Source organism: Ruditapes philippinarum, unplaced genomic scaffold (genome assembly GCF_026571515.1).
Source record: "Ruditapes philippinarum isolate M1 unplaced genomic scaffold, ASM2657151v2 ctg732_1_1_1_1, whole genome shotgun sequence".
NCBI classification, from domain to species: Eukaryota; Metazoa; Mollusca; class Bivalvia; order Venerida; family Veneridae; genus Ruditapes; species Ruditapes philippinarum.
The window spans coordinates 1-72,089 of record NW_026864254.1 but is presented as its reverse complement, the minus strand read 5'-3'; the positions used below and the strand labels follow the sequence as shown (position 1 = coordinate 72,089).

Here is a 72,089-nt window from a genome sequence, read left to right as displayed (position 1 = left end):
AGATGCCAAAGACTCATGATGGACAACTAACGATTGAGAAAACTCCAAGATATTTCATAACGAAGGAAGTGCCAGAAAGGATTAACAATATGTCAAAATCTATAAAACTGATACTAGTTGTGCGAAATCCAGTTACTCGTGCTATTTCTGATTTTACACAAGCTGTTAGTAAAGGAGAATACAATACCACGGTAACATTTCAAAGCATGGCAATACGCCGTAACGGAACTGTAAACATGAAATGGTCAGCTGTAAACATAGGTCTTTATGTAAATCATTTAAAACGATGGTTAGAATATTTTCCGATGGACAATATACATATTGTTGACGGTGAAAAGTTGATAACAAATCCTGTGCAGGAATTGAATGCTGTTCAAGATTTCTTGGAAGTACCAAGAGAAATTTTAGACAACGCTATATATATGAATGCTTCTAGGGGATTTCCTTGCATCGTAAAACAAAACAATACACCACCTTACAAATGTTTTAAAGGTTCAAAGGGGAGGCATCACTCATATGCCGATTCCAATACACTAACAAAATTGCAGTATTTTTATAAACCTTATAACACTGGGTTTTATCAAATGGTTAATAAATATTTTTCTTGGTAGAATTGAATATAGTTATGTGTTTGTATCAGTATATACTACAAACTGATAAATATAAGATATGATTTTGATCATTGATAACAATCATATAAATGAAACATGTACTAAGCAAACAAGTTGTAAATATGCGACATAATATATACAGGATATTAAATAAGGGTAGATTTAATACTATATTAAACTCGTTGAATAAAAACAATATTATGTGATCTTACATTTATTGAACGCGCTGAATAGTGTCATTGTATGCGAGTCTATGGCGAGCATAATGTTCTTTTATTCAACGAGTTAAATAAATTTAGTATTAAACCTTCATTTAATATTCTTTTTTTATCACATATCCAAAATAAAATCGATTACAACAAAAATAAGGGGGATTTAATTCACGATTATGTTGAAGTAGTACCTCCAGACGATTGATTGCAGAAATCATGATTACATTTTTCATTCATGATCGTATATACATCGGTTTGAAGAGATAAACTAAACGTCTTAAAGTGCATTTCGGCGGGTGAAAAGTCGAGATTGTTGGAACTAGATAGTTCTATCGCCTATAAGAAGAGTTTTTAAAAGATATGTTGTTGATGATTTTTTCAGAAATATTCACTAAATCCTTTACTTTCAAAATGGAAATATGAAATAACGGTGGATAAAATGACGAAGTCTCTTCATGTTATAACAATTTTCAAACAATATAGCTATGAATGTTCATAACAGAATAATGGAAACATCTTTTCGTTTAATAATGTACTATAACACGTTATTTTATAAGATCCCGGGTGCATCGTGCTTGTTTCTATGGCTTCTTGCAAACTTTATGTTACACAAACAATAAAGTAATTGTATAATATACAATAAACACCTCTTGAAAGATTTTCGATTCAATAACCTAACTTTTATTTCGGAAAAAAAAACACTTAAGAAAAAAAAGGAGAAAAAAAACTAAACATTTTGCCGCAGTTATCTCTGAATTTCATTTGCTTTCTGATACTACCAATTCCTTACATTTTAGGATTTTTTTACTCTTTAAAACATCATGACCAGTGCATATGGCAAATTTTTTTTTAAACAAAATCATTAAAAGGAAAAGGTATCTTACACACCCGTACACGCATATTGTTTCAACAAAACAAACTGTTCAGGCGTAGTGTCATACTTCTTTTATGTGCCGTGTAGAGGCCGTAAAAAGTCGCCAATACATGCAATCAGAGACGTTAAATTTCCGTTCCGTGAAATCGGTTTAAAAAGCAATCCATTTACTTAGTTTTGCTATTGTTCTATTGTTTAGGGTACACCCATTATGTTTGAACCATACTTTGCTTTTTATGAAATGATACTAACATGGTGCAGAATTTTGAATTCCGAAATGTCGAATTTTAGATTCATATCAGGTTAATGTATATTTAGACCAATATGATCGTTAAATGTACGGATAATTATATAAATAATAATTGAAACAGGCAAGGTCACCTGAGATATAATAAACAACTTAGCTGATTTGTAATCTACTTAATAATATAATAAATAAACACGTGTGATACGGCAAACACTCTTTGATTTCTTTTATATAAAAACATATTCAGGAATTTCTTCTCCATGTATTTTCCTTGGCAAGGATAGTACATTTCCCTTAGAATAATGAAATCAGTCATGGTAAGGCTAGACTGTCACAGATATAAAATTCAATTTACATATTTGCTCTGGAGAGTCCCACTAATTCGCTGTTGTTGATGATATAGGACAGAACGGTCAGCGTTAAATAAATCAGACTGTGCAAATATAGGAAAATATATTGACAAACCTGTCAGGCACAACTATTACTTCCAATTTAGAACTATTTTCACGTTTAACAAAGACTAAAATAGGCTTTTTTGGTTTCAGCTTACAAAACAAAAAATTGATGTGTATCAAATTAAGAGATTATATGTGTGTTTAGGTTCGAGTACCCCCAGCCGCCGGAATGATTTATATATGGGCGAGCAAAATTAAAAGGATGAATTGCAGATAAATTCAAAAAGGTTAAATTTTTGTATTTTTATATGATTATGCAAAATAACACGATAACAAACTAACGGATTAACCTTAACAAACTCATAACAAACATATGCATGATAATTCAACTAGTTAATAATTCAGTGTAATTCTGTTTTGTTCTTGTGTTTCAGTCTTAGGCAATAAGTGCAACTCTATGTTCCGCGAATTCCTGATAAAAATGTTCATCCGTTCGAAATTCAATTCATTTGTTTTGGACGAAAGTAACTTTAGATTTGATGAATTTTAAAACAAAGTTGAGATATTTGTATGAATATTGGAACACACTTTGCAATTTTATTCATGTTGTATGATTTAGGAAATAGCTACCAGTTTTGAGTGCGTTGTTGTTGAATATGAACAGTTCGAGTTCAAGTACGTAGAAATATAAAATGTAACGATGGCCGATAAACCTGAAGTATATGAACGATATACCTTGTATTTTTATACTATAATGCAAAATGATAATATATACTTGCATTCTAACATGATAATAAAAAAGATAATTGATAGAAAAATATTGAACTACTTTTAGTATTTTTATGTTGTGCATATATTGTGCAATTTATTCTTGGGTCTAAATAATTTTCTTTTCTCAGCATAGTGTAACTTATTGTAAAAACAACAAAACAATAAACAAAATGAAATTACATCGGAAACTGTTAGAAAAAATTTAAATTCTTACACACTTCTGACTATTTCCCTATTAAACAGATAGGGCATTCGAGTACATTATTACATATTTGCAGTTTATTTGTATGTACTGGGTTTATGGATAATATGTAATATATATAATTAAGATATCTGTTAATTTGTCTTTTTGCATAATTAAACATTTACTGCCTTTGCTTGTTGATTTTTGTTCCCATATTTCTCTCACTTAAATCAAAAATTTGAAATATTATTTCTTACAATTTTCTGTAAACTGATATCCGTAATATAACACATCATTAACAAATAGATAAAAAGTATATCAGAAAAAATAAAAGTAATAATTTGACAACAAAAGTAAAGAATAAAAAAGGAAAACAAAAAGGGAAAATGTGGACCCAAACACGCCCCACGTATTCTCGCTAACAATGTATACCTTCAGAAAGGTGGTACTGCATTAAGCATCAAATACCTTAATATTTCAATTAAGAGGCGTTGTTGCAAAACGTTTAAAAAAACATGGAAAAGCTCAATATGGTAGAAAAATGAATGTTCTCATTGGCTTACGGCTGCAATTAAGGGTCACCATTACCATTTTTACAAATAAAATATACAACATTTATCCAGGAAAATTGCTTTTTGGTGCAACACAGTATCATGCCATAAATTTGCGTTATGCATGTTTTACAATCGGACAACAGCAATAAGATGTCTGGACTTCTGGACTTGTTAAATATTGCTGTTATTATTATATGAAAACATTTATCAAACCTTGGCTGCAATTTTATTATTTGCTTTGTTTTTTATTGCTAGCGATGAATTTGTCTGGACATTGCAGAAATATAGAGGGATATTGTTAACCATTGTTAAAGAAATACAGTCTGTATTAACGTATGATATAAAGATATTTACACCAATATTTGAATAGGAAATGGACATAAAATACGTTTCGATATACGTTTGAATAAATAATGATAGGACATATAAAAATTGACTTGCACATGAAGAACGGCACATATCTGTACGTAAGTTTGGACTATAAATATACACGTAGACTAAATAAGAATAACTGTAAAGGTAAATGTTACAAAAAATGTAAATATTACAATTGAACACTGTCGCGCGTAATTGTACCGGTTGTTTAAGATATCGCACTGTACCAAAATAAATATAGAAATGTCATGATTAGTATTATGTTTTCTTATTCTTAAAAGTAAATTAAAGTAATTAGACTGTTTTTAATCAGATCAAATATCAATTAAATCGTAATGATGTCTTGATTCATTCATTGATTTGATGGATAAATAAGATGGCGAAATAAGTTCAAATTCATTACAAACATGGATATCTATGAAAAGATTTTCAACTTTCAAAATACTATATTGCTATGTGGGATACACGCCGCGTTCAGTGCAATCATTACCATTAATGTATGTGATGAATACTTGTATTCAAAAAATAAGTGTGAATCTTACAATCCAAAAAATGTATATCCATTACAGTACACGTGATAGAAAATGCATCGAAACACTAGGCATATGTCTTGTACGAAGGGACGATACCCACGAGTGTTAATCAGATTGCCGTGTGTTTTGATATTCTTTCTCTTTTGCATCATAGGCAAAAACAAAAAAAAATACTTTCCCTGCCGTCACAATATGACACCACAGAAAAGAGAAACCAATGTACATGTACGAGCTTCTGAATATGACTTTTTATTGCTGTCCCTTTCCCTGTCTTCACAATAAGTAAACCCATGAAAATGAGCATGCTCTTGTTTAATCCCTACAGACAGTGCTGTAATTGGAGTGGGGTAACACTGCAACCCGAACTCCAGTTAACGCACTGTGCATGTATGGGTAAACGAGTTAACTCTGACATATTTTCAATAGAAAGGTCTCCAAACTATGAAAAAAATCATTTAATGTAAATCTGTGCTCACGTTGTTTTATTACTTAATATATAATAAGCTCAGCATTGTTCGATATAGACAGAAGTATGAGGCAAACTTGAACATGTGAAATATTTGAATCTACCAGGACAGAATAAATCCTTATTTAATTATATATTCATTGGAACGGGTTATGCTGTGAGTCCTGGATTAAATTCGTTAACGTATTTAGAAGATTTCTCCCAAATTCGTCTGTTCTTATGGTTCGTTATTTTACTGACAAAATTTCAAATAGGTGGTTGCAGATCTGTTTGCTATTTGTTCATGTTTTGATTTTTCTCTTATTGTTTACCTGAAACGAATATAATATTTCAAATGTAGTGAATAATAAATTACTGAAAATGCATGTTCCGTCCAACCATAATTCTTGCTCTTGCGATTCTCTCACTGTTTTCCCAAGATTTGTTGTCATTTTTTTTTTGCGGTATGTACTATTAAGAGAATATTGTGCGTTGATATTCCAGATTTCGATTTTATATATCATGTATCAATCAAAGGTAATATTCCGTAAAATATTAGTGTTTAATTTTACAAAATTGTTAAAGAATTCAGGTCTATATATAACTACAACTTTCAGTAAGCATATTTTGCATTCGGATAAAAGAATTGAAGGTCTCTAAATTATGCGTGCATTGATTGATTGATCTGTTTTGCTTGCTCTGAACTGTCAAGAGTCAACAGGAGCAAAAGATGGTTCAGGTAACTGGCCAATGAGTAAAGGTTTAGAAACAATAACTTGATATCAACAATCAAAAAGCCTTTGAGAAATCACAATAAAGCATTTCTTGGGCATAATGGATATTTAGATTGTTAAACATTGATAATTGACTACGACATGAATATTTTCTTAACTATTGGAAACGAATACTGGACTCAATTTATATAACAAAGCAAACTGTGCTTCTTGAAACATAATGTATTTTATTCAGTATGTAACATTCGGAACTGCTTAAGACAAAAAACAAAATAAATGTACCATCACCCTTTGCATCGATTTGCAGAAAAATCGTATCACGAAAACTCAATCATTGTCTTAATGAAGATGACAGGTCTGTTATTTTGAGAAAGCTTTTGCGTTTTGTCCTTTCTTTTATCCTAGGAAAAGTTTTCTTTTCTTATAAATATTTGGTGTAAAACATGTTTAATTTTACATTGAATTGAATAAATAAGAAAACAAAATAATGAAGAATATATTTATTTTAGAAAATGGTGAATATATTGATATACATATATACCGATGAATAACGTAATCACTAAAATAACTCCACTGAGGATCTATTCTATTCTGCATATCATACCGTTTTAAGTGCCCCAGCTTATCTTTGTAAGGAATTCAATTTTAACATTTTAGGCTGCTTCACCTCAGCGAGTTTCTTCATGTAGTCGATTGACCTAATCATTTATTTGTATGTCGTCTTAACCTATAACATATGCACAAAAATAGAATAAACCAACAGGATAACACGTTGTTATTACAACTTTACGAATCTCAGGAATACTAACAATCAAATCTTCTTATTTTATCATAATTATCAGTATCCCGTTTGCCGTCTCAACATTTCAGTGATTGTATTAAGATGTATTAAGATGTCAAGACAATGACAGATCTTGTAAAATTGGAAAGCTGACTTCTCTGATAGACAAAACTCGTCATTGTTATTTTCCTTAAAGTTTAAGATATGGAGTAAGAGTTCTGCAATGAAAACAAAACAATTACAATTAAAAATTCCTATTTACGAATGATTTTAAATATAAAACGATTGTTTTCTTTCTTAGTCTAATCATTTACATTTCCTATATAAACATAATTACTGTTACATTCCATAAACATGAGTCTCTCTAGTTATATTTGAACAGAGAACGTAATTATTTTTTTAAATAGCAAAGACATTGCTTCTAAAATTTCTTGTTATACATTCCATATATTCTAAGATATTTTGATGAACAATACACAATACGTGACACAAACATTTCACCTTCTTGTACATATAATGGCTTAGTCAGCTCATTTCACCTTTTAGATAATAATATATGATTTTTATATTTATTGAAAGCAATACCTTATATAAGATAACTAAACCTTATCCAATGAAATCGTTAAAATGTATTTTAAAATTTCTATAACCTTGGAATTTCCTTTAATGTAGAAAGCAATAGCAAAAGTATGATATATAAAACGCCGAAGAGTCTGAAAGTAATACGTAACAAATATGTATTTATGTCAAACTTTTTATATGAATTATGGTAAATTGTATATGCCTTTGAACATTTTTATTTAAAACATTATTTAAGCATCGTATTGACGTTTTTTTTAGATTTACACACTCGTAAAAGAGTTCTTCGCTATTTAAGCCAAAGAAGTCAAATTTCTACCTTCAATTAAGAAAAATATTGCTTAATAAACTATTATTAATAAAACATGTACTCGAGTCTATTCTTATTACAGGTTTGCTGTTTACCATGCAAATGTTCTTACTAAAGTTAAAACGTATTGTAAAAACATGGGAAAAGATCGAATTAGGGAGCAACGAACGACATGTTATAATGAAAATTTACGGCATGTGTTAAGAAGACTAAAGTCTGTCATTATCTTGTCCGTTTTAATTGACAAGTGAAATTTAGACTTTGAGAATGTTTTGAAATACTGATTTCTGCCTCTGGAGACAAACTGAAAATTACCGTGTGTTGTTCGCCGTCGTTCGTCGTTAGCAATTTGTTTAAAACTACGTCTCCTATGAAATCAGTGTTTCAACCGTATTTAAAAGCATTTGATGTTATAAAAATGAAAAGGTGGGTTGGCTTTAACTATAATATAGTATGATTACACATGTTAGACGGAATTATTATGTGTAGTGTCCTACAAATATTTACTTATTAGACTCACATATAAGTGATTGTTGTTTGATATGAACTAAAATTCTTTTCACGGACTGAAAAGAAACAACACCTTTGTCACCAACGCTACAAATCAGCTTAGATAAACTTAATGTCACAACTCCCATATAAATTTTGCTATTGCATTCTCTGAACTTATTCTATTTAAGTAACATGGAATTGTGTCTGGGTTTTTAATCCCTATGGCGTCATTTCCTTCTATTTTCTTTTTAAAATCCAATTTCATTTTAGTATATCTAATAATACGAGCATTAGGGATTGACATATTTCTCCATTTTAAAATAATCTCCTAATTTAAAAGACGATGAAACGATTGTGTATTTATCTCAATAATCCTGATTTAAATATACCATAGGTTTCATCTCCATACACAGAGACTTGAGGTCATAACTCTGTCAAAGATTTTGCCAAGATTAATTCCTTTTTCGACTTTAAATAGCAGAGATTTCTTTCTTATCAACAAACTTATTTTCCATATCCTTTGAGATATTGCTTTTATACTTTACATACTTGATAGTGACAACCATCCCTATTTGAAGACGAGTACGTATTCTAGTCGAGCACGATGTCTTACGGACACCTCTTGTTGTAAATTCAATTTAACCTCTCACTCCATTTAAACGTTTCATGTTATAAAGTGTTGCATTGTGATAAAATGTAGAAATATTTCACAACACCAGCGCAAGAGTCATTTTATGCTAAACTAAAAGCAGTGCGTACTAAAATAGTATTTTTTTGTCTTTTTGTGAAAGATTTCTGATATCTAGAAAACTACAATGATACATGTTATTAGTTACATAAAGGTCGAATATTTAATTTCGCTCTCATTTAATTTATGTTGTTTAATAATAATTGTTAATCAAGGCTTTTGCAATATTTTTATTTATTACACATCTTTCTAATTCACCTGAAAGCTAAATAAAATGAATAACATTCCTTCGATGTACTCTTTACATTACCTTCACAAATGAACTTTTTACGGCTTTAGAATGTCACATACGCTTATGTCTTGACAGAAATAAGTGTTACAACTGCTCTCTTTAAAAGGAATACAGTTTAACATATTAATTGATTAAAAACAATAGGAAAACTCAAATAGTTAATTAAAATCGATGAACTGAAAACAAAAAGGAGAACCTTAATAGTTAATTAAAACTAATACCTAAAAAACAAATGGAAAAACGGAAATAGATGAACATCGCTGACCCTTTGTTATCATTAAACATCAGTAATTACCCGACTTAGGGCTTTGTTAACAAATTGTTTTGTGTTGGCCTTTATATTAAAAATATTTCAGATGGTCTTTACTCTGATTGTTGCGGTCGTCGTTTATAAATTATTCAATACATGTTCTTTGTGAAGTGCTAGACGTAAGACCCCAAGTGGACATTATGTATTATTGTTATTTCTACAAGAAGTGATGATTATACAGTTTGTAAAACATTTATCATGTACTCAATGTAAAACAAATAAGCCCAACAAACAGGTCGTTCTATATAACGAATATCTCCCGTAACACACATCCGTAAATCTAATTATTTTTGTATTCATTAGCTTATTTCCATTCATGTTCAATGTAAACGTTTAGTTTTTACAACAGTGTAATGAATTATCGAATTAATAAGCTCTCACAGGCCTCTCGTTAATCAAATATCCTATGACGAATTTACTGTTAATGTTGAATCTCATATTTCGTAATGAAATAAAGAAAAATAATCGTGAAATAAAAGCTTTTATAGTAACATTTTATCAGACAACAAAACAGCAGTATTTACACAAGGGGTTTAATGCAATATGTTTTGTATGAGTATTCCGTTTTCTACATTCTACGTATTCATCGCAAATATTATAAAACGTAAAATGAAAGATTCGTCATTGCATTAATTTCGAGTTTTTTTACAATAATGCTTAAAGTTTAAACGCAAGGAAAGTGATAGCGAATCGAAGAATTTTCGTGAAAAAAATAATTTCTGCTGGAGTCGACCGATAAAACATCATTTGTCTGATTTCGTCGCAGGTTCGTCATTCATTACTTTGAAGTTTTTAATCAGGAAATTAAGGAACCAAGCTGTTACTCAAGAAAATTGGGCTTTGTTTTAGTTTATATAATTTAATTCGGATATGGGATAAGACTTAAGCAAACATATGCAAAATGATATAAGCGCGTTTAGATTATACAAATAGTGTAGTCAATTAAAGCTTTTATTTCATATAATTACCGCTATGAACTTTGCATACAATGTGCAGCCATACAATTATACTTGACACTTCTGTAATAAGCCTATTTTGCCTAAGCGAACCTAGTTTGGTTCGATAGATTCATACAAAATGCCTTCTAGGCGTTTCCGTTCTGGAGAAATATATTAGAGCATTTAAATAGAAATACATGTTAACCGTAGAATAATGAACAATACAGAATCACTATTGATCACATGGTTCTTTTGTAATATAAACAAGGTTAACTTTTAAAAAGGCAAGAAGTGGCTCGCTTTGGCATTTTTAATGGCCTTCTGTCAATTATATTTTTGTTGCTGTATAATTTATGCTTAAGTTCTTTCAATGTTAGAATTAAACTGACTGATGCTAATAAGGAAACATAACATTATTTCTAAACGATTACTTTTTACTAAAAGAGAGAGCGTATATATAAATTGAATTTAGAATCGAGTAGTATCTATCTAAATTCAAATTTTTCTTGTGACTAGATTTTGAAAGAATATATAAGTACCATTTTAGTAATAGAAAGAGCACCGAAACACGAGGCTATCTGATTTGAACGAGGGGGCGTAGCCCCGAGTATTAATCAGATTGCCGAGTGTTTTGGTGTTCTTTCTCTTTTGTATCATAGTCAAACTTAAAGCACGTTCCCTGTTGTCACAATATGAAACCCCGGCAAAAATGAACCAATGAACGAACACCTGAATATGACATTTCTGTCGCTTTCCCTTTCCCTGCCGTCATAATATGTAAACCCCAGCAAAAATGAGCCAATCGATGGGCATGCTCTTGAGTGCGGGTAACTAATACCCGCACTCCAGTTAACGCACTGTGCATGTATATGTATACGATTTAACCCTGACACATTTTCAACAGAAAGGTCTCCAAACTATGACACAGTGCATAAATACTTCAGCATTTCTTCAAAGGGTATCTTATGGTGCAGTGTTTATTTGTGAGTGTTTTTTTATATAAACAGACTACGAATTCATTAGGGATTATAATCAGCAAGTATGCACTTATTCTATCTATTTATTATGGGGACATTCTACTTGTTTTATTTATTTGTTGGGGGATATCACTCGTTTGGACTTCAAAATATTTCCAAGAATTAGACAAGAATATGAGTTTAAGTAGGAATGTATTCAATAATTTGAACATACTCTGTAACTTTTTTTTATTATGTATAACTATTCTTCAATTTTTTATTGTTATTTTATGATTAATTTTGTTATCGCTTCACTGTTTGTTGCTGGGTTTTCTCTCCGTTACATGTTTTTTGAGATCATAACACTTAATTCCTAACATTTTACATTGTCACATATTAATAAGATAAACAAATTTCAAAACAATTCCAAATCGCTTAATTATATCTAATTTGATCGATTTTAAGATAAGAGATTTTGCATTAAAATGGTAAAATCTAAGTTCACCTGAGAGAAAAATTTATTCTTTTTTCTTCACAGCTGAAGACAATTTAAATTGAAAAATATTTTATAACGTATCTCCTGGCTCAAAAAATCTCAATAAAAATCAGTTCATGACACCACAATTATTAATATATCTATTGTTAAATGTGAAGATGACAGGTAATGTTACTTGGGGAATATTTATTAACAACCAGTGTCACATTAGAATAAACAAATAATTATTGACGACTTATAACCTTTTCTGGTAGACTCCTATCTAGATTTTATTATGACTAAAATTTATAAGTTGAAATATCATGAAACATTTGTACAATACAGATATCAATTCTGACAGAAAAATGATAGTTCAAGGAAAGTAGTTAATGGATCAATCGAATCTTCTCGGCTATTATTCGTAATAACTGCTCAAAAGTAAATCAAGTTGATGTTTTTACCTGACATTGCAGGAGATTTAAGGCAGTAATTATAATCAGATATACAAGATAAATGCATATCTTTTTTTTTTCGTCTGGGACTTGTGATGATACAATAAAGATAATTACAATAACACACATTTAAAATAATCCAAAGAGCAACATTTTGCTGTTTTTTTTATCATGTTTCTTTGTTTTCATGGAGTTGACAATTATTATTTGATAGTGCAATTTTTAAGAAAGTTAGAAGTTTAACTCAAGAAGTGGTCTTATTTCAAATCTTTATAACAATTGCAGTATCGACATTTCTATATAAACCAGTGTATGCAATCTTGTGTGGATTCAAATTATGCAATGATAAACTCTTTATTTACCAAGGCATTTGATTTTGTTGTACGTGATATAATATGGTATAAATTACTTAAGTTAGGCATTAGAGGAAAGATACTAGATGTCATAAGATCAATGTATAATAATGTTAAATCTAGAGTTAAGCATTTAAATACAGTTAGCACTGATTTTTCATGCATGTTGGGCGTTCGTCAAGGAGAATGTATTTCGCCTTTTTTATTCTCAATGTACTTAAACGACATTGAGGAGCATTTCATATTACATGGATTTGATGGTGTAAACTTAGATATGTTCAAACTTTTCCTTTTGCTGTATGCTGATGATATTGTGATTTTTTGCTGAAACCGAAACTAGTTTACAAAAAGGTTTAGATCTGTTATTTGACTATTGTATGAAATGGAAACTAACAGTTAATGTTGAAAAAACAAAGGTAATTGTATTTAGAAAAGGCGGCACAAACAGAAGAAATATGAACTTCACATATAATGGTCACACTGTAGACATTGTTAAAAAATTTTCTTATTTAGGTATTACATTTACCACAGGTGGTTCTTTTAGCGCAACGCACGAGGCATTAGCAGGCCAGGCGTTGAAGGCAATATACAAACTCAAGTCTTATTTAGTTAAATTCACTAATATTGATGTTAAGCACTCCTTAGAACTATTTGATAAGTTAGTTTTCCTATTTTAAACTATGGATGTGAAATATGGGGATTCAAAGAAACAAATGTTATAGAAAGAATACATTTACAATATTGTAAACAACTTCTAGGAGTACGTGCCCAAACCCAGAATAATTTTGTCTATGGAGAATTAGGTCGAACAAGTTTACTTTCTAATAGGCTAATATGTATAGTAAGATTCTGGTTTAAAATATTAGAATGCGAATGCACAAAATATATAAGACATGTATACGATATGATGTTAAGAGACTTAGAAATGTATCCTAATAAGATTTCATGGGCCTATAATATTAAACTTTTACTAGACTCATTAGGTTTTAATCATGTGTGGCTATTCCAAGGAGTTGGAAACAAAAATATTTTTATAGATGTATTTAAGCAAAGAATGTATGATAATTGTTTACAACTATGGAACGCTCAATTGGAAAATTCGACAAGAGCAAGGACATATAAACTTTTTTCATGTTTTAGATATCAGCCATATTTAGACATTGTTAAAATTACTAAATTTATAAAAGCATTAACAAGACTGAGAGTGTCATCCCATTATTTATAGATAGAAGCGGGTAGATGGCATAGGCCACAAAAAATATCATTTGACGAAAGAAAATGTAGACTTTGTAATACTCTAGAGGATGAGTTTCATTTTTTATTTGAATGTCCCCTGTACCAAGATATTAGACAAATGCATATGAAAAAATATTTTTGGAAGAGACCTAATGTAATTAAATTTAGAGAACTATTTGAATCTGAAAATATTTGGATTGTTAAAAATTTAGCAATATTTGTTTACAAAAGTTTTGATAAAAGAGACAGTGCATTGTATCAACGATAACCTTGTCCTCTCACTATTTCATATATATGATGCTTATATCAAGTCATTGATGTTATCATATACATTTTATATGTATCACATATATAATAGACTAGATATGTTATAATGAATAAGTATTGACTTTTTAATAGAACTATTTTATGTATACCATGCTATATCATGCCATTGCTGTTAATATGTAACTGCTGATTGTATTATTACTGTGTACTGATGGGCATATTGCCTTTGTATGAATAAAGTTTATCTATCTATCTATAAGATATTTTAATTAAAAGAAAAAAAAATTATACATGTAAGACAAGAATTATGTTGATCCTTACCCTATCAATTAAAACGTACATAAAAGTGTAACAATTATTTCATAAATTGCTTTAAAATAAATTTTATGCAACATTTTGTTGTTTGTATTACTTTCAAGCATTCAAAAGTGATGGAAATGACGCGCTTTTGTATGTCAAATAAACAAACCAATATAGAACATTTGAGCATTTCCGTTACGACTCATGCAAATTTTTTCCATGCCGTCAAATATTCGATTGTTTCATCTTTCATCTGTCATGTTTCCGTATAGAAATATGAAGCCGATTCCTTAATGTCCTTTGTCTTTTATATTTCTTTTTGCACCATTGCATGTATCTACTTAGCGAAATTCCATTACCATCGTAAAATATGGTAATGGTGTGTTTTTGTAGACTTTCAAATTTACGACATGGTAAGACAAGTGACCTGTTGAACATGTTGTAAGACAGATTTTACAAACTAAAATGAAACCAAAAGAAGAAATGTAAATGTATACGTACATAAAATGGATACGATTATTTCTTTATCACATTATTTGTGCATATGCCATTTTAATTGTACAGAGTTTGTAGGGATAGGAAAGATACATTCAGATATATCAATACAACACTTAGAAACCTTGTACTCAATAGCAATCTTTTTCTTTCATGTTTTTTTAGTAGTGATTGAATGAGAGAAATATATAACATATAAATGAAAAGAATTCAAGCTTTTACTCGTACTAATCTATTCTTTTAACATATTATGAAAAGATAATCAAAGGTAAAACATGGCTGACAGGGCCTTTGATTCATTCATGTGAGGAAGCTATCCAGCTAGCTTACGGAACATCGATGGTTCTACTAAGGTGTCAGTTCGTGTCTTAAATTATAGACGTAAGGGCACTTGAGGTCTGACTCTGCCAGCTAAGTTGGAAAGATGCCATATCACACACATTGTGTTGGTGCCACGAAAAACCACCATTAAAATCTTTAAAAAATACAAACATATTGAAAATGTTAGATAATGAATACCTTTCTGATCTTCAATTCTTAACTATGATTCATAATATTATATAGTAAGCAAACATTATTTGTTATAAAATTATAACAGTTTTATTTCTGCTTCATATTCAGTAATCAGTATCAGTTGATATTTAAAGCTGTATCGTATTACAGTTTGTTTAAATTGGTCATTGAATTCTTTCAGCAAAATGATTATCATTTATTGCTGATCAAAACCTTTCTTAACGAACGCTTTGACAACAAATTGCGATATTAATTCCATAGAAGTTTTGTAACAATTACCAAAGTGAAAGCAAATTTACGTGGAACAGACTATTAATGAAGGTATTTATTTTGGTAAAATTGTATCTGGGGGAAATATGCTTAAGAAAGATTTGAACTTGTTTAAAAGATAAAGAAACGTTATATTAAGTGAAATTTGAGATAAAGTAATAATTACGAAAAAAAATTCATTACCAGCATGAGTGTTAATTAATCGATACAATACCTAAAAATAACATTCTGCTCTACAATATACCTTTAGGGATTCTTATTTTCTGTATTTTTACATCTTTTTTTTCCAGTTCTTGTTTTTATTGTTGTTGTTGTTGTTGTTTTATTATTGTTTTTTTTTGTTACTGTTTTAGTGTTGATTTTTCTTTATTTTTTTTAACCTTCATGTCTTCGATATTTAGCACAAACCTGTCTGATGCACTGAAAGAAATATACCACTTATACGCAAGGAAATATTCATAAGTGCTTTTATTTTATGCTTTTCAGTGGATTACTGATTTATCCGTGAAAATTATATTTGATAATTTCACAGTGAAAATTATCAAAATATAATTTCACTTTTTTCAATGACGAAACTACTTTTTAAAGATTTTCCCCATGTGGTACCTCAATTTTATTTTTACGGACAATTCTGACAATGTCAGGCTGTTAAAAGAAATAGCTAAGCTGAAATAGATAAATAACTTAAATGTCAAAAGTAACACAGAGAGAAAACTTACTTCTATTCCTTCAAATTCCAATCACCAAATTTCGTCTCTAAATTTTTTTGGTTTCATTTTTACAGTCTGAAAAATACATTCCTTCCCCATGCAAAACTGCTCTTGATGACATTTGGGCATATTAAAGTATCCTACGAGCAATAACTGCCGTATGCTTTATGAAAAATTGAAAAGCATTGACAGCCATCACTCGTAAAATAGGTAAAAAACCCAGCGTTCCTTCAGCAAGCTTCCAAGTTTTCCATTTTCCTAACTCCTTTTCTGAATGTTTTTACTTCTGTCAACACTTATTTTTTGTCTGTTACAATCCTCAAATAAGTTTTCTTTCTTTTAAAAAGGTGTATGACTAACAAATCCAAATTATATCCTTCTGAATCTTACACAATTATTTTCCTCCCATGAAATACACAACTTTAAAAAATGGCTGCCGTTTACATTTTAGAAAGCCAGGTCTAATATAAATTCGCAGTAAGTAACAGAAATATGGATGGATGGTTGGAAGAATTGTTTGTTTTTATTATAAAAACAAGCGATCATTCATATTTTTTTAATAAAATGAATAAATATCACCGTCATTTAACCTTGATTGGCGGACTTATTTTTCAGCTCAAGACTTCTTGTTTTAAATGAGAAATTCCGTCTAAATGGGGCTCTCAATGGGGGAAACAGATTTTAATATTAACGTTAAAATTATGGAAATTTCGTTTTAACTTGTTTTTAAGCATAAAATAAAAAGAAAATTTGTCTGTTTGTTGTGTAAGATGTAATTTTATTTCATCTCGTGAACTTTAAAAACAGTATTCTCACTCGTGGCTACGCCACTCGTGAGAATACTGTTTTTAAAGCTCACGAGATGAAATAAAATTTCATCTTACACACAAACAAACAAATATCCTCTATATATTAGCCCTATTTATATTTTCCTTCCAAAGTAATATTATTATATGAGTCACAACATGCAATTATCATCTGATAGCTTTTTAGTAAAATCGGAACTTATCGGAAGTAAGCTTATGTTAAATGAGAAGTTAATTAGATTTATTAACTATTAAATAAAACAAACACATGAGCGGTTCTAAATATAGTATGAATATAATGATATAAAGTTTACATTCATTTTTATCTTTTTAATTTCTTCACACGATTACGCTACTTATTCATCAGAACTGGTAAAACCTTGTCAAACCTGACTATGAAAACTATAATTATAACGAACTAAAAGCATGTCCAATTTAACGTAGGAATATGTTTATTTATATAAAAAATATCGATTACATATTACACAAGTCTAAACATGAGTGCTATTATTTCAGTTACTGTCTTAAAATGCCATATTAATGGTTTATCTATAAATTGATAAATATTTTCTCTCTTCTATTTAAAACAATTATATTTAGTGTAATCAATTTTAAAAAATTCCTTAGCTGTCTTAACAGGAACTTAACAAATTATGCAGAAATATTATACATCTTCAGTTCAACTAATAAACAAAACATGGCTATGTAAACAAGTAAATATAGGAGATCAGAGTCATGTTTTTTTAATTTTTTTTAAAGATTAAGTTGGGATGCTCTTGTAACAAACTAGGGAAAAGTCGTCCATTTTAACAAGCTATTAATTAAAATTAACACTTCATCAAACCACATAACAAATTCCAACTTTTATCGGTACAAAGAAAAATATTCGGGCAAAATAATAAAACCTTATATAAAAATGCATCTTTTGTAAAATATAAGTAACGAAGAATAAAAAAGCAATATATATTCGTTCTACCTGAAAATAACTTTTAATAAATAACAGTAACATTTACAATGTGCTATATTTCTTTGATAATGTATTAATTTAGAAATTGTATAGAGTTTTCTTATACATATGAAAAATCAATCTTAGCAGATAACAAGATAGTTGGCAGCAATTTAAAGAGATATAGTTAAACCATTGTTTTCTTTTATTATGTTTTCTTCTTTTGTAATAATGATGTTGAATAGCATCCTAGCTTTATTGCAGAACGGTATTATTATGATAAAATATATCGTTTTTATATATTATGAAACATAAATCCAAATGAGATTCGTATTTGAGATTTAAACACCTGCGTTTCTTGGTTTGTCTGCGCAAATTTAGAATATTGATAGAGCTGTCAAACAAATACAAGACATAAGATGTACAGTTATGATCTAGATATTTCTGCGATATTCTCCAGAAACATATATGGATACGTATTGTCTTATACTATTTCTCGTCTATTTAAGATGTTATTTTATGAATTAGCATTTTCAAGTATCGATAATTTGAAGTCATGACAACTCTCCTTTGAAGCTTTAAAACAAGTCATTTGTCCAGACAAGTTGTCATATTTCCAAACCAGTTTTGACATTTCCAGACAAGTTGTCTTTTTTCAATTCATCTGTCAAATTTCCAGACTAGGGGTCATTTTCTAAACCAGTTTTCATATCTCCAGAAGAGTTAGATTATGTCATAGGTAAATAATTCAATATTCCTGATGTCGCCTTTATTCATCTCTACGTCAAACACTAGTGTTATTTATAAGCGATACCATTCGTCTTATTTCGTTTCTGATCCGATTTTGTACATATTTGGAGAGTTTACTTTACAGAATTATTAGACTTGAAGCTGTAGCCCAAGGAAACATCCGTGAGTTCTCAGTGTGGATTGGGCGTTTGTTTTTTTGACCAGCGATTTGTTCTTTCTGTATATAGAGTGTATAAATTTTCGTAAAAAAATCCACAATATCCTAAGTCCAAATGCTAAAGAACTCGGCCTGGTGAATTGTCGTATTTTTGTTCTATATTAAATCAGTCACATTTGAGGGTTAATTCTATGTTCCACTGTTCTTGATGAATTATATACTGTCTTAAACTTTTAACATAAACACTATCTAAGTCCAATGAGGCCCAAAATAAAATAGGTTAGCAATCTCCTTTTTTCAGAAATCTTCAATCTGTTGTAACACTGTTTAAATTCACCACTTTAAAAACTCCTGACTGATGGTGGGTAGTACATCTTTAATCCTTCCGCTTACAAATGAGTTCCTGGAGAATACACACACAAAAAAAAAAACGTTTAAAGTCATCATATAACACAATAAATACAAACATGCAATAATGACACTTAAATTATGAGCAATCTTACTAGATATGACTTCAATTTGGCCACTTCAAAATTGTAAAGAACTACTTTCTAGACTACATAGGGTCTAATTTCGTACCGGTTTGAGACCTTAAACGCCATTTGTCTGATTCCGCTGCGAATTCAATTTTTTCAAGTTTTGTACAAGTTTGGAGAGTCTATTTTACAGAATTATGTGACACGAAGCTCTAGCTCAGGTAAAACATGCGTGATATCTTCGTGTGGCATGGTCGTTTTTTATGACCGGCGATTGGTTCTTTCTGTATATAAAGTGAATACATTTTCGTAAAAAGTACAACACAATATTCTTGTTATTTAAATGCAGATTATTGATTGCCGAATAATATACAGTTATATCTATTTTTCGAAACTAATTATGTTTATAATATTGTAAACAGGCAATTGATAAAACATGTCTGAGGTGGAAAGTGTTTTTCTCTGCCATCATTCAATTAAAGAGCTTGGCTATTCAAGTTAATGAAACAATGATCCTTCTATTTTTACACAATAAGTCATTAATCATTAAAATCATTTAACATTATGACAAAAATAGGGTAAATTTATCATTATTACAAAAATAGGGTAAATTTATCATTATGACAAAAATAGGGTAAAAATCATTTACGTTTCTGTGCAATAACAGAATTATGCACTTTTGTTAATGCAAGCTGATTAGTTATTGCGTTAGAAAATTGATTGCTCTCATTGATTAAAACAATTGATAGAACACAACTGATAGCTAGAACCACTATTGTACAGAGCGCCGGGACAAATTGAATCACTACTTAATAGAAGATGAATGACACTTACGAGCTGCTATGTAAATTTGTAGAGACCACATGGCTTACGAGCGTTTTATTGTTTAACAAGAATCATATTCAGTTAATCGATTGTGATAAATTAAGATCAATGAAGCGAAATGATGGTGGCACATTTGCTTTAATAATCAAAAGTAAAAGGTGCCCGCCCAGAATTGTCAACAAATATCGGTCATATAAATTACATTCATTTTTGTGTGTTTTGATAAGTAAAGTAAAAACATAAGTAACAAAAATAATGTGTATGATTAGATAAAACAAAAACAATATTATCTCTGAAGAACGCATAAAAAGACAAAGTTGAAAATATTGCAGGCTCGGCTTGATTGAACAAGTTTATGGACGGAACCGGAAAGTGCAATTGAACGCTTATTCCCACTAGCATCAGCTTATTGGGCAAAATTTAACTTTGAAACATGAAAATGGTGAAAATTTGAATTTAGAAACATATCTGCAGATGTATCTAAGTACAGTGAAATGTTGTTTTTTTTTCATTTCACTTGTGTGTTATTCAATTGATATGTCCAAAATATTCCACCGTATCTACTTATTGGAATTTTAATTAGTTGTACACAAAATTATATAATTATATTTTTTTACAAACTTGATAAATTTTCATTAACTAAATAAGGTGATTTCGCGTTCTGTTATTGCATATCTTGTGGGATTCCAACTATGTCTGATATCTTAAGCCCTGTACTGTACAGTACTGTATTTAAAGACATTAAAGTAATAGACGCTTTATCCGACCTAGTATGTATGCCTTGCAATTTCCTTCATTCGGGTCATTTCACACAAGTACTGGTAAGTTCCAGAATGCGTGTACTAAACTGATACGAATTGAGAACAAGGAACAACAAAGCAAGGTAACTTTTACAGGCACCGCACCAAATACGGAGATGACACTAGGACTGTGAAATGATTTGAGGTAAATGTAACTAATGAAATTATAAGACATAAAATAACCGTTGTCAAAAATAAAGGGACAAGTGGTGCAATAAAATAGGGGAGTGAGTGCATAAATTGGGACATGGGAGGGATGGATAAAAATACTTTCAATTCATTGTTTCAAATTTGAGCTTAAATAAATAAAAACCAAAAACTATATTTCTTACATAAAATACTACATGGATTTACATTTTATTTTGTATGATGTTTAAATATTAGTTATTTCGTTTTAGGTTTGTGAAATCTGTACAAGATAAACCAAAAAAGTAATTTATCTCAATTGAAAGGCTTTGTTTGTGGACGGTGGATTGCAATAACCACTACCGTCCACGAACAGGCTCAACTAAACAGATCCTGCAACACTTTCAGTTTTGCTGTGTTGGGCCTTCTTCATGGATTCTGTTTTTTTTTCTCTATTTGAATGTAACAGCGCTCATCATTATCTCTAATAAATGTCAGTATCACGACAATACCGTTTTATCTTAGTTAACTAGGTTGCAATTACTACAGATGGCTTTCTCTCACGAATTCATTGTTGACATTTATTGAAATCCATGAAGATGATTAAGGTATATCGTGTAAGTTTGGCGACAATTGTGGAGAAATACTTCATTTGCAGACAAAAATAAAAGAACAATGTAGGGGAAAGCATTGAATTTTATTTGTCCTTGGTCACATTGTTCATGATGTTTCTCAAACTAGCTGTTAAGCATAAAAAGAAAACCAACTGATGTCTGTTTATGGGATGAAAACAGTCTAACCTTTACGATAGAGCTATATAATAAATATTTGAAATTTCCGATACCATGCAATTAAATTTTGGTTAGTTGCATTTTGATGAATTTCAGTTACTCAAGTTATTGTCAAAATTAAAGACCGCCATTACGAACGATAAATTATGAAGTCCAGTGATAGTTAGAGCGTTTAAATAAAACTATTTTTTATTTTCGTTTAAAGTGCACTAGTTGATCTATATAAGAAATTAAGAATTTTCGTTTTGTTTTTAGGCGTTTGAATCTAAGTGTAGTCCTTTTATCTATGAAAACATAAGTACGAGTTAAAGTAATAATCGTTAATAATAAAATGCACTGAATGTTTACATTATCTAAAATATTACAAAGAAAAGAATAACCTATTTCAATGATCAAAAAGGTAAACATATTTGTAGCAATAAACTTCATACAAAAAAAAAACAAAACAGAATACTACGCTTGGGTGAGGAAATTACTCAAAACGTAAATATTGATGTAATAAAATATTTTTTTTGTTAATGTGATTTGGTTCTTTATGAGATTGAGTACAATCAGTCACTGGTAAACATGCGTATTTATGTATTTCAGGATGGAAGCGTGGATTCAACATTAAATTGTATTTGAATCTATTATTTAGTTGACATCAAATTTTAACCCATAAGCAGTATTGCAAATATTGAAAGGTTATGTTTCATAAAATGTCAATTATTTTATGAAAACATGTATTATTGTACCTTTTCAACTTCCGTTCCTTCATCCTTACTAATCCTTACTAATCTATGATCACCTTTAAACAAAGAATTGAAATAATAGAAAGTGTGGAAGCGTTGTCTGTCTGCGTTGGTTCAAAATTTACATACAGTGCTTCGTAATTGTTAGTTCCTGGAACAGATTTAAGAGTGTTTTAATAAGCATAAAGCTTCCAACACAATAGAACTAAAATATATTTGTTAAAACTATACGATAGAAACGGGTTATAAAAGAGAACATCATGGTGATCACTGATTCAATAATTGGGAAGGAAAATCTGTATTCTTCTTAAGATGGTATATAGATATTGCATTTTGCATATGTTTCAGTGTTTTCTTTTATATTAAAACATTCTTAAGAAGAAGACAAACATGTCTGGACAATGATTGTTGCAATCAACGGTCGAATGGATTGACTATGTAACATTATTTGAACTTTGTAGATAAAATTTATGGTGTTTACCCCAATGAGACACTAAAATACCCAATATTCTAAAATGAGAAACTTTGTTACCACTACGTGATATTTGAAGCCCTGTGGAATTGATTCATCTATATCACAAAGTAATAACCAACAATTTCTGTACATAACGCGATTGTTGAAAAGCATAGCGAAACATATCTTTAGATCAAAACTTGAGTGTGTGTCAAATTTCTAATATTGTAAATGGCAAGGAATCATTTCCTCCTCTTTATGACGAAAAACAATACTATATCAGGAAAATATAATTCATAACATAAACCAACAAAATGATTCAGGTATTGCAAGTAAACTTTTTTTCTGTCCTTAAATAGATGGTGTAATGATTAATGATCCATTCATATCTATGGAACAGGAACTAAAAATATCTTGATCATAAATCTACTACAAATGTACAATATCTCTATGATATTTCTATAAGTACCCAACATTAAAAAAGACTAAAATATAGCGCAGATGTTTCTGCCTTTAAAGATTAATATATATCCATATTTCTTTAAATTCCATAATTATTAGGTTTTACATGAATGGCTTATATCAATGAAGAGGTTACATAATAGAAAAACAAGTATTGTATTTACAAAAAAAAGCCTGATTTTAAAAAACCATTTTACCTTATTACTGATAAAACCTGACATATTGGGAATAAAGAATGGAAATATAGGTAAGTAAGTTTTGAACTTTATTTGTAGCATAATGTTTTTCAATGTAGTAATGTAAATGTTTCCAGATACTCCTTGAAGTAATTTTGCCTGTAACATCACTGTTACACCAAATGTTATCATTATTAAGTTACACGCTACCATTTTCGAGGAGTTTTAAAAGTTCTCACTTTTGACATTTGTTAGATTATCTGGAAATTAATTCAATAAATGCATTGCTGTAACACGTATTATACAATTAACCAATTATGTTTGCACAATGCTTTAAAGAATTGTCGTTTTAAATAATTTCAAGACAAAAAAGACAATATGACAGGTCGTCTACAATTTCGCGAATAATACAATGATACATTCATTTTTCTATCATTTACTTCTTTAAATTACTATTTGAAGTTTTTTTTTATCCAATAAAAGGTTCTATACAGTATTGGTGTACACGAAAGGTTATGAAAATTAACTTGAACATTACACTTCTTTCAAACTTATTTCTTAGATACGCATGTGCTAAAATTATTATAAAGTTTAAAACGATCAAAATTATATTGGTAATAACAATCTTCAGGTTTCAAAAATCACCTATAACATGTACACCTGAATGAAACCAGGTTTTAAGAACACTGGTTGATTGCCAATAGTTATATAAGGGTTATAGAAAAAATGGATAAGAAAATAACTCATTTTCATTTGCTTCTAAAACTTAACAGAACATATAATATGCAGTCAATGTGTCCTTCCAAAAATCATTTTTATTTAACTAATCTTTATTTCTAAATACCAAAAACCATAATTGATCACATTACACATTACATTTTTCAAACTAAATTTCTTAAAAACTCATGTGCTAATAATTATTATAGAGTTTAAAACGATCAAAACTATAAAGTTAACTACAATCTTCAGTGTTTATGAAATAATTTTGTTTCAATTTATATGCAAACTAAAATGCATCCTTTTCAAAGTAGCAGGTTGCATATATACAGGTTTATATTAAAAAGCAACGAAACAATACTATAATTATTTGCAAGAAATCATGTGATAAGATAAAAGGCCCTGGAACTATTCTATTGACTATTTTATATTCACGGTTCCCTTTCGGCGTATAGCCTTGCTTTGAAATGTTATCTTGCTGTTGAATTCCCCTTTTCTAACAGCTTGTGTAAAATCAGAAATTGACCGATGAACTAGATTTCACTCAGCTAGTATAAGATTTTACATGCGGATTTCTTTTTAATAAGTTTAGAGGCATTTTGTGAAATTGAAAATGACTCCCATTCATGTATTTTTTTAACAACGTAGCTTTCATAGTCATCTACGTTATGACTAGTTGTATTGAAAATCAAGTTCAGCTTAATAACACCACGAATACTTACAATATAAAGAAAAGCAAGTGAGGTATCTCTTGCATGCATTATTTTCTTGATTACATATAAAGTAAAGGTTTCTTACAACATAAATTTCTATTTCATAACATATAAAGTAATGTATGTAATGTTTGTGAAAAGCACAATATAGAGCAGCTAGTAATAGTTATGTTGATGCAAATCTAATCAATGTCCTTCTTATTTCATTTTACTCGAAATTCTCATTAATGAAAAGTTTTAAGACTTAAATTACCCGCATTGTTTAAAAAGCAGGTAATCAATTTAAAGTCGACCAAATGGAAAAACCTATAATTAAAGTCACACTCGTCAAATTGATTGTGTATATACGAACAATGACAAGTGTGTTGTGAAAAATAAAGAAATTGTACTTTATAACAAATCTAACAGAATCTTGTTCAGCTGTGAAAACCCGCATTTTATTTATATATTTGAATAATTGTCTGAAAGTTAACGGTATCTTTTTGTCATTGATTAGTTAAGTTATATAATGTATATATTGTCACAATTTTTGCAAACAATAATATTCAAGAGAAACGGTTATCTTACATGATAATATCGTCTTCATAGTGCATTAATGGGTTAATGCCTTTAAAATTAAATAGAAGTTAACACGTTACTGCACAAAGTTGACAATATCTATCTCAAGACGCTCTTTCCTTTTTACTTGGCACTGGATACAAAATATTTTATGAGCAGAGTTATTCTATGTCGATTACGTAGCGATTCTGGTTTTTGTAGTTAAGATATTCTAATTGTCTATTTCACATCCCTTTTAAATAATTTATATTCACATATGATTGAAAGATGAATAATTTAAATCTATGTTTAAAATAACAACAACGAAATCAAACGGTATATCAGGATAGTACATGATACACTCATACTTCAAATGTTATACATATATGCCAATAAGATATATAAAGAAGGGTATAGCATTTGTGTAAGACAACTTTTCATGCATATTCAAATTGGTTTATGAATGAATAACATCATTTGTGCTATAAATGCTCAAAACGGATTATTGTTAATTCCCATTTTTTCACGAAAAAGTGCTGCTTTGTCCTGCATTTTTTTTTTGTAACTGTAAATTATATTGTAAAACTATATCCAACCATAATTATATTGTTGTTTTGTTTTGTTTGCATTCCATATACATATGTAGCAATTCTTTTAAGGCCATTAAAGTATGTTTCAATTCAAATTTTAAAAAATGACGTCTTGTGTGATGGGAAATATAATTGAAATTTTTATTTTAGACAGATGGTTTAATGTCTAATGGAACCTTTATACTCTTTAAGACGACTAGCTCAAATAATATTTCTACTTTATCTTTAAATAGACAGATGAATATTTTATTCTCTAAAATACAGACACAACCTTGATCCTGAGAGAGCCACCAATAAAAAAGTTAAATCTTAATAACAACAGGGAAGTGCATTATAGTATCTGTCCCAAAGCAGTCGTTCATAAATAAAATGTTCGTTTGGAGATAAGAGCCATAAAGGAGAAATCAGTGAGTCCAGATGTCTAGATGTCTATTACATTTGATTAAATATTAAAACGACATTCAGTCAAATATTAAAACAACATTTAATCAAATATTGAAATTGCATATTATATAAAAACAATTTACTCTAGGAAAAGCCTTCGGACTTTTGGCAAGGTTATAAAATGTGATAATGAGAAGTAATAAAAAACATTTTGTAGCTGTATAATGTAAGTAATTATAAACAGTTAAAGGAACTCCACTGAGGTTTTTTGACATGACGGGACTGGAAATAATTGTTTTGAGATTATTACTCCATTTGATGTAGATCTATACTTATAACTTATGTGCAAAATTTCAGATCATTAGCTTGCTCCGTCTTTCCAGAATAATTATTCTAATAGTGAAAAATGACCCAAAATTGAAAAGCGTTTAAACGCTTTTCACTCAAATCGGACTGAGAATAGCAAAAACATATTATTTTTAATGTATTTCTTCTATATTTCTTGGTTATATTTTATTAATATTTATGTTTTAAGTGCTCATGTTTATCTATGTGAAAAAATAAAATTTCATGTTTTTAGGCTTATAAACCTCAGTGGAGTTCCTTTAAATGTACTTTTTTTCGTAGAACCATAAGGGTTCATTTAAAGCCCGAGCCCCAAGGCTGTGGATATGTGTCTGAGATCTTCTGCAGATGTTTATGCAAGAAAAAAACTGGGAACTATCGCTATTCTTGCATAAGCGTATACCTGTGAATTAAATCTATTTTCCATTAAAAAAAGTTTTTGTCGTGCTTTTTGCGTACTAGTATGATGTTATTTGATGGTATAATTAAATAAGTTAATCATGAAACTACTGGGACTGTCATTGCAGTAAGCTACGTTTACATGACGTCCTGATTCACGCATATTAAACAAAGGTGCAACAATGGAGATTGTTTGTATGATGCATGTTTTCTTCTCCGTTTGTGTGCAGTTTTTATTAACGCCATTACTGATAATCCTACCAGAGTCATTAAATACATTCGAAAAAGAAATTATGATATGTCATTTACAGTTTAAATAACAACAGAGACAAATTACTTACATAACAATGTTGTATTATAAACACTATCTTTATTTTGTAAATGTAATGGTTTTGATCGTTCGATGTTTTATTCATGCGTTTTTTTTTTATTATACGTTTTGTTTGCTATTGGCCAGGGAAATAGATGTCTGGAATGTCGCTTCCTTTTGTTATTTTATTGTGCGTTGGGATATATTTTGCATCACATTTACATCAAAAAACTTTTCTTTTATGCCAAGCTGGTTTTTGCTTTAGCTGTGATTGCATCAAGCTGAAACAGGAAACTGTCAAAAGTTTTTGCTAACGACTTGTTAATGAAACCATTTTTAAAACATCATGTTGTACCGTTCTGCTTCCAAGATGTAGTAGTATATTTCTGTTTACAATAAATGTTTATCAGTTTTATCTAAACTAAGAATTGTAGTTCTAATTACTGTATATACCATTTTTGACGCATTCTATCTGCTAAACGACCTTAAGGTGCAAAGTTAAATAAAGATGTGTTATTATTATTTTGTTTCATAAGTAAAATCAACATAATTTGTTTCCGAGAGTTTTTGCTTGAAAGTAACAAAAAAATAAACCCTGATATAGGAACACTTATTTACTTATTTATTTCTCCTTAGTGTACAGACTAACGTGACAGCGATGTGTCCTATTACTTTAATATTACGTTTAAAACAAAAAGCATTGGACAGTTTTCCTACCCAGTAAAGGACAAGTAAGACAAGCAATCATAATCAAGAAATCAGATTTTAGATATACAATTACCTATCATATCAAAATACTTCTTATACTTGTATCATGAATAGTGTCCTTTTCTTTGATCTACATTGAGTATATTTTACTAGAATCTTATATTTATTTAAATATCTCGAAATCAATTTGTGTTACTAACACTTTTGAATATTTTTGTAAGATACATTTGTTATGCAAACCAAATAAATAACTTTCATAATAATAATAAATTTCCTATTTCTGGAACTGTGTTATGAAATTCATAAAATTATTCAAATAGAAATACGTCGCAAATAAAACGGTGATATTATCGTTGTTGTAATGAAAACAGTTAAATTGTCATAGAAACGAAAAACAAATAGAAATAGAAATAAATAATGTATTCTAACATCATAACTAGAAGGTTTGAGCAAGAGCTGTGGTGAGAAAATCTCCGTGTAAATATTTTTTTAAGTTTAAAATTGCGAACACGACAAACTTACTGCATGCAGTAAAGTTTATTTATGATATTTAAATGTGATCTTGAATGTGCAATCTTACTGGTATTGACAGACACAGACACGATAAGATTCCTCTTGTAGAATTTTAGATATTTGCTTAAGGTTTCTGTTTGGCCTATAAAAACCATAAATACAGAATGTATACTTGCAAGATACTGTTATGTATCTTGTACCACTACATGCAGTTTTCTAGGAATAAATTAAGGGTCTAAGCCAAGCATCATGAAAAGTATTTGTGTTTATGCATGAACATGTTACAGTTTTTCTTAAGAGTATCAGGCCTTTTCTCACAGTTGTCATTTATAGATATAAACAATAAAATAATGGAGTTTAGAAAATGCATCATATGTCAGCTTTGACATTTCCATGAACGTATGTAACAATGCAAAGACTTGTAACTTTACTTGATGTGGCATTGTTTAAGATCATTATTTTTGATTTATTTACAACGTACAGGTACGTACTTTTGCTGCTGTTGTTGTTGTTGTTGTAGTTGCACTAAATACCTAAAAGCAAAGAAGTTCCATGTTCTACTTTCTTGTTTTATGTCTGGAAATTAACCTTTTATTTACTTTTATTGTACGGGGTCTAATAGTATTTGATATGTAGAGTGTAAAGATAAACAATCTTGGTAAGTGAAAATATGACGCGGATCCGAGTATGTAGGATAAGATATAAACTTAAAGGTTTCCCAATAATTGAATAATACATGACGCAGCCGTTTAATTGACTATTCCATTGAGTAATTACTTTACCAGCAATTACAATGAACGTAGCATCAACTTGTTCCATTATAGATCTACAAAAACGTTAAACAGTTCTTGTAATGCAAGAACCTAGATGTATTCTTCAAAAACGAATCTTATTGTTAAATGTATGACCAGTGGAAAATTATGAAAAACATAATTTTTCCAAAAACATAATCTCTTTTAGAATTCAATTAGAATATATTTTTGGATTTGCACACAATTTCAAAGTTGTATTTTTTTTATTCTATTTATAAAACATTTTCACCTTGAAGGTCTTTTCGTCCGTGTAAAGATTTATACAATTATAAATTGGTTAATGTATAAAGAAGTAGGAATTTCAATTACGTTTTCTTAACAAATTTCATTTTTTTCACGATTTTATATAAAGCAATCTCGTCTCATATGAGATCCGAATATTTAAGTAGAATTGTATAAGCTATCTAGTCATATATGAATTTGACATAACCTTATGATTGTTTATTCCTATTTTCTGTAATGTTACTCATTTATATGCCTACAAGAAACTATATGTTAGTCTTTCAATATAACAATAAATGTATCATTGGTATTTGAACAGCTCATAATAAGGTCTAAATCGCAGCACGTATTGCAGACAAATTGCTCGTTCAACAGAGCTATTTAAGCGGACATCTACTTTAATAACATATTTCTAAGCAAATCAACATTGTTAATATGGTGTCAATTATTTTTTATCCCCTTAATTTTCGAGACAGTACAATTGAACAGTTCTAAATTTCGTTTTATATAGTTTGTGTTTTCCAATTTACATTTCGAGGAATATTTACGATGTTCATGAATGTTGATCTGTTCTTGAAAAAACCAAAATATGTCAATAAAAGAAATGAGAAATGTTGTTTCTCGTTTTTTTTAACAAACATAAGGTCATTCATGAACAAAGCAACTCTTAATTACAATGTATTACGAAAATTTACAATTACATGTTCTTAAACCCAGTCTATACGCATGAATTCAAAATGAATATTACATTTAAGTCTGTCATGTATAAAGAGAAGACCTTAAAACATCAGTGAAATTAACTAAAAATATTGTAATGTAAACGAAATAGAAACTTGCACAAAAAAAACCAAAAAGACAACAACAACAACAAAACAAAACAAAAAACAAATAGAGCAAAAACAAAACAACATGTTATTTTACAGATGATAATCAACTGCATTAAGCATATTTAGTAAGTTTATTTTATTAGAACATTCTGACATTTTCACAGAAGATAGTTTATTTTTGGGTATTTTCTTGTAAAGAATGGAAGTTTTCTTAGATGCAATATTAAATATTATATTTTAATTATAAAAAATGTTTTGTTACATATATTTGCTATGATTTTGTAAGTAACATTAATTTGCTTTAGTAAACAAATTCAAAGTCTGATTCTAGGTTCTTATTTATTGCCCGTTAGACGCTATAGAGTACGTATACGTATTCACATTCTTAATTTTAAAAAAAGATAATCAGATTCATGCATATTTATATTAAACCTTAAAGATTTGCACAATTTAAAAAGCAAGAGCAAGTTATACTGCAAAACGTTACTTCGTGCAAAAGAAAACAAAAGAAGTATAACAAAAAATCAAATAAGTCCTTGCATTTGACGGTTGCTACTTTTTTTAAATATGAAATTCGGAAAATGAAACAGAAACATTATTGTTGTGCAATGCTATGTCCGTAATTTAAATCATTTTTTTAATTTACACAATTTACACAATGTCTTTTTGGCGTTTAGCATAATGGATATACAAGATATAACTGAGTATCATCAGTAAGAATAAACAGAATGTTAAGAAAAAAATACTGTTGATAATTGATAAGATTCTTAAGTTTGGGCCGGTAAGGTTCATATGTTAACAGAATGCGTACAAGGTTAATAATAAATACTTCACATAAAACGAAGGAGCGAGGGGCTTGACTTACATCGGAATGATCAAAATGGGTTCACTGAATGGTTGAAAAACTCCCCAGATAACCAATACGCAAACTTAATAAACATATCATTCGGAAAACCAAATGTTTTCTATATACAACTTTACCGTTAGAGATTCCCAATGACGAATATTAGGTAAACGACAGACATAAATAGTGTAATAAGGATCCGATACGGACGAAAGGGAAGACATACTGAATAAACCATGAACATATTATTCCGACAATAAAGTTTCTTACTAAGGAGAATTCAAAAAGCAGTGCACCAATTTGCCGTGTATGCGCTTTTAGATTATAACCAAAATTATCAGAAATATTAGATGGTTTACAAATGATTATTATCTTACTGACAAGAAATCGGAAAGCTTAAATAAAAATGTTTTTCTTGAATTTTAAGCATATGTTCTTACAATAACCTAATCTGTTGCATTCAAGTAATCATATGAATAGTTGAATAGTTAACAATAGGAATTCTACCACAACGACGTATTTGTATTAAAAGCACACATGCCAATGTTTGTGGTTATTCACACAAAATGTCAAGGTAGGAATTTATCAATTGTAAGCAAACCCTCCAGACAATTCGTTGGGATTCAAGGATTAATCGTTTAAAATTTAAAACATGACTTATAATTAAATTAAAAAGTTCAGAAATCCCGATTATTATGGTGAAACTGGTAATATAAAAGTAAGAAATATTCTAATAATAATATGGGAGACATAGATATTGAGTGACCTTAACGATTAAATATGTTTTCAAATCACAGTTTTCATTTTACGATATAAAAATAGAAAAATCATGGTTGCATGTGAAACCACAAAGTATCATGTTAACATTTGCAATAACATTGCAACAAATTTTGGGTTTCTTTTTCCAAAAAAAGATTTTATATCTTTCATATCGAAGAACTCAATCTTTTTGCTGTAGACTAGAATACAAAAAATGATAAATGTTTTTGGTGTGAATAAAATTTCTCATTGCATATCATAAGCACATTGCCATCTTTATCAATATAACTTAAGATTTGTTTTTTTAAATGTTAAGTTTCAAATGTAAAGCGATATCAACCAATGTTTATATATATTCCAATTATGAAAATCGTTAGTAATATGCTTAATTTATTATAATCCCCATCGAATATCGAAATTTGATATGAAATACGTTTATGAAGGGAAATATATTGTTTAAAGTTCATAAAAATGTTTCCTATTTTCTTTGTGCTCCAACAAAATTAAGGAAATGCAATGCTCGATCAATTTGATGACAAACATGATTCTACTTAAACAATAACACGCTTGTAATACATGTGTTATCTGTAAAATTTACATAGCAGCTCTTAAGTGTCATTCATCTTCCTTTCCATTTGTCCTGGAGCTTTGTACAATAGCGATTCTTGCTATATCAATTACGTTCAGTCATTTGTTTCAAATCAATATGAGCAATCAATCTAACGCAATTACCAATCAACTTACATTAACGCAGTTTCAGTGTTATTTGATTGTATTGACAACGCTTTTAAAACCTTCTTATTAAATTATCTTTACCATATTTTCTTTCATTATAGTAATAAAACATGCTCAACACACTAAAATGAAAGAACTGAGTTGTTATCATTTTCAGTTTGATGAAAGTTCATTCATCTTATTTTATAAAATAGAATCATACGAATTTGTGTTCATTGTCAAGTATCTCTCCTATTTTAGCATGTGTAACATTACGTTTGAACTAGTCATCACAAAATAAATAACTACTTTGTATGTTTTAAACCTTTTTCTAGTTTATGCTTTTAATTGGTGATTTGTATGTTGATTTCGAGTACTTAAATTACAATTTAAGTATTATCTACGATGCTATAAAAGTGAAAGTCCAATTTTACGGAAGAGTAAATATGTTTCAATAAAAATGTTTGTACACACTTCAGCGTATAATCATTGTTCATCAGTTAAATAAGGTGATTGAACAAGAAATTGAGCATCATACACTGATTATTTGGCCTCGACATGGCTGAGGCAGTCAATTCATTATCTGAATAGAAACTTATTGTGTACTTAGTTAAGTTATACAGGGACACAATATAGGAGGAGGTATAAATAAACATGAGTTTCATTATGTAATTTCTGTTTTTGATCATGTTGTTCAAATAGATATTGAAACATTTATCCGTAGTATGATTAAACTTGTCTGGAACTTTGATTTGTGTGATGGTTACTTCATAGATAAAACACTGCTGTCTTGTCTAAAGATGGTCCGCCTTTCCGAAAATACTTAATGATAAAACAGCAACTGTATACATGAATTGTACATGGAATGATAAGACAGTTTTTATTTATTTTCAAAAAGTATCGCAGATACATCAAGATCATAAATATCATATTGATATTGAAGATGAAAACCCTTCGAAGTTATATTTTTATGACATCCCGGTCAATATTCTAAATTTGCATATTAGATAAATCTAGTAACGCAGGTGTTTAAATCTTAAATGAGTAACGCTGTCTCATAATAAACTATAACGATATTTTGTCATGATAATACCGTTTTATATTAAACAAGAAGTATATCTAAAAAGATACTCGGACAGGATAAAACTGCTTTTACTTAAATAGGTTATTTTGAATTGTTGTAAAAATCATTCATTATAACACTGCAAGATATATTTCTAAATGGAACTATCGTATTTCGTAAATGTACTTTACGTATGATCTTACACTTACGTGTTCATGTACACATTAATTAATGCTATATGAATATGTAAAATACATGTATATCGAAATTTTGAAATTCATATCAGTTGAATACATCAATTATTATATGATATAAACACTGAACGTAATATTATGAATTTACCAGAAATGGTCGGGATTTGTTTTCATCTTCTCACTATCGGTATGCGCGTGCGTTTCCGGGATCGTGAGCGTTATTGGTAGATTCGATATTGTGGAGAAAACGTACTGAATAAAATGTATAACTCTGTCATTTCTTATGTTGATAAAGCTCTTTGCTAGAGAATGAAAATTTAAAAAGCATCATTAAATGTTTATTGGGAGGAAATTAACAGATATCAAAATATTCGAGAAATGCAACAAGAAAAAAGCTGTTTCCGATACTCCTTGAGATTGTTTTGTACTTTGGATGTGTATACGTTTCAGAAAGATACTGTATATTATTATACAAATTTTACAATGAACAATAAGATTCCCTGATTTCAGTTTGTACTTTTAAAATGACCAATGGAATTACTAATATATCTGTAAATAGTTTAGGAAGTCAAACCGTTTTCGGGTGGACTACGTTATATCATTTCATTATCTTATAAAGAATGTATAAAGTCTGATGGTATTAAACTTTCATTTTTTAACAATTTTGAAGTGCAACAAAGATTTGTCAGCATGCAAAACTATTTTTCTCGACAAATTCAGGAATCTAAAACTTCCATAAATAATTAGTGGTTGCGTTGCCTTCTGTCTGAATGTTTTAATAAAATGTTATACAATATTTGGTTCAATTTACCACATGAAATGTTTATTTATCATTTTAAAGAATTTAATATTGTACGGTTTGTAGAAATTGTGTAAAAGTTTTAATGTTTTCGTGTCGGCATAAGAGTGAGGTCGTCCCTTTGAATTCCGAAAACATCTAAATCCTGGTGTCTCACTTTCTTTCTTAATGCACGGAAAGCCTCTGGAAGTAATTTCATATAAAATGGAGCTTTCTGGAATATTCTCTTTCCGCACTTGTAGGGAAATGCTTGGACAGCATTAATTCCTTCCACCCCTCCTCCTCCTTCCCTTTTTTTTCCTTCTCTCCCACCTCTTTCTCTTCTTCCCTTCCTTTTTCTCCCCGGATTTGTTATTTTCTTTCCCCTTCCAACGGATTTTTATTTAACTTTCACCCGTAACAATGTTGTATGCTTTTACGGGGGAAAATAATTCTAACCATTCGTTTTTAAATGATTTTACATAAAATACCTATGTTTACAGCCCGGGCCATTTCATAAATTCACTGTTCCGTTACGGCGTATAGCCTTGCTTTGAAATGTTATATTGTTGTTGTATTCTCCTTTACTTACAGCTTGTGTAAAATCAGAAATTGCACGAGTAACTGGATTTCGCACAACAAGTATAAGTTTGATAGATTTTGACATATTATAAATCCTTGCCGGCACTTCTTTTGTTACGAAATATCTGGGTGTTTTCTCTATCGTTAAATGTCCACCATAAGACTTTGGCATCTTTTTCCTGAAAATAGAAATATACGAAATAATATGTGTAATGTAGTAAAAATGAGACGATATATATGCAATTTTATACATTACAATTAGACAATTGCATACATTGTATTATAAATTGGCCCTGAAAATATATGTTATCGAACATGGGATGAAAATAACCTGTGTTCATACTGTTTTGATAACATTTTACTTTGTCCTTTATACCCATTGAATTGTGATATATGTTTAATTATTCATCAATAAATGATAAATGATCATAATTATGATAGATCAAAATTAAACATAACAACAATTAACAAAGATAAGATTTCATAATTATTACTGTTATGTTGCTTTTTTCAACACATGAGAAAAATCAAAATGTCAGGAAACTATTGATTGATATTCTAAAAAATTAAATAAAAAATTATAACACACAAGTAAATATTAATTTATCATTGTTCTAACCCAATTGTATAGGATAAAAATCGTTTTAATTGTTACAAAAAAGCGTTGTTTTCGTAGTCCGACAAACATGTTCTTACACAGTTATGATGAGTAGTCAGACATGACAGGGATTTACGAGTTTTGATAAAATAGTGGGCATTGTATTAGATTGTTTAAATGCAAAGAAATATTCACAAACTTTAATTTAAGGATGTACATGTAAGTAAATGTAAACACTAAAGTCATTGCTTTTACAGCCGTTATAGTGATAAAAGCAAAGCTAATCAAATAAAGTTGATTATTTATGCTGGATTTTTAGCAATTTCAAGGATAAGCTCCATTTGTTTATTTCCATTTTACGTTTCATATAACGGTATGACTCTGATAATAATGCAATTATAATTATTACAATTGTTTGGTTAATTATGTATTTGTCGGACTATATTATAGCTAAATTTTGTTTAAAAGTTATTACTATAAACGCCGTAATTTACAATGAATGATTTAAAATCAAGTAGATGTATATAATCGTAATGGTCTGATCTAATGTCGCGTGATATTGGCGTATATGTATTTGAAATTCTTATGTTTTAGTCACGTAAAATGTATAATATACAAATGAGAAACATTGTTTTGCCAAAAAATATAGTGCTTGGTCATTCATCAAAACAGATCCTCTAAAAACAATGAAATTCGAATTCTATACACCTACGATATACTTTGCTCATCTCTAGGTAAATACTTTTTTGCGGAAACTTATTAAGATCTTGGAAATTTTCACTAGAAAGGTCTTATTTCAATAGGAAATGCATACACCATGTTTGGTAAATTGCATTATTAAAACACAGCCACGTTTTTATATATGACACTATGTATCCAGACTGTGTTAACTGATAAGGTGTAAAATTCTAAATTAATGTAAAATGACATCTCTGTGTGAAATCAAAATATATTTGTTTATATTTTTTCTCTAGCAATTATCAGTATTTTCAAATATAAAATTTGAGCATAGTATATCTTTAAGTATAAATATTTATATTCAATCTTAAATATTTTTGAATATATCAACTTGTACTTCTTTCAAAACATTTGACGGATATATTTAAGAAATAAAATGTAACCTTTGTAAAAGTTTTACATGCGGACACGTCGTTTTAAGGCAAAACAAAAGCTCTTAGAATTTTAACAGTCCAAAAGAACTCATGCGATTTCTCACACAAATCAATCCAAATTGAAATATATGTCAAAATATTTCTGACAAATTAAAATGAGTTAAATATTTGAAGATATGACGTTTTCTATGTGAAATTTCGTCATTCATTTATCAGTTTTATATTTTATAGTTTTCATTTGCAGTTTTTATTTCTCTTCGAATCAACCATATACGTATTACCTGTACCAATCAAGTCCCAAATGATAGTATCTGTCAAAGAAATGAGGTTCCGGTCCCGCTGCTCTAATATTTGGATTCAGTCTAAGGTACTCGATTAATGCACGCGTTCCACATTTTTTCACTCCAATTATAATTGCGTTTGGCAATCTGCGTGTTAGAGTTTTAGAAAAACTTATATTCCTTTTTTCTTTAAGCCTCCTCTTTGTACTTTGATCAAGATCCTGTAATTTCAAGTTTTGGACATCGTGGAAAGATTGAACATTTACTCCATGAATGAGCAAATCATTGTCTCTTTTTTTATTCAGATAAATTGTTTGTAAGAAAACCAAGCATATGCAAAGCAATAAGAATACTGGAAATGCTTTATGTTCAACAAGTATTTTCATAGTTCAACATCCACAAATTAACTTTTCTAAATTTAGCTCAGTAAGTATTTCCTCTCAGATACAATTTTACCAATAATAGTACCGTTCATCACAGCGTCCGTTCCACTCGAGTTTACATTTCGCTCTGATGAGCGTTACAAAACATTTTTTGGAGACCACTTTCTATTGTCAACGCGTTCGTTTAGAAAGTTTTATAGGCTCTCAATGATTTCCAATAAATGATAACCATTATGCTAAAAAGAATTCAATGACCAATTTAAGCAAACTATTATACGATCCTTCTTTACAAACATATAAATTGATATTGAATATGCAGCAGTAATAGAACTATGTAATGGACAAGACTCGCGTTGCTTGAATTAAAGCGGCATTCAGTATTTATTCACTGTTAGAAAACAATGTTTTGTTTCAAAAAAGATTATGCGGTAATTTCATCTTGGAAAAGTGCATCATATAATTATCAAGCTTTCTTCAAAACAGCGTGCCGGGAGTAACGTTAATTTATTGCTATAATGCTATAAAAATGATAACAAGAATACATTTCAGAAACAAAATTTAAACTATGTGAATGTGTCTTATAAGGTATTTCAAAAGGATAGAAGACATTGAAAACCATTTCATTTAATTTGGAAAAAAGTGCTATTTGTACATGAATTGTTATTGCTGTAATGATTTTTGAACATCGTTTTTTCAAAAGATAGTTGTGCTATAGTAACAAATAATATAGTGAAGAATTATTTACGAGTCTGTTTCCAATGTAGCATACTAAACTCCTAAAGCATTCATTCTAAGCTCGTATGATGTCGTAAATTTTGAAGTGTACAAAATATATAACATTTCTATAATGTTCAATGATTATTTGAATGTCTATCTATAAGCAGGTGCGTGTATTGAGAATATGAACGACAAAGGACATTTAGGGCTCGCTTCATATTTCTAAACGGAAGTAAACATATTAGAGGAAAAGACAAGACAATCGAATATTTGACGACATGGAAATGGTTAAACACTTTGCTTAAAAGCATGTGACATAAGATCTGCACCATAAATATAGATGACAATACGTGTCTAAAGCACTGGAATGCTCCTAATATATTTTTTATGACGGTTTGTACATCCGATCAACAAAAGGTGTCATTTTGCTTCTCAATGCTCATTATCCCCCAGAAATGCTTTTACATTTGTATTTTAATTTCTCAAAATCTTTTTAGTTTTGGTGTCCTTTATTATATTCAAAAACAAAAACAAAAATCATTGGGCTATTGCGTGATATATATTTTTCTTCTGTTGCTTTTTGGCAGTTAGTACAATTAAAGTAATGAAGTATTTTGTATGGAAATCAAAATACTGTATTGTTCCCATTCTTCTACCTCTTTGACAAATTATCTCACATATATCGCGATTTTTATGTCACAAGCCTCTTACATTACCATTACTTCAATGTTATAAAATTCATGTTTTCCCTTTCAATCAAAAATTCTGAGTAAATACAAGCGTTCTGTACAAATAATTTTACAACCTAAAACATGGCACTAATATGGAAAAAGTTGCATCTGGACAAATACAATGATTGTAAAATCCACTTAGACATATTGATATCCATACAATCGATATTGTATCTTTATGGTGATGCAATAAATATATATTACTTTAAAATTAAGAGTTTGGTTTGCTACAGTTCTTATGTGAACGTCAAGGCAGATTGAAAGAAAGCAATTACAGCTGATTTGTTTAAACTTTTGAAGTGTGCGATATCATAGTTTATATAATGCCAATTTCAGTTATTGTATGATCATAAGCTACAGACCCGAGATAGAAATATATGCATTTATTTTGTTAAGTATGCAATCATTGCTGCATCAGTCCTGTGATGAAACGGTAAAGTACTCTAAACGTTTCGTTAAACTATATTAATCAGGACTTAGTAGTTAACTTACTTGTAATACTGTTGTGAATAGTGCGTAAAAATGAAGCGGTAGCATTAGAGCCGTAAAAAGCAGGCATCATTCAAAATAGGTTTTCTGTTCAATGATATTGTCACGGTCTAGGCCGTGAGGTAAAAACCTTCGGTAGTGTGGTCTCTCAGTAGAGGTTTATTTACGTAGTCTGTAAGGGGAGTTGGTTGATTCCACACAGTTTACTTCTATAGTGATTACTATTTTATATCTACTTTGCTCACCTTTAATTTTAACGGAACACTAGCTCTACATAGATAAATAAATTATCTGTAACATTTAAACACTGTTTATTCCAGTAGTATATTGCAAGTTTATTTTGTTAATAACAAAGTTACAATAACAAAATAATAAATTGTTGACCAACAAATGAGCACAATTGTATTTTTATCATTCAGCAACAGATTCTATACGATAATGTATTAATAAGTAAAAGTTTGTAGTAGAAATCATCAGAGTTTCAAGTCCTATTTATATTAAAATCGTTTTCTAAATTATAATTATCTCCTTTAATTTAATGTATCTTAATGTCTAACGCGTGTACCTTCTTTAATAGTCAACACGGAAAAATAGCGTACCAGTGAACAGTGACCAAATTTAACAAGCAGTTAAATAGTCTATTTCAAACAGTAAAGTGTAATAAAAAAGGTGTAAATAAAGATTAAATATCTAGAAAATAGCTCAGGACTGTTTAATGTGAATAAATAAATCGTTATTTATCAAGAATAGTTTAATTACTTTAGTACGTAAAATTGCAGACGGCACTTATAAATTTTTCCGCTCAAATTCGTAACTCAACAAAACGGGGTTTTGCCTCTGAAGTTCTGATCAAGACTGAGCGCTTGTTTACTTATGTCGTCTTTCTGATCAGAGATGTAAGGATTAGGCTTAAGCGACATAATCTCAGCTCTTCTTCTGCATTTTTGACAAGGGCCACATTTAAGAGGTTCACTCATTGCAGGTACAGTCTCTAGGGTTTTCGCATCTTGATAAAGCATCGCAATGTCCCTGTTGCTTTCCTGGACGGTATTGGATAACAAAATCGTACGATGCCAATATCTCAATCCATCTTGCGATCTTGCCATTTGGTTTTTGTAAACTAAAAAGCCAGGTTAGTGCTTTATGATCACTTCTAACTACAAATCTACGACCAAGAAGATACTGCCTAAAATATTGTACGAAAAATACTACAGCTAACAACTCTTGTTCTGTTACACAGTAATTACGTTCAGCTTTATTCATGGATCTACTTGCATACGAAATCACGCGCTCGCGACTTCCTTGTTCTTGATGAAGTATTCCCTCAAGACCGAAACCCGACGCGTCAACGTCTAAATAAAAGGTACCGCCGTCATTCAGTGGATAACCCATTATTTGTGGACTCGTCAATATTCGCTTTACTTCACAGAATGCCGCTTCACAAGCTGAGTCCCATTTGAAAACTTTATCTTTCTCAGTCAGTTCTATCAATAGTCGAACAATCCTTGCGAAATCCTTCACAAATCGCCTGTAGTACGAACCGGTCGCAACAAATTGCTTAACCTGCTTTGCATTTTGAGGCATTGACCATTGAATTATTTTGGCGATATTTGTCGGATCAGGACTAACACCTTTTCTTGACACTACATACCCCAAAAAGACTACTTCGGTCTGAAGAAGTTGACATTTTTCAGGCTTTAGCTTCAAGCCAGACTTTCATATTCTTTCAAGGACTTCATTAACATTATACAGATGCTCATTGAAATCAGCTGCAAAAACAATGATATCATCAATATATACAAGGCATGTAAGCCACTGTAAACCTTGCAGAGCTAATCCATAGTTCGTTGAAATGTGCTTGCAGAGTTCGATAGACCGAAAGGCATACGCGTCATCTCAAACTGGCCATATTTACACACGAAAGAACTCTATCTCCTTTTCTTAGCGGTATCTGGAAATATCCACTAGTTAAAACGAAACTACTAAAGAAGCTCGAACCCCATACATCATCCAGACAGTCTTGTATTCTCGGCAAAGGAAATTCATCTTGCTTAATTAGACTATTTACCTTGCGATAGTCTACGCACGGTCTTACAGCGCCAGATTTCTTTCGCACAAGAACAATTGGACTAACCAAGGTGAGGTGCTTTTCTGGATGACACCCTTCTTGAGAAGATCTTCAATTGCTTGTTTTTCATTATTGGCAAAAGCAAGAGGGACCCGCCTTGGTCTCTGTCTGATTGGTTTCGCGTCTCCAGTATCAATTGCATGTTCATTTAGGTGGGTGAGTCCAATGTCCCATTCATTTTCCGAAAAGATATCATTATACTTAACAAGTAATCTAGCTATAGCTTGCTTTTCACTTTCAGATGTTCTTGAATTTTATCTTCTGTCGATGGCTCAAAAGGCAACTTTATATGGCTCATCTTTCTTGGCATGCTGTCAACTTTTTCTTATTCGGTTAAGATTTACTGTCTCATCAGGATTTTCAGTTTCAGCTACAGTATTCAACACAGAATCAACCTTCTCAGCTTTAGCAATCCCTGCATCTTGTTTCAGTTTGATGGAGTAATTAGATGGGTTAAGTACCCTGATTTTGCATGTTGTTGCTCGGTTAATATCTACAAGTGTTGCTGCCATTACAAGCTGATATCTGTTTGTAAAATTCTCTAAAGGTTCAATAAGGTATTCTGCTTGTGTATCATAATCATCTGCTTCTATTCGATTGAAATAGACATCAACAAGCGTTTCAGTTTTTCCTGGCACTTCAATATCCTGTGCTACTGACACCTGTTTTACTTTACTGCCTTTTCTGATTGGGAAACAAGGAATTTCAACATCATTCAGAGAAATAACATTTTTACTCAAAAGAAGCTCTGCTGACCTGCCACCTTGACCACTCAACATATCGTACCCTAGCAGGACATCATCTTCGATGTTGGCCACTATAGCTTCTGCCTTTGTTTCATATGATTCCAGCTTAATATTGAACATAGCCTTTCCATACTCTTGGATAGGTGTTCCACCTGCACCTGTTAAGTAAGTTGAGTCCTTCAACTCAGATTTTCCTTCTTTTTGTATCTTACCATAGACCCTTGAAGATATAACTGTTCTAGATGCCCCTGTATCTGCTGTAAAGATAACCTTGACATCTTCAATTGAACCTCTGATGTTAATACCATCACTCATACCTTGACATTTCTTGATATGACTCTTTTCCTCTGTCGCCTCATTATAACTAGTATGTGCTTTTGCCTTATCTGAACCTTTCTCATGAGTACCTTGATTCCCCGGGAATCTACCCACATGACCCTGGTTCAATACAAGCCTCTCAGCACCTTCGGCAAAATGCAAGGAACTATCTTCTGCTTTTCTTTGACCCCACTTATGTGTATCTTGATTCCACGGGAATCTCAACCCATGACTCTGGTCCATAACTGGCCCCATACCAGTCTCAGCAGACTCTTTTCCTTCATTTTCCTCTAAAGCTTCTTCTCGCACTTCTTTGGTATATACATCAGTTTCGTTCCGGCCTATCAGTTTTAGAAGGACCTCTCTCTGGCCGCAAGAGCTGGTCCTTTCTCGTTTAAAGGATCATTCTTTATTCTCTCTTCGCGACTCATATGCTTTGATTCAGTTGTTTTCTCCGGGCAATCTCGTGCAAAATGCCCTATACAATGACAATTATAACATTCTAGGCTACGCTTTGGATTACTCTTTGCAGGATTATCATTGTACCTATTTTCTATTCTATCCATTCTTTCTATAAGTTTTTTAACAGTTGTTGCTGTGTGTGTGTTGATCATCTTGATCTTTGTGATTTCTGTATGTTGGATGGTTTTGTCTCATATTACCAACTTGCTTCTTGTCATGTTTATCACCGTAATATTTCTGCTTATGAAAGAATTTTTCTCTTCTAAACTGTTACTATCAGGCTCTTCTTTATGCCATCTTGCTTGTCTCAATTTTTCTCTATTATTTACTGCTCTTATATTTCTAATCTGGATAAAGTTCACCACGTGAAAAACTGCTTCATCGATAGTTTCAGGCTCTTTATTGTACTCGACTGAAAATCGTATTTCTTCATCACGTAGACCATCAAGAAAACGTCGTACAAGGTCTTCATCTCTAGTCCTCTTGTCTCTATAACCATGCGCTTTGTCGTAAAGGACTTTTTTTAACTCAGCAGCAAACGCTTCCGCTGTCTCACCAACCTTTTGTGACCGCTTGCTAAACGTGATGCATATAACCTTGCCGTCTCAATTTTCTTATAACGGTTGTTCAGTTCTGACTTAAGATTCTTATAGCTTTGTAATGTTGTTGGATGAAGTTGAGAAAAAACAAAACTAGCTGCCTGCCCTTCAATTCTTGGAAGTAATTGATCCAGCATATCATCTTCTGTCCATCGCTTTCTTTGAGCTATTGCCTCAAAACGTGCTACCCAGACTTGCCAATCTTCTGTACCTGTAAAAGGAGAGATTTTTACTGGAACGGCATCATTCGCAGCTCGATACCTTTGCATGTTACCTCTGTTGCATGCCGCAGAATACATGTTATCATAACTAGACTGGTTAACATCAGCGTTATAATCATCAAAGTTAGGGTCACGATAGCTAAAATCATCAAACTGAGATTGAATTCTAGGGTAAAACGAATGATCTCTTTGTAAAGGTGGTCTCTGATAAGAGGTACCTTCCCAACGTCTTTGTTGTGTCTCTTGGTGTTCGGAATTATCCCTGAAATTGGTTTTATTAGTATGCGGTATAAATTATTGAGCGTAAGGATCATATCTATTAGTCGGATCATGGCAAAAAGGATTTGAACCTGGACCTGGGTAGGCCTGAGGTGTACAGATGACTGTTTCAGGTCTTTCAATTCATTGATAACACTCTTAAGAACTGAGGTTACTTCACTAAAAAATGCTGGTGCACAATCAGGTTCTCTCATACTAGGACTACATTCAGTTATTGAGGTTTCTGACTGCAAGTGGTTGCTTACCACAGGGGGTACATCATTGGATGAATCATTTCCAATATGATCATATGATTGGTCATTGTTACCATCACTTTTGACCTCTCTAAAGGTTATTACACCTTCGCTATCTACTGCTCTTGATCCACCATTAAATATAGTATGTCGCGTGCCGGCAGTACATGGCTTTAGCAGGAGTTGTTTGTTGATCTATTTTTGGTAGCGCTTTCACTTGCAATCTTATAGGGACGTTACTGTACTAATGGTTCGAATTAATTAGGCAAAGACTTTGAAGATGAGTCCTCTACTAGTAGTTGAACTAGATATGTATATTAAAAATGTAGAACAAATCAGATGTAACACTTCAGCAAAATTTATTTTGTGTATAAATAAATTAATGTCAACACACAATATAATATATAAGTTATTATATATAGCAGCAACTGTCACAATTATTCACAGTAAAATGATGATTAATGTTCAATTGTAATTAAATGCACACAGAGTTCAGTAATTTAGATGTTATTACAACTTATGAGTTTGTTAACTTATGATACTTATGAACAATTTACTTTAGTATAGCACAGGATGCATTTAAATCAGAATTTCGCTGATATCATCACGTATTAAACTAAGGCGTTAACGGCGTTCCATAAAAATAAATGCAAGTCAGTGAACCGTAGCCGCTTATATCATTTATCAATAACAGCAGAAAAATAATGTTCAAAGTCGATAAATATCAATTATATATTGCGAGACAGTAACAAATTATGATGTAAAATCTTATAAAATGAGTATCTTGTAAATAAATCGTCTTTCTATAAGGAATCTTGCTTACTAAAATTAATGGCGCTAGACCGCAGACGAATTTATACACTAAGCTAAATGGCCGCCAAAATTTCTAATGTTTCAAAATTTCTAACAGTCATAGACAGCGTAAAGGGATGCTGCTTCTAAGAAAGACAAGACTAGACTAACCCAAACGGCTGATTTCGCCGTATTTATATGAAAACGCCCAACCACTGACCAAAAGTGGTTGAAATGGTAGAAAAACGATCAACAACCAAAAATGGTTGACGGCTGTCAGACAAAAATGATCGGAAACGATCATAAACTGATCGGACTGAACTTAACTTTAATGGAGGGAAATTTTACAATAATAGAGCTATAAGCAAATTCAATAATGACTATTTCCAAAAATTCTCTACCTTTTGTGATGTTATTTCTTGCATACCAAAACGAAACATCTTCTGTCTACTTAGTGTTTACAAAACTAACCGATGGAACAGCTATAAATAGCCAATAATGCAAAGTACAAAATGGCGGCGTACAGTAAATTTCCAACACATGAAAATTACATTTCAAGGAAAATACAGTGAAATATGTGGATTTTAACAAAGTTACTTGGCAGTTTGTTAGATAATTACATTCTTCATCTGAGGAAATCAGACTTTACATAAATATACAATCATTTAAGGAATTATGACAGCTTAAAGTCAAGGTTAAAAGGATTGTTTACAAACAATTACATCTAAAGTGTCACGGATAAGGATTTTTTACACATAAAGTATCAGCAGCTAATATCATTGGTATAACCTGTTTAAATGAGCTAAAGTGTGTTGTTTAAAATGTCAATGCACAGTTCATTTTTCATTTTATGCCTTGTTAAAGTCAACAACTGGTACTGGATTTCACAACCCACTGATAAAGTAAAGTTCATGTAGGTAAGTTTTCTAAATAAATAATTGTTACACAGTTCACAGTTAAATTATTGATTAATGCCTGATACCCGGGACACATCAATATCCCGTTTTCACATCGTAAAAAAAGTTATGTCCGTTTCCGTAGAATATTCCAGTTCTGTCACTAGATTATAGACATTAAGTTGAGTTAGGTCCTTCGGGATCATTGATTCCAGCACTTTTAAGTATTGAAATTTGAGTACCGATCATGCCGGTGCTTATGGGCGTGGGCGTAAGGGATGTTGCGCTATTTTATTATCCCTCATGAATTGACTCAATCAAATCGAGTCTGCAATTTTCATGTAATTTGATAAGGATTTATGCTTCCGGGTAATCAGCCTACTTCCAGATTGTTTTAATGAAAACAACAAAGTGTCTTTGTTAAGTGTCTTACAAAAATGCTGCAATGTGAAATATATTTAAAACTCATGAGGATAAAAGTGGTCTTATCTTGTATATACTGTATCCTGATTGTAATTGACTTATATTAGGAATTATACAAGCTGTTCCGTGACTTGATTACACCATCGTTTATTGTATCTGATCACCCACAGAAACAAAAGAACATTTTAATATTACGTTGTAACAGTTTTCTTTTGTCAACTACCGCTAATGTACTACTTACGTCACGGTTCAGAACTGTTCACTATTTAGGGGAGAGCTATATTCAGTCAGTCACGGTCCCCCATTGGGCGCCAAATGTCACAGGGTGTGATAAATGTGCAGTCTGACCGGGACTCGAACCCTGGACTCTCGGAATACCGTACCGCGGTTCTACCGACTGAGCTATCCGGCCGCTGACACAACTTCACCCCTAAATAGTGAACAGTTTTGAACCGTGACACAAATATCAACTGTATGAAATTGAAATAAATTTTTATGGTATTAGCCTTTTGTCCAATATTTCATTTATTTGTTTCAAAGAAAATATTGTATAATTTTTATATATGCCATAAATACATATTTGTAAACTAATACCTATACGTTTATACGCAATAATGGTATAATTGTCAAAAATCCTATTTATTAATTAATTTACATGAAAAGAATACTTTTTAATTAATAGTATGTTACAGTGTAACTTCTGAATTCCGGAACTTCTTAAATCCGGAAACATCTGACATCCGAACATTTTTCAGGGTCCCGAAATTTCTCCTTCTGTTCTCTATGTAATGAAATCCTCTGAATTACAAAACTTCTAAATTCTGAATTCCGAACGATTTTCAGGTAAAATATGGGTTATATCAATAAAAATTTACTTCCAAAATCCGAAATTAGAAAAAAGGTGTGAAGGAATATTTTATTTGTAATTGAAAAACCTTCAAAATGTCAGTATCTTTTTTAACAGTACCCATTTAAATTTACATTCGAATTATAACCTGTCAAGCAAATCAAACACTTAAAGTGTGAAAATTAAGAAATTGAGAAAAGTAATGTGATGAAATGAAAAAATACAGGTGAAAAGCAGGTACTAGTAGTCATGTATATGAAATATACTAAAGGATCAATTGTGACAATTAACAGTATGCTATTGTATCAGCAAATTCAATTATAGGTGATAATGAAATTTAAAATAGTAAAAGTCCTATAATTTTGCTACTTTATTAATTTAATCATCTTCATATGTTTTTTTTTTTTATCATGTCTTACTATAAAACAATTGATGTATAATAATTGTACTTGTTCAGATAATTCCGAACTTCTGAATTCCGGAAACTTCCAAATTCCAAACTTGTTGGCAAGTCCCACAGATGTTCGGTTTTCAGAAGTTACACTGTATTTAATAATGAAATAAATGCTATATTACCACTTGTACATTGCCGTTTATTAATAGTTAACTCTAGTATAGAGGTTGTTTAAGACGTAAACATCCAATACTTATCATTCTATTGTTAGAAAATTGTTGACAAATATTCCCAAGGTCACAGATTAACCATCTTACATTTAATAATAAATATATAAAATGATGGATGTTTCAATAAATGCGCTTCTTGTGATTGTTTCTCCCTGGAAAATGGCTCTGAAATATGTTCATATTGATTAACATTATCTTAAGCTGTGTAATATGGAAAAAAACTGTATATATCTTTAAGATATGGATTCACATTTTTTTGTGTTTCATTAATTTGAGTCTTTAAGTATTAAATGAAAAATGTTAACATTGTCTAGTAAATGTTAACTGAAAAACATTGGTCCTTTGGTATAACATCAGGCGTATACTTACTACCAATCTTTATACTACCATGCATAACACTTCTACAAATATTCAATACAATTGCATCGGCAAACAAGAAGCGCAGCTGTATTGATGGTTTTTACTGTATTTATTCAGAGCCGCTTGGCGGGAGTTAAATATTAAATCATCAATTGCCTTGTAACATTTAACATATTTTATAACCTGCATAATTCTTTTCTATGATACGACCAAAAGCGAGTATAAATTTTAAATTGATATATTTGAAACAATGATAAGAATTGAGGATTGAAAACCGCTTTAGCCGGTACTAATAGGCATTTAAAAGCTGCACATTTCATAGCATTTTAGAAACAGACTTAATAAAAACGAATATGCATTTGTCGACCATCTGCTTTGTTTAATATGTTCTAAATGAATCATTCCTTCCCGAAATTTCACATCAACATTTTATATTGATGAAAGGTATGTATAACTTATCTTATCATTACCCATTTTCAATGCCAATGATGCATTTTATTGCGATTCTTTTCCATTTCAAATAAAAAAAATAATAAAAAAGATGACCTTTCGGGGAAAAAGTCCCTAAAATCAAACCCTATTTTCATTATAGAATTTACATTGAAACACCTGAATATGTATTCTTATTCCATTTTCAGCTCAATTCGATTGTTGTTATTATAAAAGAACCACTTGATTAATATTGATTTTGCATTGTTCTTTATTCTATGTGAACATGAATTTCTATTTAAATAGTATAACATATTTCGCCAGAGCGAAAACGCCTAGAAGGCATTTTGTATGAATCTATCGAACCCAAATCTGTCGCTGGGAAATATTGGCTTCCTTCAGGACAGCCATATACAATGGTTTATTGTAATTAGATGAAAAAAGCACCAGCTCTAATGGATGCATGCTTTGTCTAAAACGAGCTTATATTGTGTCCTCATGTTCTCAAAACATACACAAAGAGATATTGAAAGAATCGAATGAAAATAAATTCAATCCCCCTCTTCGAAAAAACATAAATAAGCCCGATTAAACATACCATGCAGAAATTATTTTATGAATGATTTAAACAGCTTCCCGACTTAAATTTTTATTTTTCTGTCATAAGAAAGTGAAAAATCACTCTTGGTTGAATTTTTTATAAAATGCAGCGGGAATAAAAGATCATATCGCTGGATTATATTTTGCTGAGATAAAAACGTATGAGATAAGATTTGCCATCACTGCCATTTCTAGTAATATAATCATATATTTCTGTCTTGTTAGTGAGAATATGAAATTGGTATGCAAACAAGATATTATCGATTGTTAACTTTCACCATTAGTTTAATAATTATCTCTTCCGATCAATAAATTTCTATTAATTGATAAGGTAATTTTATAGTGTTGAAATGGACATCATGTTGATGTAAATTCTACTTTAGAGAATTACTATCAATTGATATACCTTACTAATATTTTTATTTAAACCAGTATGTAAAAGAAAAAAATGTTATGAATATTAACACTGGTATCTATAAGTATACTTTGTTAAAAGAGACGTGTCTATGTAGGAAGAGACTATAATTATAGAAAGCAGATTTTGTTGAAAATCAAAGACTCAATTTTACAGAGAGATAATTGAATCAATATACATGTATTTCTTTCGTCCTGTAGAGCCCATGTTGGCTGAGGTGTTGCCTTTAAACCTTAATGCATCAGAATTTCTGCCACCGTTCATCCCTGCGTTAGAGGCGATTAAATGGGTTCGAATAACTGGAGTCTATGCATCTTTTAGCTCTAGCAGGTGAAGTGGTTTGTATCCCTGGCGTTGCTTTAAATTTGCAAAACCTGAGTTTAGCCGAAAGCATCTTTTCTGCTTCGACACAATATTACTTAAATTGTGTTTATGTGCCAAGCAAAATAAACAAAATAAATTGTCCTGTAGAAACAGCCCAGACGGTAATTTATCAACAAGACTAAAGTAATATGAATCAGTGCACCAAAGAACCAGAAATACATAACGTTTCAATTCATTCTAGCTATATTTCCAAACGCTTTTTAACATACTATATTCAAATAAAACCTTTTTCATATATTGATATATTCTTCTGTGCTTTTTTGGCAATTATACAGTAAATAGTTCTTTATTATTTTCATAATTTTCATAGTTCGGTTATTGTTGTTATGAACTGTACTGACTACATTAGAGAAGTTCACCGACAGTTTGAAAACGACCAATATTATAAGAAACTTGAAAATAATCCAACTGAACAATTTAAAAAAGAAATCTATGAGGGATTTATCAAATGGATAATATAAGTTACTCTATTAAAGAATCTTTGGTTCCTGATAGTGACAATAGAGTTCCAGCTTTTTATATTCTACCTAAAATCCATAAACAATTCAATTCTGATCTACCACTCGGTTACCCTGGAAGACCAATAGTATCTGGATGCGGTTCATTAACTGAAAAGATATCATCGTATGTCGATAATATACTCAAACCACACATGGAATCATTACCCTCATATGTCAAGGATACTACAGATTTTATCAGAAAAATACAAAACATAACAAATATTTCAACAGAATCATTCTTAGTAACAATGGATGTATCATCTTTATACAGTAATATACCTCATAATGATGGAATCAAAGCATGTCAGTACTACCTTAATCAGAGAACAGGACAACAACATTCAGTTAAAGACATTTTACATCTTATTGAAATAGTGCTTACAAAAAGCAACTTCCAGTTTGGTGATGATAACTATATACAAAATTTAGGAACAGCTATGGGAACTAAAATGGCACCATCTTATGCTTCATTATTTATGGGAAAATTTGAAATGGACTTTTTAAATACATGTGAAAGAAAACCCTCAATATGGCTGCGATTTCTTGATGATATTTTTTTCATTTCGGACCACAGTGAAGAGGAGCTTATTACATTTTTCAATGAAATTAACAAGTATCACAACACTATTAAATTTACTTATAACTACTCAAAAACAAATGCAACATTTTTAGACGTAAATTTGGAAAAGAAAGATAACTGTGAAATTGAAACTAGTGTCCATGAAAAAATAACAAATGCCCATCAATATATTGAATTTTCTTCATGCCATCCTTTGTCATGTAAAAAAGGTATTCCATTTACCCAGGCTAAACGATACAGACGAATTACATCAAATAACAACATATATGAAAAAGACTGTGACAAACTACGAGGTTATTTCCGTGCCAGAAACTATCCAGAAAATATCATTACAGACACAATTACCAGAGCATCAACTTTATCGAGGGAGGATACATTAAAATTAAAAGACAAATCAGAAGAACGTGAAAATGTTATCCCCTTTGTGTGTACATATAATCCATCTTTACCTAATATAGGTAAAATAATTAACCAATATTGGAACCTATTGAAATTTTCTCCAAATGAAAGTGTACGTAAATTATACAAATACAAACCAATTGTTGCTTATAAGAGACCGAGAAATTTGCAGGACAATTTAGTTCATACTCATTTAATTGCCAAACTCATGGTTGGTTCAGTATCTAAATGCTGTTGACCTCGTTGAATCATTGTAATAATATTGTTGAAACTAATAATTTTTCAAGTACTACTATACCTAAAGCATTTGCTATAAAACGTGATTTTTCATGTATATCTTCAGATGTCATTTATCTTAAAACTTGTAAAAAATGTAAAAAACAGTATGTTGGTCAAACTCAGCAAAAATGTAGTCTAAGAATGAATAGCCACAAATTTGATATTAAACACTTTCCTGACACTATTACCAATGTATCTGAACATTTTAATTCTGAAGGGCATTCTATCAAGGATTTTTCATTTATGCCAATTGATAAAGTAAAGAATAATTGGCAAAGGTTATTAAAAGAAACTTCCTGATGGCATGAATTCCAAAATACTTTATTAACTTTGAGGATTATAATTCTTCATTTTAATATATTTTTTTTATAAAAAATTGTATTTTCTATTTTTTGCTTAATATGACTTAAAACTAATTTCATGTCATTATGTAGTTTATGCTGGTTTTCTTATTTTACATAGCTTTTTACTGCATCTCCACCAGTGTTTTGTATCTTTTATAAAGATCCTACATATAACATTTATACGCCAAATTATGTATTACATTTTGACGTTGTTGTCCTTGACGTCATATGACGTTGACGTCATTTCCTGTAAACAAAGTATACCTGATGAAGACTTTTGAGTCGAAACGTTGTATATTTTTCAAATAAAATAATTACATTTTTAAATTGAAACTGGAGTTGATTTCTATATTCAAACTTATATTATTACTACAACATAGAAGTCTCTAGCATCAATTGTGATCCTCCAGAATGGAAACCAAGGACATATTGACTAAAAAGATAGAAAAAATGGCTGACTTCCAGATGCGAAAATCAACTCATATGCGCTTCCTTGAGAACTGTATAGCAGAAAATGTTGTTCCAAATGGACTGAAGATAAAACTTCAAGTGCAAGTTGGTGAAAATGGTCGCCTGCAGAAAATTGTTGACAGAATTTTGTTAAAAACCTCAATGGAAATTACAAGACTTGTCTCTGAAGAACATTATCAACAATTACAAGAGTCAAAGCCAAAAATGATTGAACTTGAAAATGAACTTAGATCTAAACTAAACAACAATGGTGAAATGAATAGAATTTCGCAAGAAATATTCAACAAAACAGAATTAAAGAAGAACACTATTGTTGCAAATCAAAATAAGAAAATTAAGCAGCTGACTGACAAAAGAGACTGTTACATTATTGAAGAATCTGCACAAATTTCTACATCAAATCGCAATGATGAGAAAAGAAAAAGACAATTTTCCAAGAATCAAAACAAAAACCAAAAAAAGAGAGCAAAGAACAAATTATGAACATTCAAATAAAAATGCCAAAGAAGAGGTAAATGATAGAGACAACATTAAACCATTGGCACAAACAAATAACAAATGTGCAAAGCCAAAATCAATGCCATCAAATGTTTCAAAAAACGAGATATCCCCAGGCAGCATGAAGATGAAATACAGCGAAGCCGTGACAATGGGGAAACAACAATACAAGAAAATTCATGTACCACAAGGGAGCAGCATACAACACCAGAATGGAAAAAACACATTACATCTAGAGAAACCTATCCAGGAACTGATCAAATGCCTACAGAATAAAAAAAGAACAGACGATTAATTCGAATTACAAACAAAAGAAAATGGAAGAAAATTAAAAAAGACATGGAAAGGGTTAAGAACACTGTAATAAGTCATTCTAGTAAACAGCTCAATAACACTGAATATTGATTACTTGGTAAAGGTTTAAAATTCTGCAAAACACCAAAACCCCATAATAGACTTCAACTAAAACAAGAATTTGAATTACAAGAAACCTCAGATTGAATGAATATTTTGCAGCAAAAAAAGGAAAATAGTGAGGAAAATGAAAGCAATACTACCAATAATTATGGCATTAACAGTAAGAAGAGAAACAACTCTACTTTTATTCCCCCTTCTGGTAGAGACTCCAATCTTGAATTTTATATTGAAGCAATAACAAATGAAATACTGTCAAACAGTAAACACAATAGTTATAAAACAAATTTATCACCAGAAGAGTTAAAAGCCTTGCAAACCCTACAAAAAGATGAAAATATCATTATAAAAAAGCTGATAAAAGTTCGGTTATTGTTGTTATGAACCGTACTGACTACATTAGAGAAGTTCACCGACAGCTTGAAAACGACCAATATTATAAGAAACTTGAAAATAATCCAACTGAACAATTTTAAAAGGAAATCAGGAAAGCCTTTACCAAAGCAATACTAATTAAACTTTTGATTGTTCGCGAAAACAGCGTAAATATATATAAGATAAATCTCAAATCTGTACTTAAAAACTAAAAAAGTGCATCTCTCAAACTTTGCTTCCCAAAACATAACAGTTCACTAAAGTTTTGTTTTAGTTTGTAACGGTTACATTGGATAAGGTATTGTTACCTCAGATAATGTAAAGCTTTCAATGTTTATAAACATTTTTATACTTTATTTTTTTAAACTTAGTTTAAGAAATTTTGAGTACAAATGGTAAGATATATGTTACCAAGTAACAGAAACAGTTGTATTCTTCATAGTGAATAAAAAAAAAACACAGAAACTACTAGAAGCAATTTCGTCGCAGTTTGAAGACGGTAAATGCAATTTATTTACCCTGCAAACATAGGTCAATAAATGCCTGCATGAACATTGAACGTCCTGTTCCAAAATAACTTCAAACTCATAATTATTGAGCTGTGTTATTAACATTTAGAAAATCCTTTCGAAATCAATATGTTTAGTCTATGTTCAAATGTGACATTACCTTAATGTAAAAACAAAACTAAACGAATATTAAGCATTGATGTGACTAAATTGTGTAAAATTTTATAATTAGAATGGGAATAGCTTACTAAACAAAAGGACAATACGAAATAGTTTCAAATTCATTGTGATTTGGTGTGTCATTTGACGAAAATGAAATGCCGAGAGTTGTGTTTTTTTTTTATTTCAGAGCGTTATCCCTTTATCTAATTCTTAAGGAAAACAACGAAGACAAGTTTTGGCTGTCGGAGAGGTCAGCATTCCAATTTTACAAGATCTGTCATTTTCTTGACATCTTAATACATCTTAATACAATCACTGAAATGTTGAGACGGCAAACGAAACACTGACAATTTTGATGAAATAAGAAGATTTGATCGTTAGAATTCCTGTGTCTGCTTACATTATGATCCAGTGATTACACTTTTTCATTGATGCATCTACATAACTATTGTTTTCATAATTGTCATTGAGTTATATTTATTCTGTTTTTTATATCATCTTTCATGTTGTAGAGTTCAACGATGATTTTGAATAGTTTCTTTTACAATTCTATAGCAAACCGAATAATGTTGACATAAATGTTGTTCACAAAGCACATTAACATTAGTCAACTCTTCACCGAATGTTTACAAACACGCTGCAAATGTGCAAGGAAGTTATAATAGTTTAACTTTCTATTTATATACTGTATACATAATTTTACTCAGTGTTTCGTTAAGGCTTGCGTCTTTAAAGTACTCCCATTAAAGCACTTGAAATATTATTTTCGCTTCTATACTTATTTTGTTTTTGTACAATGTCGTGAGTTCGATGTAGTCGTATTGAATTATTAATATCAGAAGTTAACAAGAACATCGAATGTTTTACGGCTTCCTTTAAAAGCACATGACAAATCTGGACATGTCTGACAATTTTGTGAAAATCATTAGCATACAAAAGGTCTGATTTTTATAATTATTATTGTTGTTCAACAACCAAATAGGCGTATTACTCTACGCTATTTTCACAATATAAATCACGTGAGTTAGACGTAAATGCCAGACAAAAAAGAAATTTTATAGTGAGAAATATAATATTACATATAACTCACTATTTCAAAAGATTAGTTATAATGATGCGTATTTAGAAGATTTGGTCTATTGCATACACATTCATACTATCTTTGCAGATATATGAATTGACAGATCTTAAATTATGTTTTTTTTCTGTCCGAAGATAGTTCCACAAATCACTGTAAAACAAACGTCGCCTTAGCCTTAAATTACTTAGCACATGTGTATCTTACTAATTTTAAAGTAAAAATTAAAAATAAAATGTTTCAAGAAACTTTCAATACAAAAAATTGTTAAAGCTTTCATACAGACTTGAAGTGAGCGTATGCGGCCCACACTGAAACATAATCGTCATTTTACAAAGTTAACCTTCAAAACAGGGTATATGGTCATTGGCGTTTTAAACTGTTTTACGTTATGACATGAAATATATATACCTGGCGCTATAAATATGACGTTATTTTTAGGAAATCATGTTAAGGACATCTCCATTTACTCGCACGACAAAATAGGTATAACATACAACAACTATAAAATCTGAGAAAACTATTAATCACACTGATATGGGTTTTGTTTTGATTTTTGACTTGAAGGTATTTTTACTTGCTTACATTTTATTTGGGGTAAAAAAATCGTAAACATTCCTTGGATTGGGTTGGGAACAAGAATAATATTATTCTGTAACTGAAGCGATTAGAATTTTTTTTTAATTGCTACGGCACTTTGAATAAGTCACACATGTATAGGTTGTTTGGTTCGCTAACATATATTTGGACAACATATTTATGAATCACAGATCTTTATTATTTTATTCAAATTGTACAAAGAGACTTGTAGAAATGTGTATTCCACTGACAATCATCCACTACATCGTGATAAGATTTTTGTCAGTTGAATAAAGAGAAGACAGCAACGATGATTTGTAGGGTAAATGGTCTACATACGTTAAAGAATTTAATCCATGGCTGAAGGCATAATCCATTCCAATGAATATATAATTAAATAAGGATTTATTTGGCCCTTGTCAGGCAAGATGTTTACGTATTTCGGTTCAGTTTATACTTACTGTTTTTAATGAACAATGCCTGTTTGTTTTATTGATATGGAGGATATTTTATAGGAAAACATAACTTTAGGTTAACGTAAAACCAAATTTACATCTCAGGTTGTGTATTATAATAGAGTTACATCAACTAAAATATTGTATCAACTTATGCTGAAGTTAAAAGAATCTACCACGAAATAAAATTGAAATGGTTTCATCAAATTAATTTAAATAGTAAATACTATATTCAATGTTTTGAATACGACCTTCAATATTATTATTTTAAAAAATGAATATCCACATATGTATGACTTTGAAATATTTCGTCATCATGTTACGAATCTGCTTCTTTTTATATCCATAAAATAGAATGATTTATACAATTTAATTCAATATCTGAAAAATATTGTACACATATATATACTAATGCTTTGTCCAAGTAAATACACTCTTAAATTAATAGACAAAATATTAAATATACTAATTTGGCAATTTCGACACACTGTCTTACGTTTCCAAAGAGTTTAGTTAAATTTTTCAATAAATGACAAATTAACATACATGTGTTCATATATTTGCTTTACATTGGTTAATTTTAACCAACTAGGACAATTAGGGCAACGACAGAAATTACCTGAAAATTTGCTGTACTAAAGAGACAGTGAAAACAATTGTCTGAAAGTTATTGTCATTAAATTAATTAAATCTTCTGGTTTCAAAAGCGTTTAAAACACATAGACAGTACAGCTTGCTGAGGAATGGAAGTCAAAAAACAGTACTTTATAATTCTGTAACAGACAAATCGGAAGAGAGAAATAAAAATAAAACAAATAATATTGTTGCAGACAATGGCCGATAAATGTTTTCATAAAAGAAATTTAATCAGAGATTGTCCAAAGTTGCAGACATCTCATGACAAGGATCGAATATCAAAACATGCATATTGTAAAATCCAAGAATAATTTGTCTCTTGACAGTAAAACATAAGTTATACGTGCATCCAATATCTAAAGTCAGTGAGACGAAGCAGACTATTGAACATGTATGTTTCTTAGACTAACTATATTGACTCAAACTAACTGACTCAAATGTAAGAATGTAGCAAGAATTTTACAAAACTGATAAATGCGATTAAGGTACGGACTTAACTGGAATATTATTATTAATATTCATGACAACACTTTAACGGAATATCCAGATTTGTAAGAAGGAATTGAAGACTTTATACAGTATCTACATTACTAGAAAGCTTTTCTTTATAAGTATGATATCGTATCAAGTTATTTATAGCGATTACATAAAATAATTTTCAGTGCAAATTCACCTTAAAATGAGATAAGTATTATAACTTCAGGTGCAATCTAAAATTAGATTTTACACAATATCTTCCAAATTATAGCGTATCATTTATTAAGTTTATTCGGTTCATAGTGTCTTACATATATACACACATTCTTTCACTATAAAGTACAAACTGTTTATAGAAACCTGAAATATTTCTAGTAGCCTGAAAACCATCACAATACTTATTACGATAATTTTCCTCATTAGCTTTTTGTCACTAATGTCATAGAATCAATTAAAGAATACCTTTCATTGAGCCTTATATGAACATAGCTTTAAATCAGCATTTTTTCTATTCTACTTTAAATGAATTGTAAGGTTAATGAATTGTAAGGTTAACAATGCAATAATGAACGTGTTCCTTTCAGCAGATAGAAGGTATTGACCTTTCTGACTCAATGCATGGATAAAAGAACGCAAGTAAATGAAACGTTATTTATGTTACAGGAAATGTCCTAACAATTTTATTTCCTACATTAAAGAGTTTCTCTTGACAAAAGTTGTATATTTAACATAATAAGAAATAGAGTCTTTTTAGTGCAACTTGCTAAAATTGTGTTTTCCTATAGAATATCCTTCAATATCAATAAAAACAAACATGCATTGTTCAAAATAAACGGTTATTTTGAAGCAAACGGAAATACGTAAAATTTCTAATCTGACCAGCGCCATATAAATCCTCATTTTATTATACATTTATTGGAATGGGTAATGCCTTCAGCCATGGATTAAATTCTTTAACGTATGTAGACCTTTTACCCTATAAATAATCTGTTCTGTCGTTTCTTTATTTAACTGACAAAAATCTTATCACGATGTAGTATTGTCAGTGGAATACTTGTTTGTATAAGTGTCTCTTTACAATTTGAATAAAAAAATAAAGAATTGCGATTCATAAATAACCTGTCATATTGTGTAAGCTAATTTCCTTTGTATCGTATATCATTTCAATGCAATTCCATTGTCTAAATTTAAGGCCAATTTTTAAAACGCCAATGACCATTTACCCCTTTAAGACAATAACGTGTTAGGTTTGTAAAATGAAGAATTTTTAGTGTTTGTCACATACGCACACTTCAGGTCTGTAGCAATGTTTTCAAATTGTTCTTAAAATAATGTTTCTTATATTACTTCAGATTGATTGAACTATCCTTGTGCTAAGTTATTTAAGGCTCATGCGTTATGTTTTTGTTTATTCTTGTTTACAGTGATTGTTTACAACGTTTTGGGACTGCCTTCGTACACAAAGACTAAGAATACATTTACAATTTTTAATTTCATTTTTCTGATGTATAATGTGTATGCAATAGACCAAATCTCCTAATTAACCATTATAACCAATTTATTGAATTAATAAGGCAAAAACGTCTTATATTTCTCAACATTAATTCTTCTTTTTTGGCAGATATTTACTATTAACTCACATGATTTATTGTGTAGTGAGAGCGTAAAATAATACGGCTATTTGGTTGTTGAATATAAAATCATATTCAGTAAGACCTTTTGTATGCTAATGATTTAACAGAAGTTGTCAGACTTGTCCAGATTTGGCATATGCTTTTAAAGGAAGCCATAAAACATTCGATGTTCTTGTTTACTTCTGATATTTGTAATTAAATACAACTACATCGAACTCACGACATGATACAGAAAATAGAAATTGAGGATAGAATCGGAAGTAATAATGTCTAAGAAGAATACCCAAAAGACGCAAGCCTTTAGGCAACGGAACACTGAGTAAAATTATGTATACAGTACGTATATTGAAAGTTAAACTATTTTAACTCCTTTGCACATTTGTAATGCGCATTTATAAACTTTGGGTGAAGAATTGGCTAATGTAAATGTACTAAGTAAACAACATTCATGAAAACATCATTCAGTTTGCGAGAGAATTGCAAAAGACTATTTAAAAGAACCGTTGAAGTCTACAATATGAAAGATGATATAAAAACAGAATAAATATAACTCAATGGCAATTATAAAAAACTCAATAGTTATGTAGATGCATCAATGAAAATGTGTTATCACTGGATCATATTGCTAGCAAATATTTTCGAAACTCAGGAATTCTAACGACCAAATCGTCTTATTTCATCAAAATTATCAGTGTCTAGTTTGCCGTCTCAATATTTCAGTGATTGTATTAAGATGTATTAAGATGTCAAGACAATGACAGATCTTGTATAATTGGAATGCTGACTTCTCCGACAGACAACACTCGTCATCGTTATTTTCCTTAAGAATAAGATAAAAAGTTACCGCTCTAAAATGAAAACAAAACTCTCAGCCTTTCATTTTCGTAAAATAACAAGGCATTTATCAAAATTAACTTGAGACTATTTCTTGTTTACCTTTTGTCTAAGCTATTCCCATTCTAATTACACAATTTTACACAATGCTCCTGGTCACCTCAATAGTAAACATGCTTTAAAGTCGTTAAGTTTTGTTTAGACATCAAGGTCATGTCACATTTGAACATACTCTAAACATATTGATTTGTTAAGGATCTTCTAAATGTTGATAACACCGTTCAGTAATAATGAATATCCGATTATTTTGGAACAGGACGTTCAATGTTCATGCAGGCATTTATTGACCTTTGTTTGCATGGTACGGCAAGTGCAATTATCATCTTCAAATTGCAAAGAAGTTGCCTCTAGCTAGTAGTTTTGTATGTTTTTTCCTTATTTACTATAAAGCATACAAATTTTTCAGTTAATAGGTAACAATTCGTTTACCTTTTGTACTCAATAATTCTTAAATTTACTTTAAAACAATAAAGTATAAAACTGTTTATTAAACATTGCAAGCTTTTCGTTATTTGCTGTAATAATACCCTATTTCATATAAACTTAAAATAATAAAAAAAAATTTTGATGTAATGTTATGTTTTGGGAAAGCAAAGTTTGAGAGATGCACCTCATTAGCTTCTGAATTACAAATTTAAGATTTACCTGCAATGTATTTACCCTTTTGCTGTTGCAAACAGTCAAAAGTGTTAATTAGTAAATGCTTTGGGTAAATTAATAAAGGCTTCTCCGATTTATTTTTTGATTTAAACATTAACAAAACCATCATATCGAGTTTTACTAGTATTTGAGTAAGCCATCTTTCATAGAAAAGGCTGAAGTTTTCGCTGTTGAAGCTGTCATGAACATATTCCTTCATCTAGTGTAAGCAATTAAATATGTATATCATTATCACTTGTTTGTTTGTAATATATCTGTTCTTCATTTTTTAAGTTAAATTAAACTGTTTTTAAAAACGTAGAAAAAGACAGAATGTTTGACTAGGGAAAGTTTGGAGGGGGAGAAAGTGTAAAAAAAAAACAATTTCTCTTTCTATAATTCCAAATGAAAATGATGTAATACTTCCCAACCAATCATTTATGACACGATAAATATCATTTTAACTTCCTCATTTCTTTTCACGAGAACATAATTTTATATAATCAAGTACAATTATACAATGCGTTACAATTTATTTTTGGGGGTCTTCAAACTTATTTTCAAAACAAAGAATATAACAATTGTCATTTTCTTTTCGTGATATGATTGCGTTAACTTATTACTTTTGCATTTTGTTTTGCCTGCGAGATGTTCTTTAAAAATGAAAGATTCGATGCCGTTATGTATGTCATGTGAATTAAGATTCTGTTTTCTCTCGACAGTCTTTATTGATATCTTTCTTTATTGATTCCTTTGTTATGTTTTATGACAGTTCTGTAATAAATTGATATAAAGTGTGCTTATATCATTTGCCTATTAAGTACATTTTGTTTTCGCTACATAAACTATAGCTTCTTCGGGCATCTTTCAGTACAAGAAAAGCAATATAGCAAATCGGAAGGAACGAAAAGGAAAACCATAAAAGACAAATGAATAGAAATTTACGGTATTGGTTCGCCATATTGTCTCGTTTATACAAGCCAACATGAGCCATTGTAAAAATATTCAGGTAAAAACTGTCACGTGCACTTGTTTTTTTATAACTTAACTTCTTGAATCCTTCAATCCAGTAAAAAGATCCTACATAATGCCCATAAGAACAACTGAAAAGGATTCCGAAATAGAACTGAAATTTCAATTAATTATTTAATATATTTACTCACATGCCAGTTTATCACATTTGATTGTATTTTGTATTATATTTTATATCAGTATGTAAAAAAAGGTTTTATTTGGATAAAGTATAATAAAAGCGTTTGGAAATATAACTAAAATTGAAAGGTTACATCTTTCTGGTTCTTTGGTGCACTGATTCATATTACTTTAGTCTTGATGATAAATTACCGTCTGGGCCGTTTCTACAGGACAATTTATTTTGTTTGTTTTGCTTGGCGAATTAACACAATTTAAGCCATATTGCGACGAAGCAGGATAGATGCTTTCGGCTAAGCTCGGGTTTTGCAAACTTAAAGGGACTCCACTGAGGTTTAAAAGCCTAAAACATAACATTTGAATTTCTAACATAAATGAGCTGGGGCACTTTTAACAGAAATATATGTAAAGATAGTTAAGAAATATACTTTGAAATAAATTGAATATAGTATTTTTATGCTTTTTCTTAGCCCGATTTGAGTGAATAAACGCTTTACATTTTGGGTCATTTTTTACAATTTGAATAATTATTCTGGAAAAACGAAGTGCGCGAATGATCTGAAATTTTGCACAAAGATAAGTGGTCTAAACCTACATCAAATGGTACATTTATCTGGAAAACATATTTTCAGTCCCATCAAGTCAAAAAACCTCAGTGGAGTCTCTTTAAAGAAACGCCAGGGATCCAAACCACTTCACCTGCTGGAGCTAAAAGATGCATAGACTCAAGCTATACGAACCTTTTTAATCGCCTCTTACGCAGGGATGAATGGTGGCTGAAATTCTGATGCATTTACGTTTAAAGGCAACACCTCAGCCAAAATGGGCTCTACAGGACGAGAGAAATATATTTATTCCATTACATCTCTGTGGTTTTCAACAAAAACTGCTTTCTATAATTATTAAGGCTATAAAAACTCTTCCTACCTAGATACGTCTCTTTAAACAAATTATACTTATAGATACAAGTGTTAATTATTCATAAAATTGTTTTCTTTTACATACTGGTTTGAATAAACATATTAGTAAGGTATATCATTTGATATTAATTCTCTAAAGTAGAATTTACATCAACATGATATCCATTTCAACACTAAAAAATTACCTTGTAAATTAGCAGAAATTATATTGATCGGAAGATATAATTATTAAACTAATGGTAAAAGTTAACTATCGATGTAACTGATATCTTGTTTACATACCAATTTCATATTCTCACTAACAAGACAGAAATATATGATTATATTACTATAAATAGCAGTGATGGTAATTCTTATATGTATTTATCTGAGCAAAGAATTATCCAGCGATATGATCTCTTAATCCCGTTTTAAAGTCAGCTAAAAGTGACTTTTCTATTTCTAATGACAGAGAAATAAAAATTTATGTCGGAAAGCTGTTTAAATCATTCATTAGATAACTTCTGCGTGGTATGTTTAAACGGGTTTATTTTTTTTCATGGATGGGGATTGAATTTATTTTCATTCGATTCTTTCAATATTTTTGTGTATGCTTTGAGAACATGAGGACAAAATATAAGCTCGTTTTAGATAAAGCATACATTCACCAGAGCTAGTGTTTTTCCATATATTATTAATGGTGCAATCATTGCTTAAAATAAGCAGTGATACAATGAAGCCGATATTACCAAGCAACAGATTTGGGTTCGATAGATTCATACAAAATGCCTTCTAGGCGTTTCCGCTCTGGCGAAATATATTATACTATTTAAATAGAAATTCATGTTCACATAGAATAATGAACAAAACAAAATCAATATTGATCAAGCGGTTCTATTATGATACTAACAAACGACTTGAGCTGAAAATGCAATGAGTATACAGATTCCCGTGTTTAAATTTAAATTCTGGAAAGAAAATACGGTTTGATTTTAGTTACTTTTCCCGAAAGGTCAACTTCTTTATTATTTTAAATTTAAAATTGAAAAGAATCGCAACAAGATGCATAATTGACCATAAAACTTTAAAAGATAAGTTATGCTTAATTTACATTTATACAAAAGATTGATTTGAAAGTTTGGAAGGGATGATCCCTTTAGAACAAAAAAAAAAAAAACAACCCCCCCCCCCCCCCAAAAAAAAACAACAAACAAACAACAAAACACACAGTAGATGGTCTAAAATTAAAGATTCCGTTTTTTCTATGTCAGATTATGACATATTATAAAATGAACAGCATCTCCGATGCCCATTATAGCACCGGCTGAAGTGGTATGTGGTATTCAATTCTCAATACTAATTATTTTTCAAATATATCAAATTAAAATGTATAAATTTAATCGCTTTAAAAGGTATTATTTGTCTTATAGCTAGCACTCGTTTAAAAGAACTATGTAGGTAATATGATATGTAAAATGTTACAAACCAATTGGTGAATTGATATTAAACACCCGCCAAGCGGCTCTGGATAAAATACACTTACAAACCTTGCAACAAGTCAAAGGGAGACACAGGCAAAATTTTCATTTCTTCCTTTTGAATGTTCATTCATTATTATGCAAATCTTCTCAAAACGAATACACTAGGCAGTCACTAGGCGTGGGCCAGGTTAGAGCGCCAAGATTTCGTAAAAGTTTTCACAGTGAACATGCCATATGAAAGACTTCGATTTGTTTCAATTATACAATATTCACAATATCTGTTATTGGAAATTCTAGGGTTTGTTCAAGTCACATGACTTCTAAATGAAAAGTTACTCGGTGATTCTGTCGGTGCTTAAATGCCGTTAATCATATATAGATATCTTTACGCGTCAAGCACAAAATAAATAGAATTTATACACAAATTCATGCTTGGACTTTAAAAAATGTCATTTTAGCGTGATTTGAGTACATAAGATCATTAAATATTTTTTGTCATTTATTTGCCTGAGTATCCTTTTACACCTAATTTTATCAAATACTGCATTTGTGCGATTAAGCCAAGGATAAATAACCCACATCGACACATTTATACATCTTGACTGATTCGAATTTAGAAAAAAAAATATGTCTGTACATTAAATAATAAAACATTACAAGAAATGAAAATTCGTGATGGAAACACCTGCGTTTCTTATTTGTCAGTGCCACTATATTCAATATTTGCAGAGTAGTATTAAGATTGTTAGTAAGTAAATGCCTGTTGTTATACCAAAGGATAAACCTAGATACTTCTATACTACATCAGATATTTCAACAATTTCTTCCCGATAGGCAAAAAGAGACAATAATTATATGATCGCAAGCGTTAGTTTAATTTAGAAAGGGTTTATATAATTGTTCGTCATCTGGCAAAAAACTTTTTGCAATGGATACAATTGTTTAAAATTAATGTCAAAATTTAAAAATTGAACTGTTGCAGAAAAAAAGAAAAAAAGTTATTTTGTTAGTAAATATCTACCAGCGAATGTTATTTTTTCATATAATATTTAAAAACTGAAATAAATTAAACAAAAACTATGCGAAGCTTTACCTTATAGATAAATTCAGATATTTTATATTACACAGCTTAAGAAACATATGAACATATTTAAGAGCCATTTTCCAGGGAAAAACAATCGTCAGAAAAGCAATTATTGAAACATCAATCATTTTATACATCTATTATTAGATGTGAAGGTTGTTAATCTGTGACCTTGTGATATTTGTCAATAATTTTCTTACAAAAGAATGATAAGTATTAGATATTAACTTCTTAAATAATGTCTATATTAGAGTTTACTTTTAATAAATGGGAATGTACGAGTGGTAAGATATTATTAATTTCATTATTAAATAACATACTTTAAGGCTATGTTTTTCTTGTAAATTAGTAAATCAATAGGCGTTTTGAAAATTATATAATTATTGCGTATAAACTCTGTAGGTAGGTTATGAGTTAACAAATATCTATTTATCGCATATATACATATATAAATTATACAATTATTTTTCTTTGAAATAAATAAATGATTTTCAAAATATTATTTTGTTACGAGATATTTGAAAAAGTGGTTATCACCATCAATATGTCAGTAAATGTTAGCAGTACATTTAGCAGTAGTTGACCAAAGGTTGACAACGTAATTTAATGTTCAATTTTTTCTGAGGTTGATCAGATAGTACAACAAACGATGTTGTAAACAAGTCACGGAATAGCTTGTATAATTCCTAATATAACACAATTAAATCAGGATACAGTATAGACAAGATAAGACCTCATGAGTTGTAAGTATATTTCACCTTGCAGTATTTGTATAAGACATTTAACGAGGATGTTTTGTTGTTTTCATTTTTTTAAAAAGGGAAAAAGGGTGATCCCTCGGAAGCATTAATTACATGAAAATTGCAGACTCGGTTTGATTGAGTCTGTACATGAGAAGTTTAAAAAAGAATGCAACATCCATTCCGCCCAACCCCAACTAGCACTGGCTTGAGTGGTACTCAATATAATTTTCAACACTTAAAAGTGCTGGAAGCAATGATCTCAAAGGACTTAAATCTACTTAATATCTATAATCAAGTGACTTTAATGGAATATGTTTTGGAATCTGACATAACATTTTATGCTAATATCAAATATAAAACATTTTGATACAGTACTACGTGACAAAAATGTATACGTTTATAACTATTAATTGTCTTATAATTATATAACTTCTATAATCGTTATTTCTAAGTTTCAATTAAAATTGTAATTTTATACAATATAATATGTTGTTTCATTATATCGCTTTTAATGAAATGGCACGGAAATCTCATTGAAGGTTCTATGATAATTGCTGACGTTATTTAAGGTAATAGTTAATGTAATCATATTGATGTTAAGCACTTCCTGATAATTGAAACGTGACAAATAGCAAACAAAGTTTGACCAAAATTACAAAGAATAAAGCTTTGTTTCGATGGTGAGGTTACTGCATTTGAAATGACATCAACAAAATAAAATAAATAAAAAATCAACGGAAAAAACCTAAAATTGATATTGACAAATCCCCCATTTGTTGCTAAAAAGTTTTTTTTATAAGATCATGAAACGTTTAAAACTGCTTTCCCTCTGCCTTTACGTGCATAAGAGATATGTAGCAAATCAATCACATCATTTTAAAGTAATGTTCTATCACCATAAATGTACAATATCTATTGTATGGATGTCAATGTGTCTAAGTTGTTTTTATAATCATTCTATTTGTCCAGATGCAATTTTATCCGTAATAGTGTCATGTTTAGGTGGTTAATTATTTGTACAGAACGTTTGTATTTAAAGGTACATTATTTCTCAGAATTTTCAATTGATTCTTTCGAAAGTGCAAAGATGAATGTTATAAAAAGTGGTTTTTGAGTATGTAAAACGCTTGTTACATGAAGAATTGCGATAAATTTGAAATAATTTGTCAAATAGGTAGAAAATAGAAAACAAAATTACTATAACTGTACTAACTGCCGAAAAAGCAACGGAAGCAAAAATATATATCAGGTAATAGCCAAATGGTTTTTTTTTAATTATAAATGACGCCAAAACTAAAAACATTTTCAGAAATAAACGCATTTTGAGAGATAATAGACATTAAGAAGCGAAATGACACCTATTGTTGCTCGAATGTATATACCGTCATAAAATATATATTCGAGCTTTCAAATGCTCTCAACACGTATTGTCATTTACTTTTATAGTGCAGATCTTATGTCACATACTTTTAAGCAAAGTGTAAAATCATCTCCATGCCGTCAAATATTCGATTGTCTTGTCTTTTCCTCTGATATGTGCACTTCCGTTTATAAATATGAAGCAGAGTTTTTAATGTCGTTCATATTTTCAATACACGCACCTGCTTATAGATAGACATTCAATACTTATTTTAAAATAACATTATGGAAATGTTATATATGTGTACACTTTAAATTTTTAGACATCATATCAAAATGAATTGTTCCTTGACAGTTTCATACGAGCTTAGAATAAATGCTATAGGAGTTTAGTACGCTACATTGGAAACAGTTACTATATTACTTATTAGTATACCACAACTATCTTTTGAAAAACGATGTTCAAAAATCATTACAGCAATAGAAAATAATGTACCTAATATCAAACTTTTTTTTCCAATCAAATGGTTTCCAGTGTTTTCTACTAATTTTTGCAATGACTAATAAGACACATTCTTCTCCCGGGACCCTCTTTTAAAAAAAGACTTAATAGTAATACAATGCATTTTTCACAGATAAAATTACTGAAATACTTTTTTGAAACAAAACATAATTGTTTTTGTTTTTTAAAAGAAAATAAAAAAAATGAATTCCGCTTGAATTCTTTACCATAATGTAAACGAGTCTTGTCCATTACATAGTTCTTTTACTGCTGCATATTCAGTATCAGTTGATATATTTGTAAAGAAGGATCGTATAATAGTTTGTTTAAATTGGTCATTGAATTTCATTCAGCATAATGGTTATCATTTATTGGAAATCATTGAGAGCCTATAAAACTTTCTAAACGAACGCGTTGACAATAGAAAGTGGTCTTCAAAAAATGTTTTGTAACACTCATCAGAGCGACATGTAACGGACGCTGTGATGAACGGTATTATTATTGGTGAATTGTATCTGAGAGGAAATACGTACAGAGCAATGATTTGAACAATAATTAAGAAGAGTTAATTTGTGGATGTTGAGATATGAAAATAATTTTTAAACATAAAGCATTTCCAGCATTCTTATTGCTTTGCACCTGCTTGGTTTTCTTACAAACAATTTATGTGGATAAAACAAGGGACATGGATTTGATCATTCATGGAGTAAATGTTCAATCTTTCCACGATGTCCAAAACTTGAAATTACAGGATTTTTATCAAAGTACAAAGAGGAGGCTAAAAGAAGAAAGAAATATAACTTTTTCCAAATCCCTAACACGCAGATTGCCAAACGCAATTATAATTGGAGTGAAAAAATGCGGAACGCGTGCATTAATCGAGTACCTAAGACTGAATCCAAATATAAAAGCTGCGGGACCAGAACCTCATTTCTTTGACAGATATTATCATTTAGGACTTGATTGGTACAGGTAATATATGATTGATTCCAAATGAAATATAAATTGCGAATAAAGATTATAAAATATAAAAGTAATAAATGATTGACAAAAATTCAAGTACATATAGAAAACGTCATATCGTTATTTATAAATTAAGCATTGTGAAAGTCATTTCAATTGGTCAGAATACTTTTGACAGGTATTTCAATTTGGATTGAGTGGTGTGAGGAATCAAATGAGTTCTTCTGAACTGATAAAATCTTAAGAGCTTTTGTTTTGTTTTAAAGAGATGTTTCGCACTAAATTTTGACAAAAAATTACATTTAATTTCTTAAATTGATCAATAAATTTTGAAAGAAGTATAAGTTGATATATACAGAAATATGTATGCTTTAAAAGAAATATTTATGCTTAAAGTTATATTATGCTCATATTTAATATTGGAACATACTGATAATTGTTAAAGATAAATACAAACATCTTTTGAGTTCACTTTGAGTTCACACAGAGATGTCATTTTACATTTAGAATTCTACACCCTATAAGTACATGTAAACACAGTGTGAATACATAGTGTCAATAAATACAAAAATGGCAGTTTTCTAACAATATAGTTTCCCAAACATAGACTATGTTTTCCTATTCAAATAAGACCTTTCTAATAATTTTTTTTCAAGATTTCAATAAATTTCCGCAATAAAAGTATTTCACCCAGAGATAAGCGTAGTATATCTAAGATGTATAGAATTCAAATTTCATTGTTTTAATAATCTCTGTTTTGATGAATAACAATGTACTTAATTCATTTCTGACAAAACATTTTTTGACATTTGTATATTGTTCATTTACGTGACTATAACATAAGAATTTCAAATACATAAACGCCAATATCACGCGATATTAGGTCGGAGTATCAAATTATATACATTTACTTGTTTTTAAATAATTCCTTTTAAATTACGGCGATCATAGTAATAACTTTTAATCACAGTGAAGCTATAATAATTGTCCGACAAACACATAATTAACCAAACGATTGTGATAATAATAATATCATTATTTATAATTATGTTGATCAGAGTCATACCGTTATATGAAACATAAAATTGAAATAAACTTTTTGACCTTTTCCTTAAAATTGAAAACATCCAGCATAAAAGATCAGCTTCATTTTGGTCAGCTTTGCAAACTCTGTTATTTAATTTGATCACTATAACGGCTGTAAATGCAATGACTTTAGAGTTAACATTTATATTTCTTTGCATTTTAACAATTTTATATAATGCTCACTGTTTCCTTGTCTTGCCTGACGATTCACCATAATAACTGTTTTAAAAACATGCTTTTTCGGACTAAGAAAACAACGTATATTGTAACAATTCAAACGATTTCTATCTTATTCAATTCGGTTAGAAACAATGGGAATGAATATATAAATGTGCACAATAATTTCATAAAATTCATTCTAATACCAAAAAATAGTTATTTGACATTTTCTCATGTGTAAAGCCATATAAAAGTATTAATAATAAAATATTATCTTTGCTTACTGTTGTTATGTTTAACTTCACAAATATTGCGAGATTGCTCAATTTATTTATACTATCATAGCGCTTACTGATAAATGAATAAACATACCTCACAAATTCAAAATATTAAAACAGCTTGCCCCTCACCGCTGTTGGTTCGAATCCCAACAGGGACTTTGGATTCTTTCATGTAAGGAAGCGATCCAGTTAGCTTACGGAAGGTCAGTGGTTCTATTCAGGTGCCAATTTGTGTATGAAAAATGCACGGAAGAGCACCTTAGGTCTTCTATCGTCATATGATCTACACAGTGTCGGTGTAACGTTAAACCCAATAAATACAGCAATTAAGAAACAAATATAAATAAATAAATCTAAATATATTAATGTGTTTAAAGGATTAAAAAGTATATTGTTCTAACAGTGGTTACATTTATCTCTTGTACTTCTAGAGCCAATTTAGTACACTCTAGCCAGTTGTCAAATTGTCATCTGATAATATATCGGTTCATTTTACTGCAGTACACATATTATTTTGTATATTTTCG

The 72,089-nt window shown here is 30.2% G+C and overlaps 3 protein-coding genes across 3 annotated transcripts in view; 2 read left to right on the top strand and 1 right to left on the bottom strand.

Annotated features, from left to right (window-relative positions):
* The window catches only part of LOC132724989 (heparan sulfate glucosamine 3-O-sulfotransferase 2-like), a 6,380-nt gene extending 5,769 nt beyond the window's left edge, over positions 1–611 (top strand). The window contains exon 3 of the mRNA XM_060709983.1: positions 1–611. This exon is cut by the window's left edge and continues 5 nt beyond it. Coding sequence (XP_060565966.1) covers positions 1–611 — 611 coding nt within the window.
* Positions 612–35,795: 35,184 nt separating this feature from the next.
* Positions 35,796–38,242, bottom strand: LOC132724988 (heparan sulfate glucosamine 3-O-sulfotransferase 2-like). The gene is made up of 2 exons (XM_060709981.1): positions 37,855–38,242; positions 35,796–36,042 (listed from the first exon to the last, which is right to left on the bottom strand). The coding sequence occupies exons 1-2, from the start codon at positions 38,238–38,240 to the stop codon at positions 35,796–35,798; spliced, it is 633 nt and encodes a 210-aa protein (XP_060565964.1). The 5' UTR covers positions 38,241–38,242.
* A 13,136-nt stretch (positions 38,243–51,378) lies between these two features.
* Positions 51,379–52,647, top strand: LOC132724987 (uncharacterized). The gene has a single exon (XM_060709980.1). The coding sequence runs from the start codon at positions 51,379–51,381 to the stop codon at positions 52,645–52,647; it is 1,269 nt and encodes a 422-aa protein (XP_060565963.1).
* The last annotated feature ends 19,442 nt before the right edge of the window (positions 52,648–72,089 follow it).

Bases quoted from the DNA above. Each gene is read 5' to 3' on its own strand.
- LOC132724988 (XM_060709981.1), bottom strand. From the start codon at position 38,240: ATGAAAATACTTGTTGAACATAAAGCATTTCCAGTATTCTTATTGCTT. The intron at 36,043-37,854 runs GTAATACGTATA...TTCTATTTTCAG, and splicing joins TTGGGACTTGATTGGTACAG to GAAAAAGATGCCAAAGTCTT.
- LOC132724987 (XM_060709980.1), top strand. From the start codon at position 51,379: ATGGATAATATAAGTTACTCTATTAAAGAATCTTTGGTTCCTGATAGT.